The sequence below is a fragment of the Miscanthus floridulus genome, chromosome 10, assembly GCF_019320115.1.
Source record: "Miscanthus floridulus cultivar M001 chromosome 10, ASM1932011v1, whole genome shotgun sequence".
NCBI classification, from domain to species: Eukaryota; Viridiplantae; Streptophyta; class Magnoliopsida; order Poales; family Poaceae; genus Miscanthus; species Miscanthus floridulus.
In genome coordinates this window covers 49692309-49764397 of record NC_089589.1, presented here as the reverse complement: position 1 = coordinate 49764397, position 72089 = coordinate 49692309, and the positions used below count along the sequence as shown (strand labels likewise).

Genomic DNA, 72089 nt, shown 5'->3' with positions numbered 1-72089 from the left:
ACACCTATGACCGGTGAAATGAATGGCCCTAGGTTATACCTTTGTCTTGCGCATTCCATTCCATCTCCTCCAATGTCGATGCAACACATGCACCAACACAATCAACAATGATATGATCCACTTTATATCATCACATGATCATATTGGTTCATCAATCTTGATTTCACTTGCTTTTCACCGTTGCCTTCATCCATCGGCGCCAAGTCTTGCTCAAGCTTCACCGCCATGCAGTCCATCGCTCCAAAGCCTCTGACTTTTCCTTCACGTTTGCAACCGGTCCATCAAGCCAAGTCTTGTCTTGATCTTCTCCACCTTGATCACATGACTCAATGTTATGTCTCATGTGCAATAAGCTCCTTCATCATCACATGTGTGAGCTTTGCAACATCTCCAAACCATTTTCACCTTCACGGCATATGTTGCTCACACACATGTACTTGTGGACTAATCACCTGTGTATCTCACATAAACACAATTAGTCCACCTAGGGTTGTCACTCAATTACCCAAACCACACAACGACCTTTCAATCTCCCCCTTTTTGGTAATTGATGACAACTCTACAAAGATATGGAAATTAAGGTCTTTTGGATTCATATTGCTTGCCCAAGCAATTTTACCATGTGTAAATAATTTTGGACAAGTACCACATACCCAAAATGGTAGTATTAGCTCCCCCTACATATGTGCTAGAGAGTTTGATTTAAAGCTCGCACATATGCATAGATTAAATTGTGGGAGAGTAATTACTACTAAATGATGCAAAGGTGTATAGAATAAACCTTTGAAGCGTGTACTAATCGGAGTTGCACCTTTAAGTTCATCCTTGGCACCATGGTTAGCTAGATATCACTTGGAAATAAAAGCACTAGATACCTTGTGAGATCAACAATAAAAGCAAGGTACTAGCATTACTTGAAAAGCATACCAAGTGTCTAGCTATCATCCTATGCATGCTAGTTATCAAATCATCATTCAAGTTCTACAACTAGCGTACACCACACATGCATGCATATTGAATTTGAAAGCTTATGCCATGCAAGCAAGCACATGAATATGCACATATCAAATGCAATCAATCAAAGTTCATGAGCTTGCTCCCCCTACTTGTGTGCTTCTCTTGTCCAAGAATTTTGATACATCTCTTTTCTTCAATGTTGCTCCCTCTTTGTCCATGTCGATGTCCAACCTCTACTTCTTTGAGCTTTTATATCTTATCTCTCCCCCTTGTATAATCTCAATCTCAAAGCTTTCATATCTTTGTACAATCTCTCCCCCTTTGTCACCAATTCCCATAAAAGGTGAGCTTCTCATTGATGCAAAGGTATACGTTTGGGGTAGATGGTTGAGGCTTGAATCTTGGATTTTTATGGACAGCACTTGATTGTTGGAATGACACCACTTGTAGATACTACTTGTAACTTATACCACTTGTATCTTGTGTAGGGCTTTTTGAGATACCACACATAAGATTTTTTATCTTGAGATCAATTTGTGGGACACCTCCCCCTATGTGATAGCATGGGTCATTCATTTGATACACTTGAGCTCTTGTAGGTGAAGGATGCATTCTTCATTTGATGATCACTTAAAGTTGAGGATCACTTGTGGAACGATCATCTTGCATGATTGATACCATGTGTAGATATGATATCACTTGAAAGAATTTTCTAGTATGGAACCACTTGTTGGATTTATCAATAAAAACCATTTCTTGAATAGTTTCTATCTTCATGAGTACCACTTATAGGGTATCACGTGTGAGTTGATCTAGACATCATTTGTAGATTCTTGATAAAATACTTGAGTCTAGATACCATTTGAAATAAACAAACTAGATATCCATTTGCATTGTTGTCTTGTGCTTGTACTCTTATCACTATCATGAGCTTCTATGATTGACTTGAACTAAATTGATTTGCCTAAGCTTCTAAGTCCGGTTTGAACCAATAACAAGCTTCTTCACACCTCTTGCAAGGGTTATCTTGCCAATGTTGTACTTATCACTTGTTAGCAATCCAAATTGAGTCAAGTACTTGGGTTCACTAGCTCATGAACAAATTCATGGACTAACCACTAGATCAAGTAATCATTCAAACAATAGTGGTAGGTTATGAATTTAAACATTTCATTTGTTATGCATGATCCTATGGAGCATGTACTATATGCATTAACCGCATACTAGTAAGGGATGAAATGATCATGCACATTATAATGATACCTTTGCTATGTTGGAGTAGAGGATAGTCACATAGATTCCAATTCATTACTCCAATAGCAATGTGAAGTCTAATTATACGCTTGGTGAAGACCAATAGATACCATGTTGAATTCCATTCTTCACCCATATGAAATGAATACCACTTATGATCAAGTGCACTTTCTTGTTGTGGTTGGCTTGCTTCATCTTTTGATCAATGCTTGCATGAGAGCATCAACATGAGAATATCACTTGAAATATTATGACTAACTCTCTTTTGGGTGTTGCTTGCTTTTCTTGATCAACCCTTTTTATTGCTTCAACTAAGCATCTCAAATGTTCCTTGGATCACCACTTCCATGTTAGCCTTCCAAGTACCACACTTGGTTCACCTACACATAGGCGGCAAGCCCCTACACTAGGGAGAAGTGACCTCTCTCCAAAAACCATCCTTGATACTCACTTAAAATAACTTGATTGATTGATCCAAGTGATGGACTTAACTTGATGAGTAACCTTGATTCCTTCTTTAAGTCCTTTTCTTTCTACTTGTTTAAGTCATTTTCTTTCTACCAAATGATTTCTAATAGTCACTAGAACTTAAACTTCATCTTCATCTTGAGTTTGATCTTGATCTTCCAATTTGAGTACCGAATGTGTGCGAAGTATACTACACAATCAAATGGCCTTGTACTCTTTGGTTGTCAGGCTTCTAAATCATCTCAAAACCAAACTTAGGTACCTCAACCACTTGTAAACATGTTTCCAACTTGAGGACCTTTCAATCAAAGTGACTCTAGATTAATCCAACATTTGTCACTTTTTTGGCATATTCTTGGTTAGCTCATGATCATCCAACTTGCAAGCTTCAACTCAATTATTTGCAAACCATCAAATATAACCAATGAATCACTAACAACTTGAATTATAGCACTTGTATGATGTAACATATTTGGACTTTACTCAATTATCATGGCATTGGGTTTGGATGTGCACTAAACTTCATATCTTGACTCAACATATGATGATCAATATGAAATCAATTGAATCAAGTCTCCAATGGTTAGGAGCAACATACTTAGGCATAGCCTTAGTATGAATAGCAGGATGTTTTGTAATTGCAACCAATGAGGTACCATTGTCATCCTTCCTAAGTATAGAATCATCATCAATTGAAATAGGCTTAGGAGTGTTACCTAGGGGACATGAATGTGCCATGTGTCCGCTTTCCCTGCATGAGTAGCACTTTTTCTTTGCTTTAGCCTTTTCTTCCTTGCTTATGTTGTGCTTCTCATTGCCTTGCTTCTCCTTGTTTGCTTGAGCCTTCTTCTCAAGCTTGTTTGGACAACCCGAAGCTAGGTGGCCCAATATGTCACAACTATAGCATCTCATGTGAGCAATCTTCTCCATTTTCTTGTCTTTGTTCTTGCTTATTTGCTTTGCATCTTGATTCATCCTTGGACGCAATGCTCTTTCTCTTGCTTTTCCACCCCTTCTAGTTTTCTTCTTCTTTACATCAAATCACCATCTTCATGGTTGATCTTGATTTGCTCTTGGGGTGTCTTCTCTTGCTCAACTTGTGGCTTTGGTTGAGGCTCTTATAGTTGCTTCACCAATTGCTTGGTTGGGCACATTGAGGTAAGGTGACCCCAAGTGCGGCACTTGAAGCACTTTACATGCTTGAGCCTCTCTTCTTTTTTTATCTTTTTGAGCTTCTCAATGTTAGGGCAACCATTTGCAAGGTGTCTCGCTTCATGACACCAGTAGCACATGGTATGATAGAGCTTTCTTTGTTGTAGCTTCTTCATCTTCCTTTCTCTCTTTTTTTCGCCCTTTGTCATCTTCTTCTTGAAGCCAAGGCCACACTTGTCACCATAGTTTCTTTGAGTCTTCAACATGTGCTCAAAGGTGACTTTTGAGTTGTAGCACCTCTCTAACTTGTTGCTCAATTTCTTCACTTTATTTTTGAGCTCATTGTTCTCCTTCAAAAAGTTAGTCTCACAAGACATAGAAGTAGGACAAGCATCTATTTGTGAAGAACATGGCATTTCTAATAAATCATCACAAGAGGTGGATACATGTTTCTTGCCTACATCACAAGGGTTAGCAACAATATGTGATTGATCAATTGACCCATGTGATGAGCTCTCACTAGTTTTAGTTTTTCCATTAGAAATCTCCATAGTGAGAAAAGCATGGTCTTGTACCAAGTTATCATGAGCAACACTAAGTTCCTCATGAGCCAATTTTAGCTCCTCATGTGAACAAGTAGTAACATAAAGTAGATGCTTTTGTTGTTCACATGTGTTCTTTAGAAAAGAGTTTTCAATTTTCAATTTCTCGGTTTTAGCCATCTCTTTTTCTAAAACTTTGATCATGCAACCATATCTATCTAGAAGCTCCTCATATGAATCAAGATCAATCACATTTGCATTAGATACCTTAGTGTCACCTTGTGACATGAAGCAATGTGATGTAGTTGGAGAGCTTGAAGAAACATCACTCTCATACCCCGAGCATGATCCATCATTGTCACCATCAAGTGTGCATGGAGTAGCATCATCATTGGCATCACTTGTGGCATCATCATCAATCTTGTCAAGTGATCTTGTGATATGATCATTATCATCATCACTTGACCATGAGGTGGAGCAATCTTTCTCAATCACCACATTGTGATCATGCTCGACACACTCATGCGCCTCCTTGGGCTCATCATCATCATCGGAGACCATCCCATACTTCTCATTGAGCTAACTCCAAATCTCATGGGCAGTCTTCATGTCAATGATCTCTCCAAAGATGTTATCATGCAAGGATCTATACATGATGTTAGTAGCTTGGATGTCGAGATCTAGGCATTTCTCTTGTGCTTGAGTTAGATTATCTTCATCCAACACATGAGAAAAGCCTACATCTACTATCTACCACATTTGAGGGCAAATAAACTTAAAATTGCATATCATCCAATTTTCCATCGTGTAAAATATGTGCCATCAAAAATATGTGGACAATCAACATCTAGCCCATAAGCCGCCATCCTCTCAGGTCAGTGAAGACCACAAATGAGAGACCGGGCTTTAATACCACTTGTAGGGTAGAGATGGTGGTCTAGAGGGGGTGAATAGTCCTTTCTAAAATTAATCATGTCGGCTAACCGAAACAAGTGCAGAATTAGAACTATCGGTCTAGCCAAGACTACACCCCTCTATCTATGTTCTCTAGAACCTACCAAAGATACTAATTAAGCAACAAAGGTGCCGGGCTAGCTAGAGCTCACCTAACCAATTCTAGGAGCAAGGTCACACAAACCTATGCCACTAGTACTTTAAGCAATAAGGGAGCTCCTACACATGCTAGTAAGCACAAGCACAAAGCCAACTAAGCTCACTAGCAATGCTCAATAACAAGACAACCAATGCCAAATTAGAGAACGCAAATACTTAGCTACACAAACTAAGCAAAGTGACTAACAAGGTTACACAAACCTAATTAGCCACGCAAGGGAGCTACTTCTATGCTACACAAGCAAGAAGGTAACTAGTAAGCTACACAAGCTAACTAGTTACAAGAGCAACTACACAAGCACAATGTATATGAAAGTAATTACAAGCTTGTGTAACGAGGATGCAAACCAACGGAAATAACAAGGTTGACACAATGATTTTTCTCCCGAGGTTCACGTGCTTGCCAACACGCTACGTCCCCGTTGTGTCGACCGCTCACTTGGTAGTTCAGCGGCTAATTGGCATCACCCACCAAACCTGCACATCGGGCACCACAAGAACCTACCCCGAAAGTGAGGGTAGCTCAATGACACGCTCAACTAGAGTTGCTCTTTGTGGCTCCCGTAGGGCAAGCATAATGCCCCTCACAAAGCTCTTCTCTGGAGCACCGCACAAGCTTCTTGCGGGCTTCAACGGAGACCACCACCAAGCCATCTAGGAGGTGGCAACCTCCAAGAGTAACAAGCACCACCGGCTTGCAACTCAATCACCTAGTGCCACTCGATGCAACCTCACGATGCAATCGCACTAGAATCGCTCTCTCACACAATCGAATGATCACTATCAAGTATATATGAGATGGAGGGCTCCCAAGCACTACTACACCAACCACCAAGGCTCTAGTAGCTCAGATGTTGGCCCAAGGCTGACCATGGCTTCTATTTATAACCCCACAAACAAATAGAGCCGTTACCCCTTCACTGGACAAAAGTCGGGACGACCAGACTCTCCGGTCCGATCGACCGGACGCTGGAACTCAGCGTCCGGTCGTGCGATGCACGCCATGTGTCCCCTGCTTCAAATACTATACGCTCGATCTCAACGGTCATCTATTGACTGGACATAGCAGCTTGAGTTGATCGGACATAGCAACCCCAGCGTCCGGTTGTTTCCAGTAAGGTACCAGACATGACCGGACACGTTCGGTCGGTCGCGATCGGACGCAGCACCAGCATTCGGTCACTTCCAGCTTCTCTGCTCTGCTTGTGTCATCACACATCACCCTGACAGGATGCACCCTATCAGCGTCCGATCACTTCTAGCACCAGTGTCCGATCGAAGGCTAACGCCTGCACACTCTGCAGTCACTGACCAGACGCAGGACCCCAGCGTTCGATTAATGCATGACCAGCGTTCGGTGCACTCTGTGAAACCCTATCTTATTTGTATAGGGCACTGGTGGCACCGTTGGAGTATCCGCACTCTATGGGTAGGCACTCCACCGGTGGAGTTTTGAACCCTTCTCACCTCTGTTCCTTCGCCAAGTTGATCCACATCAACTCCAACTTCATCTCCTTTATAAATGTGCCAACACCACCAAGTGTACACCACCATGTGTATGCGTGTTAGCATTTTCACAGTCATTTTCAAAGGATTAGCCACTCAACTTGCCACGTCACTCAATCCTAGCGATGATGCAAAGTTAGATCACTCGAGTGGCACTAGATGACCGATATATAAACAAGTTTGCCCCTCTTGATAGTACAGCCATCTATCCTAAACCAGGTCATAAACTTCTCTACACACCTATGACCAGTGAAATGAAATGCCCTAGGTTATACCTTTGCCTTGTGCATTCCATTCTATCTCCTCCAATGTCGATGCAACACATGCACCAACATAATCAACAATGATATGATCCACTTCATATCATCACATGATCATATTGGTTCATCAATCTTGACTTCACTTGCTTTTCACTGTTGCCTTCATCCATCGACGCCAAGTATTGCTCAAGCTTCACTGCCCATGGTCCATCGCTCCAAAGCCTCTGACTTTCCCTTCACGCTTGCAACCGGTCCATCAATCCAAGTCTTGTCTTGATCTTCTCCACCTTGATCACATGACTCAGTGTCATGTCTCATGTGCAATAAGCTCCTTCATCATCACATGTGTGAGCTTTGCAACATCTCCAAACCATTTTCACCTTCACGGCATATGTTGCTCACACACATATACTTGTGGACTAATCACATGTGTATCTCACATAAACACAATTAGTCCACCTAGGGTTGTCACTCAATTACCAAAACTACACAAGGACCTTTCAGCTTTTCCTGAAGGAGGGGAGCTAGACCACGAAAGAAGCATTCCCTCTTCCTATCATCAGTATCCACCTGACTGCCAGCATACTGAGCCAAGTGATTAAACTTGGTCACACATTCCATTACTGTGTTGTTCCCCTGGTGCAGCTCTAGAAACTTTATCACCTTCTGGTTGATGACACCAGCAGGGATAAAGAACTCACAGAAGTTGGTGGAGAACTCCTGCCATGTTGCCGGATGATCCAGCAGCTTCGTGGCCTGGAAAGTTTCCCACCATGCACCTACAGACCCCAAAAGTTGCTGGGTCACAAAGTACACCTTCTACTCGTCGGTCACTCCAAGCAGCCAAAACTTCTACTCCAGTGTGCGAAGCTAGTGCTTCGCCTCCAGAGGCTCATCAGACAGGGTGAAGGTGGGTGGGTGAGTCTTGAGGAAGTCCTGATAAGAGGACTGTCCCTCAGGGCGGCGGGCACCACCCCCGTTCCCACCGTGACCCCCATGGCCTCCACGGGCGAGACCCACGATAGCCTATGCCGTAATGTCCATGGCACGTGTTGTTTCCTGGCGAGCAGCAGCTGACTCCCGGCGAGCAGCCAATAGCTCCACCATAATCTCTGCGGGAATCAACGGTGGAGGCGATGGCGGTGGCGGGAAAGGATGAGGAGCCAGAGGTGGAACCTCCTGACCTCCCCCGTTGCCGCGCTCAATGGCCCGGCCACTATCACCCTGGCCCTCGTGAGCGGAGGCGTAGTCTCGAGTTCCCTCCCCGGCAGTGAGCTCAGACCTGCAATGGCGGATACGTTCCCATGAGCTACAGCACAAACGAAGCAAACCCAATAGCTAGCGAGCTTGAGGTACTACCCATGGAGGTCCTGGAGGTGATGGTCTGGCCGGAGAAGGCCCGAGTTGAGCTAGCCACATGCGCACCGATGAGGCGACAACGCCCGGTGATGGCACGGCCGCGGCGGTGGTGGCTAACCTACTGTAAAGCTACGGCTGAGGTGCGTGGGGTGCCCAGGAGGGTACGGCTAAGCTGAGGGTGCACTGAATTGGCCCAGGATGCCTTGATTGTGCGGTTAGCCGACGGTGCACGTCCGTCTTGTCTTAAGGACCTGGCGAGTGGCGATTCAAAATTGGAGCATAGGACAGAGCTACAGGCAACGATGTGGGGTCAATACGATTGCAGGCTACCTAGCAGAGTCGAAAACGTGCTCAATTTGAAACGAGGCACTACTACCACGATGAATTAGAAGGAGCCGCCCCGGCGACCATGGAGACAGCGGAGGTGGGGGGGCCTGGAGTGGCTTGGCTTGGTTTGGCTATGGTTGTCAATACAATAAGCCAACACACACCATGAAGGGGGCAGCAGGATGTGCCCTAGACGATTGTCCGCACGGCCACGACAGCAAGCCAACGAGGCTTGGCCCAGTGTCGCAGCGGGTAGCGCCATACAAGGAACGTAGGGCGGGCAATGCGGAGGTGATGGTGGAGTCAGGCTATCATCCTTCACGCAAGCAGCCAAGTGGAGTCAACAGCGCAGTGCCAGGCTTGGCCACTGGCGACGTGTAGCGCGTGACCTGGTGCGCCTCCGGCCAAAGCAGGGCAGGACATGGCGTGGCAGCGCTCGGTCGGCGTCAGGGTGCAACGAAACAACCGACGAGGTGACTCATGCACCAGCGAGGGCAGTAGGTAGCCAAGTCAGCTGTACAGCGCCCACTCGTGTCGCTTCCCTAGCAACATGAAGGTGTGGCCTACGCCTCAGCGTGCTGGGTGAGCCAGCCACGGTGGTAGGCGAGCAGCAGCGGCGGTCGCGGCCAGCAGTGGAGGCAGGCGGCCTTGGCACGTAGCTCAAGGGCCATGCGCGAGCCTAGGCACGGTGGTGGGCACAGCCAGTGTAGCAGCATGTGCGACCTGCACGACAGTGGGCACTGGCAAGCCAACAGCGATGGTGACCGCGCCCAGGGCTAAACCATGTGCCGCGTGCACTTTCTAAAGCAGTCAGAAAACTTGTACGCAATGCTCCAAACTCTAAACTAATTGTTCGATGTGCAAGAGGGTACATCAAGCTATCAACTACAGTCAAGACATCGCACTACCTCCTAAGCCAATCGCTCCACAAAGCTCGCCAAAAGTGGCTTCATCGACCTCTTTTGAAACTTACGCGAACAACGTCGAATCGAACGATTTTGCTTCAAATTCCAAATCCGACCTACGGGACATACTCGCGAGTTGTCCATGTCCTTGACCGCACATGTTTTATCGCCATTCACAAAATGTTCTATAGCCTTTTTGTTTTGACAAGAATTTGATTAGGATAATAAACAACGTTATGTGACACGAAACATAACACTTGCTTTCTCGTTTCATATAAATGTTTCAAGGACCGAACATTGCTTTATCATTCATGTTATACACATATGCACAAAACCATGATGCTCATGCGATGTTTAGCAAAATAGTGTAATGTAACACCAAGGGTGTTACAATGATTTTTTACCGAGGTTCACTTACTTGCCGGTAAGCTACTCCTCGTTGTGGCGATTCACTCACTTGGAGGTTCACACGCCAAACCCTCAATAGGGTGCTACACAACCAACACAAGATGAGGATCAAATAAGCCACAAGCAATCCACTAGAGTACCTTTTGGCTCTCCGCTAGAAAAAGGTCAAGAACCCCTCATAATCACCACGATCGGAGACGGAGACAATCACCACCCTCCGCTCAATGATCCTCGCTGCTCCAAGCTGTCTAGGTGGTGGCAACCACCAAGAGTAACAAGCGAATCCCGTAGCAAAATATGAACACCAAGTGCCTCTAGATGCAAACACTCAAGCAATGCACTTGGATCCTTCTTGAGGTTCTCATTCTCAACCATTAGTGAGGCATCACAAGTGAGACCATCACTACTAGATGAGGTGGAAGTAGAAGTACTACAAGAAGGGTTAGTGGGAGCAACAATGAGAGGCATAGATAATGATTCATCAATTATATCACAAGTTAAACCTACATCACAAGTCTTAACATGCTTCTTTTTATCTTGCTCATTAAGCAAAGAGGAATGAGCCTTTTTAAGTTCTTTGTGAGCCTTGCCAAGCTTCTCATGGGCTTCCTCTAGCCTCTCATGAGTTGCTTTGAGCTCATCAAGGGCTTGCTTAAAGGCTTTTACCTCCTTATTCAAGCTCTTGCATTACCTTCTCTTAATGTCAAAGTGTTCTTTGGCATCTTCTAGCATGTCAAATAATTCATCTTTAGTAGGTTCATCATCATCACTATCACTATGATTTTCATTATCATGTTCATCATCACTTCCATCATCATCACAAGTTTGTACCTTAGTGGCCTTAGCCATGAATCATGATGGAGTGTCAAAGAGAGAAGGCTTCTCATTGATAGCAATGCTTGCAAGTGCCTTCTTCTTGGTGGTCTTGTCATCATCACTATCATCATCATCACTTGAGGAGGCATCACTATCCCAAGTGACCACATATGAACCACACTTCTTCTTCTTGAAGGTCATCTTGTCCTTCTTCTCTTTCTTTTCCTTCTTGTCCTTCTTCTTGTTCTTCTTGTTGTCATCATCATTGTCGCTATTGTATGGACATTGAGCAACAAGATGATCTTTGCTTCCACATTTGAAGCACCTTCTTGACTCTTCCTTGTTCTTAGATGAAGATTTTGTTCTTCTAGCATGGTACCCTTTCTTCACCATGAACTTGCCAAATTTCTTGATGAAGAGAGCCATCTTCTCATCATCATCATCGTCCCATGAGCCATCATCTTCACTTGATGTTTCTTGCTTTGCCTTGCCCTTGGATGATGTGGCCTTGAATGCCACGCTCTTCTTTTTCTCATCCTTCTTCTCATCTTTATTTTCCTTCTTTTCTTCCTTCTCATCATCATCTCTATATGTATCATCGGTCATTATATCTCCCAACACTTGGTTTGGTGTCATGGTGTCCAAACCACTCCTCACTAGAATAGTGACCAATGTGCCAAATCTTGAAGGTAGGCATCTCAAGAACTTGTGGGAGAAGTCCTTGTCCTTCACCTCTTCTCCAAGTGCTTTGAGATCATTGACAAGCACTTGAAGCCTATGAAACATCTCTGGCACACTCTCATCCTCCTTCATCTTGAAGCTTGTAAACTTCTCTTTGAGAATGTATGCCTTTGCACCCTTCACAGCTTGAGTGCCCTCAAATGATTCTTCCAACTTCTTCCATGCCTCATGAGCTCTCTCAATGTTCTTGATTTGCTCAAATGTTCTCTTATCCAAAGCATCATGGATGGTACTAAGAGCAATGTCATTATTTTGAAGTAGTATTTCTTTGGTGGCGGTGGGAGCCTCTTCATCTTCAATCTCAATCTTTGTCTCTACCACCTTCCAAACCTTCCTATTGATTGACTTGATATAAGTTGTCATCTTAGCTTTCCAATAGGGATAATTTGAGCCATCAAATTGGGGTGGCTTCTTGGTGTTGTTGATTTGAACCATTTTTACACTGAAGGTTGTTAAGCCTCAAATCACAGTAACCAGGCTCCGATACCACTTGAAAGGTCCTAATGGCTAGAGGGGGGTGAATAGCCTATTAAAAATTTCTACAACAACACTTAACAAACTGGTTAGATAATTATGAGGCGAAACAAGTGTTGCGCTAGCCTACTAAAATAGCAAGCCACCTACCATAATTCTAGTTTATATAGTTTCTATCCACACAATAGCTATGACACAACACTAAGTTAGTGTGCTCTCAAAAGCTAACTAAAGAGCCACACTAACCAATCTAACAAGCTCTCACAACTAGCTACACTAAAGAGCTTGATAACTAGTTTGTGGTAATGTAATGAGAGTGAGCAACAAGGTTATACCACCATGTCGAGGAAGGAGCCAATCAATCACAAGAATGAATAACAATGAAGACCAATCACCTCGGAATCAAATGATGAACACAATGATTTTTTACCGAGGTTCACTTGCTTGCCGGCAAGCTACTCCTCGTTGTGGCGATTCACTCACTTGGAGGTTCACGCGCTAATTAGCATCACATGCCAAACCCTCAATAGGATGCCGCACAACCAACACAAGATAAGGATCACACAAGCCATGAGCAATCCACTAGAGTACCTTTTGGCTCTCCACCAGGAAAAGGTCAAGAACCCCTCACAATCACCACGATCGGAGCCGGAGACAATCACCACACTTCGCTCGATGATCCTCGCTGCTCTAAGCCATCTAGGTGGTGGCAACCACCAAGAGTAACAAGCGAATCCCGCAGTGAAACACGAACACCAAGTGCCTCTAGATGCAAACACTCAAGCAATGTACTTGGATTCTCTCCCAATCTCATAATGATGATGAATCAATGATGGAGATGAGTGGGAGGGCTTTGGCTAAGCTCACAAGGTTGCTATGTCAATGCAAATGGCCAAGAGGGTGAGCTTGTGCCGGCCATGGAGCTTAAATAGAAGCCCCCATGAAATAGAGTCATTGTACCCCTTCACTAGGCACAACACGGGGTGACCGGACGCTCTAGTCATATTGACCGGACGCTGGACCTCAGCATCCGGTCACGCGATGCGTGCCACGTTTCCCCTCTCTTCAAATACTGAATGCCCGATCCCAATGGTCAAAAGGTGATCGGACGCGCTGCTGCGAAGTGACCGGATGCTGGACCTCAGTGTCCGGTCATTTCCAGTAAGCATCCAGAAACAATTTTTCATAACCGAACACGTCTAATCATGCTCGACCGGACTCACCCAGCATCCAGTCACTTGGCGTTTCCCCTATGCATGACAATGTTAGTGTGTCCGGATGCAGCCAGCCAGGGTTTGATCATTTCAACGCCAGCGTTCGGTCGATGACCAACGCTGCGCTTCTTCTGCTGCTACTGACCGGACACGCCGGTCCTTCAGAGACCAGCCTCCGGTCACTTACAGTGACAACGTTCACCTAAGTTTAGGGCACCGGTGGCACCGTCGGACTGTCTACACTCTACGGGTGGACACTCCATCGGTGAAGTTCCTAACCCTTGCTCAAATGTACCAACCACCAAGTGTATCACCTTGTGCACATGTGTTAGTATATTTTCACAAACATTTTCAAGGGTGTTAGCACTCCACTAGATCCTAAATGCATATGCAATGAGTTAGAGCATCTAGTGGTACTTTGATAACCACATTCTGATACGAGTTTCACCCCTCTTAATAGTACGGCTATCGAACCTAAATGTGATCACACTCTCGAAGTGTCTTGATCACCAAAACAAAATAGCTCCTACTATTTATACCTTTGCCTTGAGCCTTTTGTTTTTCTCTTTCTTCTTTTCAAGTCCAAGCACTTGATCATCACCATGGCATCACCATCATCATGTCATGATCTTCATTTGCTTCACCACTTGGAATGTGCTACCTATCTCATGATCACTTGATAAACTAGGTTAGCACTTAGGGTTTCATCAATTCACCAAAACCAAACTAGAGCTTTCAATCTCCACCTTTTTGGCAATTGATGACAACCCTTTCACAAAGATATGAATTGAAATTCAATTGAATCCATGTTACTTGCCCAAGCATATTTACCATGTGTAAAAGGATATGGACAAGTTTCATGAACCCAAATGGTAGCAATTTCTCCCCCTACATATGTGCTAAGAGTTTGGATTGAAGCTTGCACATATGCTTAGATAGGAAATATAGGAGACAATGTCTACCAAATGATGCTAAGGTATAAAAGATGGACCTTTGAAGCGTGATACCAATCGGAGTGCACCATTATACCATCTTTAGCACCATGGTTAGCTCGATACCACTTGGAAACACTTGGAAATGAAATTGCTAGATAAACTTATGCATGCTAGATTTTCATTTCATCATTCAAACCTATAACTAGCGTACACCACACAAGCATGAATATTGAAATTTAAAACTTGTGTCATGCAAGCAAACATATGAAATGCACATTCAAATGCATCATACAAGTTCATGAGCTTGCTCTCCCTACTTGTGTGTTCAAAATTTTAATTGTTCCCTTTCTTTTGTTATATCTCTTGCCATATCTCTCCCCCTATGTCAAGTTCTCCCCCTATCACTTATATCTTTATTTCTTTCCCCCTTTGTTGTCTTTTCACCATCTTAGTACATTAATATCTTTGTTTTTCTCCCCATGTACTAATATCTTAATATCTTTGTTTTTCTCCCCCTTTTTCATCAATGACCACAAATGTTCAAAAAGTAGATAGGTTGAGATTATCAATGTCAATCAATGGGGTGAGGATCATTTTCCCAAATTTGGTTCAATCTAGAATACTTGCCAAAGACATTTAACTCGGTTTGATCCAAGGACAAGTTTCTTCACACCTCCAAATAAGGGTTATCTTGTACCATGTTGAGTTAAACACTTAGAGCTCATTTTCTATATCAAACACTAGGTTTACAAGCCCACAAACATGTCATATGCTACCACTAGATCAAAATGAGCATAGAAGCAATAGTGGTACCATATAATCATCAAATTCATTTGATTTTCATGAATGAGCCTATTAAATGTGAAAGATGTCTAGATGCACTAAACATGTCCTTAGCAAGGATGTATGCCATGCTAAACAACTTTTACCTTGGATTGCTCGAAGGAGAGGCATGTCATATAAGTGGGGGGTGCATCAACACATATTTGAGAAATCCAATATGTTCAACTCATTCCTTAGCTTGCAAAACCTTTTCTCATCCAATGGCTTGGTGAATATATCGGCAAGTTGATCTTCGGTGTCTACACTCTCAATACAAATATCCCCTTTTTCTCAGTGATCTCTTATGAAATGGTGGCGGACATCAATGTGCTTTGTTCTTGCATGTTGAATCGAATTATTTGTCAACTTGATTGCACTCTCATTGTCACATAGCAATGGAACTTTCTTGAACTTGATTCCAAAGTCACTCAAAGTGGCCTTCGTCCAAAGTATTTGTGCACAACAACTACCGGTGGATATGTATTCGGTCTCGGCGGTTGATAATGCAACACTATTTTGCTTCTTTGATGACCATGAAACAAGTGATCTTCCCAGCAATTAACATGTGCCTAAGGTGCTCTTCCGTTCAACCTTGCATCCCACATAATCCGAGTTGGAGTAACCAACTAGCTCAAACTTTGCTCCTTTGGGATACCATAAACCAACATTTGGTGTATGCTTCAAGTACCTCAATATTCTCTTTGTAGCCTTCAAATGACTTTCTCTTGGTGAGGCTTGAAATCTTGCACACATGTATACACTAAACATGACATCCGGCCTTGATGTGGTCACATAGAGTAGGCTTCCAATCATAGACCGATACGATTTTTTATCCACCATATTTCCACTTGCATCACTATCCAAGTTGCCATTAGTGCCTATTGGTGTGCTAATGGCCTTGCTATCACTCATGTCAAACTTCTTGATCATGTCCTTGATATACTTGCCTTGACTCATAAATGTACCATTCTTCAATTGCTTGATTTGAAGACCAAAGAAGTAACTCAACTCTCTAATCATGGACATCTCAAACTCATTAGCCATCATCTTTCCAAACTCATCACAAAAGTCTTGATTCATTGATCCAAATATGATGTCATCAACATAGATTTGCAACACAAACAAGTCTTTTCCAATCTTCTTGATGAAAAGAGTGGTGTCAACCTTGCCCATTATGAACCCTTTAGAGAGTAGAAAGTCCCACAATCTCTCATACCATGCTCTAGGTGCTTGCTTCAAGCCATACAATGCCTTCTTCAACTTGTACACATGGTCGGGCTTCTTGTCATCTTCAAAACCAGGAGGTTGCTCAACATATACTTCTTCATTGATGTAACCATTGAGAAATGCACTCTTGACATCCATTTGGTAGAGCTAGATGTTGTGGGCACAAGCATAGGCTAGCAAGATTCTAATTGCTTCCAATCTAGCAATCGGGGCATATGTTTCTCCAAAGTCAAGACCTTCAACTTGTGTGTATCCTTGTGCTACCAATCTTGCTTTATTCCTTACTACTATCCCATCTTGATCTTGCTTGTTTCTAAAGACCTATTTGGTTCCAATCACATTGTATCCTTTTGGTCTCTCTACTAATTCCCATACTTGATTTCTTGTGAAGTTATTCAATTCTTCATGCATAGCATTCACCCAATCAACATCCTTCAATGCTTCATCTATCTTCTTTGGTTCAATGGATGACAAAAATGAGAAGTGCTCATAAAATAAAGCCAATCTTGATCTAGTTTGCACACCTCTTGAAATATCACCAATGATAGTGTCCAATGAATGATCCCTTGCAATATTGGTTGGTTGGAGGATTGGAACTTGATTGCTTGCACTAACTTGATCATTAGGTTAAGATGATGTGCTAGCCACTTGATCTTGTTCATTGTCATGAGAACCACTTGTGCTAACTTGATTTGTATCGTCTTGCACATTTGAGTTAGAGAGCACTTGCACTTGATCATCTTCATCATTATTCACTTGCCTAGGCCTCAATTCACCAACATCTATATTCTTCATGGCATTTGAAAGTTGAATGCCTCTAACATCTTCCAAGTTCTCATTTTCTACTTGTGAACCCTTGGTTTCATCAAATTCAACATCATGAACTTTCTCAAGAGTACCACTATCCAAATTCCAAACTCTATATGCTTTGCTTGTAGTGGAATAACCAAGTAGCAATATTTTATCACATTTCTTGTCAAACTTCCCCAATCTTGTGCCTTTCTTCAAGATATAGCATTTGCAACCAAAGACCCAAAAATATGCAATGTTGGGCTTTCTACCATTCAAGAGCTCATATGGTGTCTTCTCTTTCAATGGGTGACAATAGAGGCGGTTGCTACAATAGCAAGCCGTGTTGATAGCTTTGGCCCATAAGGATTGACTAACATTATACTCATAAAGCATAGACCTTGCCATATCAAATAGTGTTCTATTTTTCCTCTCAACAAGGCCATTTGATTGTGGAGTGTACTTGGCCGAGAATTGATGTCTAATTCCAAATTCATCAACAACTCATCAATTCTAGTGTTCTTGAACTCACTGCCATTGTCACTTCTAACTCTCTTGATGGTTGTTTCAAACTCATTATAAATGCCCTTGACAAATGATTTGAATGTTGCAAACACATCACTTTTGTCCACTAGAAAGAATAGCCATGTGTATCTAGTATAATCATCCACTATCACAAAGCCATATTTGTTACCACCGATGCTAGTGTATTGTGTTGTCCCAAACAAATCCATGTGCAATAACTCAAATGCTTTACTAGTGCTCATCATGCTTTTCTTGGGATGGGTGTTTCCAACTTGTTTTCTGACTTCACAAGAGCTACAAAGCTTATCATTTTCAAACACAACATCTTTCAAGCCTCTAACCAAGTCATGCTTACCCAATCTATTCAATTGTTTCATTCCAACATGACCAAGCCTTCTATGCCATAACCAACCCATGCTAGACTTAGTGAACAAGCATGTAGATAATCTAGCTTTACTAGCATTGAAATCAACCAAGTATAGATTCTCATATCTAAAGCCTTTGAAGATCAAGTTAGAGCCATCTACACTTATGATCTCTACATCATCTACACCAAATATGTATTTGAATCCAAGATCACATAATTGAGCCACGGATAGCAAATTGAAGTTCAAGCTCTCTACTAGCAACATATTGGATATGCTCATGTCATTGGATATTGCAATCTTACCAAGCCCTTTGACCTTGCCTTTGCCATTATCACCAAATATAATACTATCATAACCATCATTGCCATTGATGTTGATTGAGTTGAACATTCTTGCATCACCGGTCATGTGTTGAGTGCACCCACTATCAAGAACCCAATGTCTTCCTCCGGCTTTGGAATTGACCTACAAAAGAAGATCAATTCCTTTTAGGTACCCAAACTTGCTTGGGTCCTTGAAGGTTAGTTACTAAGCTCTTTGGTACCCAAATGGCTTTCTTCTTTAAGCCCATCCATGGTTTACCAATGAACTTAGCCTTTACACCATTTGCACCCTTAGTAAGCACATAGAAAGAGTTAATCTTAATGGAGGATACATTAACATTTTTACTCTTGTTTTTGTATTCATGCTCTTTATGATCAACTTGCTTGCAACTAGTGCAAAACCAACCATTGTTCTTCACAAAACTAGTCTTGTGAGGAGCAAAGGCCACCTTACCTTTTTTGGGGGTATAGCCCAATCCCTCCTTGTAGAGAGAAGCTCTTTGACTACCCAAGCACATAAGCAAGCGGTCCTCACCACCATAGGCCTTAGCCAAGGTGTGAGTGAGCTTATCGACCTCCTTCTTGACGTTCTCATTCTCAACCATTAGTGAGGCATCACAAGTGAGACCATCACTACTAGATGAGGTGGAAGTAGAAGTACTACAAGAAGGGTTAGTGGGAGCAACAATGATAGGCATAGATAATGATTCATCAATTATATCACAAGTTAAACCTACATCACAAGTCTCAACATGCTTCTTTTTATCTTGCTCATTAAGCAAAGAGGAATGAGCCTTTTCAAGCTCTTTGTGAGCCTTGCCAAGCTTCTCATGGGCTTCCTCTAGCCTCTTATGAGTTGTTTTGAGCTCATCAAGGGCTTGCTTAAGGGCTTTTACCTCCTTATTCAAGTTCTTGCATTCCCTTCTCTTAATGTCAAAGTGTTCTTTGGCATCTTCTAGCATGTCAAATAATTCATCTTTAGTAGGTTCATCATCATCACTATCACTATGATTTTCATTATCATGTTCATCATCACTTCCAGCATCATCATAAGTTTGTACCTTAGTGGCCTTAGCCATGAAGCATGATGGAGTGTTGAAGAGAGAAGGCTTCTCATTGATAGCAATGCTTGCAAGTGCCTTCTTCTTGGTGGTCTTGTCATCATCACTATCATCATCATCACTTGAGGAGGCATCACTATCCCAAGTGACCACATATGAACCACCCTTCTTCTTCTTGAAGGTCATCTTGTCCTTCTTCTCTTTCTTTTCCTTCTTGTCCTTCTTTTTGTTCTTCTTGTTGTCATCATCATTGTCGCTATTGTATGGACATTGAGCAACAAGATGATCTTTGCTTCCACATTTGAAGCACCTTCTTGACTCTTCCTTGTTCTTGGATAAAGATTTCTTTCTTCTAGCATGGTACCCTTTCTTCATCATGAACTTGCGAAATTTCTTGACGAAGAGAGCCATCTTCTCATCATCATCATCGTCTCATGAGCCATCATCTTCACTTGATGTTTCTTGCTTTGCCTTGTCCTTGGATGATGTGGCCTTGAATGCCACGCTCTTCTTTTTCTCATCCTTCTTCTCATCTTTCTTTTCCTTATTTTCTTCCTTATCATCATCATCTCTATATGTATCATCGGTCATTATATCTCCCAACACTTGGTTTGGTGTCATGGTGTCCAAACCACTCCTCACTAGAATAGTGATCAATGTGCCAAATCTTGAAGGTAGGCATCTTAAGAACTTATGGGAGAAGTCCTTGTCCTTCACCTCTTCTCCAAGTGCTTTGAGATCATTGACAAGCACTTGAAGCCTATGAAACATCTCTGGCACACTCTCATCCTCCTTCATCTTGAAGCTTGCAAACTTCTCTTTGAGAATGTATGCCTTTGCACCCTTCACGGCTTGAGTGCCCTCAAATGATTCTTTCAACTTCTTCCATGCCTCATGAGCTCTCTCAATGTTCTTGATTTGCTCAAATGTTCTCTCATCCAAAGCATCATGGATGGCACTAAGAGCAATGTCATTATTTTGAAGTAGTATTTCTTCGGTGGTGGTGGGAGCCTCTTCATCTTCAATCTCAATCTATGTCTCTACCACCTTCCAAACCTTCCTATTGATTGACTTGATATAAGTTGTTATCTTAGCTTTCCAATAGGGATAATTTGAGCCATCAAATTGGGATGGCTTCTTGGTGTTGTTGATTTGAGCTATTTTTACACCGAAGGTTGTTAAGCCTCAAATCACGGTAACCTGGCTCTGATACCACCTGAAAGGTCCTAATGGCTAGAGGGGGGTGAATAGCCTATTAAAAAATTTTACAACAACACTTAATAAACCGGTTAGATAATTATAAGGCGAAGCAAGTATTGCGCTAGCCTACTAAAATAGCAAGCCACCTACCATAATTCTAGTTTATATAGTTTCTATCCACACAATAGCTATGACACTACACTAAGTTAGTGTGCTCTCAAAAGCTAACTAAAGAGCCACACTAACCAAACTAACAAGCTCTCACAACGAGCTACACTAAAGAGCTTGATAACTAGTTTGCGGTAATGTAATTAGAGTGAGCAAAAAGGTTATACCACCATGTCAAGGAAGGAGCCAATCAATCATAAGAATGAATAACAATGAAGACCAATCATCTCGGAATCAAATGATGAACACAATGATTTTTTACCAAGGTTCACTTGCTTACCGGTAAGCTACTTCTTGTTGTGGCGATTCACTCACTTGGAGGTTCACGCGCTAATTGGCATCACACACCAAACCCTCAATAGGGTGTCGCACAACCAACACAAGATGAGGATCACACAAGCCACGAGCAATCCACTAGAGTACCTTTTGGCTCTCCACCAGGAAAAGGTCAAGAACCCCTCACAATTACCACGATCGAAGCCGAAGACAATCACCACCCTCCGCTCGACGATCCTCGCTTCTCCAAGCTATCTAGGTGGTGGCAACCACCAAGAGTAACAAGCGAATCCCATAGTGAAACTCGAACACCAAGTGCCTCTAGATGCAAACACTCAAGAAATGCATTGGATTCTCTCCCAATCTCACAATGATATTGAATCAATGATGGAGATGAGTGGGAGGGCTTTGGCTAAGCTCACAAGGTTGCTATGTCAATGCAAATGGCCAAGAGGGTGAGCTTGTGCCGGCCATGGAGCTTAAATAGAAGCCCCCACAAAATAGAGCCGTTGTACCCCTTCACTGGGCACAACACGGGGTGACCGAACGCTCCGGTCATATTGACCGGACGCTGGACCTCAGCGTCCGGTCACGCGATGCGTGCCATGTTTCCCCTCTCTTCAAATACTGAACGCCCGATCCCAACGGTTAAAAGGTGACCGGACACGCTGCTGCGAAGTGACCGGACGTTAGACCTCAGCGTCCAGTCGTTTCCAGCAAGCATCCAGAAATGATTTTTCATGACCGGACGTGACTCACCCAGCGTCCAGTCACTTGGCGTTTCCCCTGTGCATGATCATGTCAGTGTGACCGGACGTAGCCAGCTAGCATCTGGTCGTTTTAGCGCCAGTGTCTAGTTGATGATCGACGCTGCACTTCTTCTGCTGCTACTGACCAGATGCGCCGGTCCTTCAGAGACTAGTGTCCAGTCACTTACAGTGACCACGTTCACCTAAGTTGAGGGCGTCGGTTGCACCGTCGGTTTGTCCACAATCTACGGGCGGACACTCCGTCGGTGAAGTTCCTAACCCTTGCTCAAATATGCCAACCAACAAGTGTATCACCTTGTGCACATGTGTTAGTATATTTTCACAAATATTTTCAAGGGTGTTAGCACTCCACTAGATCCTAAATGCATATGCAATGAGTTAGAGCATCTAGTGGCACTTTGATAACCGCATTCTGATACGAGTTGCACCCCTCTTAATAGTACGGCTATCGAACCTAAATGTGATCACACTCTCTAAGTGTCTTGATGACCAAAACAAAATAGCTCCTACTATTTATATCTTTGCCTTGAGCCTTTTATTTTCTCTTTCTTCTTTTCAAGTCCAAGCACTTGATCATCACCATGGCATCACCATCATCATGTCATGATCTTCATTTGCTTCACCACTTGGAATGTGCTACCTATCTCATGATCACTTGATAAACTAGGTTATCACTTAGGGTTTCATCAATTCACCAAAACCAAACTAGAGCTTTCACACGCGACGCTGCAGCCTTCCCTAGCAAGTCATGTCACCCTGCACCGCCGCTTAGCGTAGACGCTCGGGTCAGAGATGGTGATCGGTCCGTTAGGTGGTCTGTCGTAGGTCCCTGGTGGCCGTCGCAGCCACGCTGTGTCACCGGTCGCCGCGCCGCCGTGCTCTGGGTCACCGGGGGTCCGCGCGGGTGAATTAGGGAAAGGCCAGGGCGTTAAGTGAGAAGTTTTGAGAGAGGAGAAAATAGTGTTAGTACTTAATTACAAATTGGGAGGAGCTTGAGGTCTCTTTTGCAAAGCCATTGACGCGCGTGAGGTTCCCCGACGCGGGCCGTCTCCGCGTGGGCCAGCCTCGCGTGGGCTGCACCTGCAGGCCACCGCGTGCGTGTGCTATGTCGTGTGGGCCACGCGGGAGGTTTTGTTTTTCTTTTTCTAAGGAATTAGAAATAGTTTTCTAATTTAATTTTTGAGTTGATCTTTGGTAAAGCATATAAAATTATGTAGGTGTCTAAAAATTGTGAAATAAATTTTGTTAGGTTCCTAAAATTGTGCTATATCTATTAGTGTATTTAGTTCATATATGTATATGTTGATACCAGGAGCTATTAAATCATTTGGGAGTGCTCAATATTATTACATTAATTATTGTAGGAATTTTTGTGGTAAATTGGTGATAGCTTTAGTCCTGAAAATTTTATAGTAGCTTCATGGTATTATTATGTGCTCACTGTAATTTTTGTAGCTTTAGAATAGACTAAACATTAGGATAGTCAAATGATTTTTGTTTCAATATACATTAAATTATGAGTAGAAATAAAGATATATCATTAATTTGCCAAGCTAAGGGTTTGTTAGTTGAACCCAACACCTTGCTTGATGAGGATGATAGTTAGCTTAGTACCATAGTTATTAGAGCTAGCTTAGTAGCTTAGTATGTGTATTTTTATTTTAAGAGTTGTTGATGCATAAATGTTAAGTGTTGCATCATCATCGCATGCATGTAGAGAATGAGTTGGCGGAGATCATGACCACCAGCGATTATGAGTTCGAGGAGATCATCGAGGAGTACGAGGAGATTCTTGTGCAGGATGTGGTCCCAACGCCGCCACTAACTGACTCAGCTGACACCGCACCTGCCCAAGGAAAGTCCCGGTGCATAACCCCTTATTTTTGGATAATCACTGTTTATATATGTTATGTGCATTTACGTTACAGGAATTTTATAGAAACCACATGCATAGATATACCTATCCTAAGAGTCTTACTAGTGCAGGTTCCAGTAGCTGTTATACTTAGGTTTCGGTAGCGTGAGTAACCTGCCGTTACTCACAATAGGTGATTATTATTACTCTCATAATAAAATGATGAAAGAAAAATAGAGATAGGGTAGGGATATGGTATGAGTATTGGTGGGTGTAATAGGTTGTGTCCCGCAACCAACGGGGCTTAGCTTGGTCACACTGTTTTTCCTGTTCATGTCGATTAAGGATCGTCCGTTGCTGTGGATGGTAGTCAGGTCACAGACTTATTATCCTGAGCACATACTTGCTTATGGGAGCGGAAAGGCTCATTACGCTCTTGTCATGGGTTCTGGCTCTTTCTGGACCGACTGATTGAAGGCGGGGAAAGGTGGAGGTCTAAGCACCATAATGAGACCAGGTCTCAAGTGTGGGGGCTTAGAGTCCAAGTTTGGATGGGGACCCAGACCCAGTGACAGGAGTGGAATGGGTTGGTCTTGTTTGCACCTAGGGTACAAACGGGGCGTGTGTTTCAGGGTACCTAGCTAGGATACATTGGTTCACGAATCACCGTTTCTATGAGACGGTATGACTTGGCTATGGTCTAGCACCATAGTAAGAATTGAAAGATAAAAGATGGTGAAATGGCTCTGATTGCTTAACTGTTGCTTGAAAGTAGAACATGTGCTTACCTAGAATGATTAGCTAATGAAGTAATCATGACTGCTAATAAAACTTGACTATAAGGATGAACTATTAGTAATGCTTTTCGCAAACAAAAAGAGAACATCAAACACATATTGCCTATCATATTATTGAGAGTCGGAAAACTATTCCCACTAGTCGAGTAAGTCTTGCGAGTATATTATGTACTCAGGGTTTATTTACCCCTGTTGCAGGTGCAGCTTGATGAGTAGCTCTTGTGTGGAGAATTCTTCTGGTGGACACAGACGGATCCTTGTATCGTTTCTGCTAGATCTTTATTTTTATTCCGCTGTTTAAATTATCACACTCTAAACTCTGGTATTATAATAAATAATTTTCAAGAGCTCTTGTTGTATGAAATGGACTAAGTATTGTAAGCTCGTACTCGTTATTGGATTCTGGATGTAAAATATGGATTGTTTCGAGTTCTCTCTTAGGGTGTGCTAGACGGAACTGTCCAATATAGCTCACTTTTGAGGTGCTTAGTGTCTAGTGGAAGACGAGCGCCTCCGAAAGCGTGTCATTTCGGGCGGTTCTGCCATAATTTTTTAATTGTGAAACTGAGTTCGTGATTGAAAGATGGAATGCTTGATTCATGGTAGATTTCAATTTTCAGATTTTGACTATGTCGAAAAGAACTTTGCGCAACTACTTTTCAAGTTCAAGTGGTAGTGGCTCAACTCCACATAATAATGAGAGCACAAGTCAACCGAAAAAACCTAGGACAGAGTTTAGTCATTCAAACCTAATTACTGACCCTAGAAATCGTAAACCAGTCGATTCTAAATTCATAATTTGGAGGTCCATATATGTTTGACTAATCAATTATGTCTATTTGTGTAGATTGCTACTTCGGATGAATAATGTGTGTCAACGTCACGCGTCGTCTATTAGTTTTGTAATTTGGCCTTTCGGTATGAATGAGCTGCATCCTTTATTTTTCATGATGTATTTTGTGAATTTCATCGTTAATCGACGTACTTTAAGCTATTATATTTGTCTATTGTAAGGGGGTTATAATAGAGCTAAGTTGTTGTAGCCCTATTGTTCAGTACCTCCTAAATTTTTCCCTTCTTTGTCCCTGATGCAAAGCCACGTTTGTTAATCAATTGGTTTTATTTAAGAAACGACAACGAGATGGGAATTGAAGGAATAGTGGTGCAAGGTACGCCCGGCCATGCATGAGCTGACATCGACAAAACTTGCAGCGAGAATGAGCTAGTAGTGAGCAGTAGACCGGTCGCTTTCCGTAGTGGCTGGTGTAACGGAAAGCGGGACGCACAGACCATACTATATGCTTTGCAGCCCTGCATGGGGTCGAGAACAAACAACGACCACAGGAAGAAGAAAGGGAACAGTGCACTTGCTGCTACGCTTCGATCTAGCTCGACCATTGGTAGCCTTTTTGCAAGGTTCTTCATGCATCTAGGTAGGTTGGCGAAATTATGAACGTGACCTTATTGATGTTGAAGTACTCCTTCCATCAAAAGAGTGTACTTCTAGATTTGTTGTCAAATTATTTCAAGTTGGACGGGCCTGGTGTAAGCGGTAAAGTCTTACCGCATGTGCCCGGAAGGTCCCGTGTTTGAGTCGTGGTCTCCTCGCATTGCACAGGCGAGGGTAAGGCTTGTCGCTGACCCCGCACAGAGCAGGAGCTCTTTGCACTGGGTACGTTATTTTTTATTAAGTTTATAAGAAAATAGTATCAACAATTGTGATTCCAAATACGTATATTATGAAAATATATTTCATGACGAGCTATACGTTACTTATTGGATATCATAAATATTTGTAAATTTCTTTTAAAATTTGGTCAAACTAAAGGTTGTTTGACTTAGCACTTAGCTAGAAGTTTACTCTTTTTGAAACGAAGTAATACTACAATCCTTGAGGTACAATTGATGAAGTGAACACAGTCCTTTCTTTTCGATTTGGTCATTTAGGTGCAATTAACCGGTGTGTGCAGCTTAATGTATAGTTGCTACTGAGAAGACATATAGCTAGTGAAATAATTGTAACTCTCTTTTTTTGGCTTAGGAAGTTCCTTTACCTTTTTTGTTTGCAAACAAATTACTTCCTTTCGTTACTACTTACTAGAAATCCGTTAGGACATCAATACAGTCTCCAATGACTTTCAGCAGAAAAATCGATGAAAATATATTGTGTTAAATTCAAAGAGTTGTATATACAAATTATTTTGCATAACGAATATTGTAATATTAATCTTGTGTTATTATTAACTTATGTATAAGTTTTTGTAGCTTTAATTATATTAGGAACAAAAAAACTTACAAGATCTGTGATGGACCTACTGGAGTACACATGCAGGATGCTCTTGATAGTTGCCTCGGCATCACGAATGTCGTAGAAGAATAATACACCTAATATAAACATTCTAGCTAGTATAATTCTTGGAATCAAAAGTCAGTACAATGGGAAAAGACCATTAAAACCATTCAAAACTAGCATCACTCTAGGATTAGGAGCCAGGTGTACAAAAGCACCTTGGTTATAACTTGTGGTTAACAAACCTATATTTATGATGCAAAAATGGGATCACAAGAGAACAACTCATTTTATATGTCCAGAATCACAAATCATAGGTAAGTTATAAAAATATATTCCATTGCATATCTAATGTTACTCATTCAATATCATAAATATTATTGTTTTTTGTATAAATTTGAGCAAACTTACAAGAGAATGATCTAGAATAACTTATTAAAATCCTATTGTACAACATAAATACACATCTCGATTCCCAAAGAGTCAAATATTTTTTCAGTTTGATCAAGTATATAAAAAAATGTAATAAATATTGTTAAATTAATAGTAGAATATATACTTTTATAATAAATTTGTTTACAAATACAAATGTCGATATGATTTTCTATATATTTGGTCAAACTTCAAAATATTTGACTCATGGAAAAGCGATATGTGCATTTTTATCGGCCACGAGAAATCGGACTATGAATTTTTCTGTTGGAGCAGATATATAGACAAGTTTGAGCCATAGTTTTGGGGCTTTTCCGCACCCCGGCCCAAAATTGCCGGTACACACGTGACCCGCCTAAGGAAGTCCACCGGCCCACCCAGATTTTATACATAATCTGGCCCGGACATCAGCCATGTGCGGCGCGGCGGCGGTGGCCACTGGCCAGATTCGTGATCCGCAGCTGTCCTCCTGCCCTCCAGGTCATTCCTTCACATCCAACAGAGCTGCGCAACCAAGAAACTCTGGGTCTCCAAGGGGTCACATGTAATCAACTTATAATAAAAAAATGAGGAAATTTCGGACAAGGACGCAAATAACAGCAACTGGCACTTGTTTTTAAGGTTGGCCAATCCTTAGCTTCTCAGAAGATTTTCAGCAGATTCTCAAAACAAAAGAAGATTTTCAGCACAGATCGTTGAAACTCAAGGGCACCAACACTTTCAGCATCACAAACAGGACACATCCCAAAGAGCGCCAGCCGCCAGCATGAAACACTTATACAAAATGTCAGGTTACTCCTATTTAAGATCTCTTACGTGTCCGGCATAAACAAGGTTCACATAGCACCAAGGCTTCAGTTTTACAGAACTATATATACATTGTGTTTCCAACACTACCAAACAGAGTAGCACAACCACAGAAGGCATATGGTTAAGAACATCGAGTTTTCCTAAAAAGCCAGGTATAAATAGAGTTTGAACTCATTTAGCCACTACAGTAATCAGTAGATACAGCTCACAATATCGAGACGAATCCTGGCGTATCGCTCCTGGGTCCGGCGATAGTCCGGTAGAGGTATAGCTTATCCACCTTCCTCGCATTGTTGCTGACGCCATCATCCGTCGCACCAACGCTCGCCCCCGCCTCACTGATGACCTCGACGTTGATGTTTGGCATGGTCGCCGCAAGGGTCTTGCAGGCCCCCAGGGTGATCTCGCAGGATGACATCCAGAGAGAGCGCATCGACTCGTACCTGTGCGTGCCCGCAAGGAGAGCGGCGTCACCAAAGGGGCTGTCCCTGATCTCCAGCTTCTTGAGGTTCTTGCAGCCGTTGAGCACATAGACCATGCCGTCGTCAGTATCCCCCGCGAATGCTACTGAGAGCATCTCCAGCTTCTCCGCGTACATGCCGATGTACAGGAACACATTATCCGTGAGGAGGCCCGACAGGGCGAAACGCCTCAGGCCTTTGCAGGACTGCACTATTGCCCCAAAGCCTTCGTCCAGTGGCTGCCCTGTTACAGCATCTGCTGACCTGGGCTCCAGAATGCACAGTCTGAAGGATGTTAACAGTTGACAGTACTTTGCTATAGTGATGAGCGCAGTGTTTGTCATTCGATCACAAAAGAAGAGCACACACTGTAACTTCCGACAGAGAGATATGGCTGCCAACCCTTCCTCCGTCACAGTAGTTCTTGCTGGAGCATTTGGATCACTTGGATATACCCTCAACTCCTGAAGATCAGGACAAGAATAGGACACAACCTTCAATCCTTCATCACCAATGTGATCTAACACCTGCAGACAAAGGGTCAAGCCTAAGAAACTATGTAAGAAGGTAAAACGGTAAGGGTGCCACCTACTGAAACAAGCATTCGATTGTCAAAGTTTAACTTCTACAATCCATTTCTTAGGACTATTCAACGGCAATTAGTCCGGTAAGCCTGAAGTTATATTTGAATTGTAATCAACCAGAAATGGAGCTTCTCTGAGAGTAAGTGTAATGCGAATGAAATCTAAGCACCAATAACCCAATGAAGTAATTAGTTATCACATAGCATTGCCACTTTCGTCCAATGCATACTAGATGTGACAGGAATCAAATCCATACAGGTTTGTATAATATGAAGTGTAATGCTAAGGATATCAATACAGGGTTACAACTCATACCCCTAAGGATATCAATAACATGCTGACATCCGGTAGAGGGAGCAACTTTTTCTTATGAAGAGAAACACAAAACAGTATCAATAAATCGTTGTGACCTTACTTAAACATGGCAAGGATTTGAAAAGGTTTTTATTTCAAAAGTCTGAAGGGCGGACCTGGTGCAAGCGGTAGAGTCTTACCGCCTGTGACCGGAAGGTCCCGGGTTCGAGTCGCGGTCTCCTCGCATTGCACATGCGAGGGTAAGGCTTGCCACTGACACCCTTCCCCAGACCCCGTACAGAGCGGGAGCTCTCTGCACTGGTACGCCCTTTTTTTTTATTTCAAAAGTCTCTTACATTTAGCTAACTCTCATCACAACAAAATACAGGAATGTATATTGTTACATTGGCAGGTAAGTAAAGGTTCTGACACGTGTATATTGGTACAAACTAGAGATTAAGAAACATGGATGTAGTATTATTGGACTCTGTATGTCTGCTTAACTGTAAGACTACTAAACAGTTTAAAAGGTGTTACAGTATGCAGACCTCTTGACTATTGGGCACAACTCATACCTAAGGACAAGTTGGTTCCCGAGCCAGCACAACCTCACCTCACCAGCCCGACCAAGCTTACAGTGCTGGCGACCTGAATTCGCTCACTTATAGAAGCAAGCAGAAAACTAGCTAGTCAGGTTCCAAGGAAGTCTTACCCAGCAACCAAATGACCATGTCTTTCTGATTTCTAACTCGGTAAGGCTGTACAGTACTCATCAAAAGAACCAAACGTACCCTAACTACTTAGAAGTAGAACATTTGTTGCCAAAATAAACAGGGTACATACATGAACAAAATATCCAATACCTATCATTCCAGTTAATCAACCTTGAAATAGATGGGCCTAGAATCTTTTGTAAGTTGAGAATCTAACACAATCTAGCTTGTTAAACCCTCAAAACTGCATCAGGTGATCAACATATGTAAAGCTACAGGAGCTTCCAAGGAACCAAAACGATCCTTAAATTAAAAAATATCTGGGAGAGAATAATAAGGAATATAAAGAGACATTCTTATTTATCAAGAGAAAATGAGAGATGTACAATGTAAATTCTGTAAGTCCAGATGTTAAAAGGTTAAGATTAACTGAAGTTTTAATAGTTCCAGAACAATGCAACAGCACTCAATAGGCACTAATAGCAACGGCAATTGTTTTTTTCAACCATAGGCATAAGAGTAATACAGTGAATTCCACTATATTTTCAAATCTAGCCAGATATTTGCACTGGAAAATAGGCTAGTTCAATGTATAAGTGAGCCTAAACTTCCTAGCAACACTGCAAGTAAATTTTACCCATAAGACGTGGAGCCTTGTACACAGACGAACAATACTGATAAGCTGGTCACTCTGAATCAATGGAGCATAGCTGAGATTCAAGCATGTAAGGGCACTGATCTTGCAAATTGGCAACAAAATTCCTTGAACATACAAGCCCGGAGCATCCCAAAAACCAGATAAACTCTTCAGCAAAGTGCACTTTCCAAGAGCTCTATATAGACTGATATATGCACCAGCGTTATTGCCTAGAACAAAAGATCCTGTACCTAAATCCTCTAGCATAGGTGTGCGAGAAAGGATTCTGGGCAAAACATCAATTGGAACCGAAGGATTCAGCCTTAAACTTTTAAGATTTGGACTCCTTGCAACAAGTTCCTCCAATGCAACGGCATTCACCTCCCCAGTCAAGCAAGAAAAATTCAAGCATTCTAGTGATGTTGAAGGCTTGGGAAAACAATTAATCCACTGATGGCCTTGATGTTTCACACAACTCTCTTGTAAGTCGAGTTCCTTAAGAAACCTGAAAGCGAAGAGTAACAAAATATGTAAAATTGAGTGGACTAATAACCTATGTAAAATTGAGTGAACTAAACATAACCATAAGTAAAATCTCTGTATCAAACTAAACAATAAGAGACACTTTGTCAGTTAAAATGAAGTTTGCTTAACACAACCGAAGATGTCAGATCTAGAAGCCAATAATACTATATAACTGCAGCTTGATCTTTCTTCCAGCATTGAAATATTAGGTATCGCAATCTCAACCATGCTTTTTCTAAAGCATTATGTACTTTACTAGAGAAATAGAAACAAGGAATGGAATTCAATCATTAGGAAATAGGCATGTACTAAGCAGACTTAAAGAGTTAAAGAAACTACTGCACCACCTTTCATCAAAGATTTTTGTTCAAGAGTTTGTGCTCTGCAAAGCATTCAAGATCTTAATGATGGTATTCGGACATAAACCAAAGGAATCATAAACGACATTTCAGTACTTAAATATCATTCAGATAGAGCTATGGAGAAACTGCCAAGAACTAACAAAAACATGTTGAAATCCTGTAGATGAGAACAGGAATTATAGATAACTTCTGTTTCGTACATTTTGCATTGCATCGATTATTCACATTGGGAAATCTTTATCTATAAACACACAGTTGATAACTTCTAATAATCAAGAGCCAAGGAAGTATACAGAGATGGAAAAGGCATACATAATCTGGTATAAAATGGTGCACAAACAATAAACTCAGCAGCAGCAGCATGAAGATTGCAAGCATTATACTGAAATGAATTGTTGTTAATCAAATGGCCATGCTGGATGAACTAAAATAATGGCACTAGGCACTTTCTCAAACATGATAATGTCCAAGTTTTCAGAATTCTCACCTGCAATTGGTGGCAATATCAGCGAGCCCAGCAGTACTGAACCCCTCGCAGCAGACAAGGACAAGTGATTTAAAGTTGATAAAGGATAGAGAAAGCGACTTGAGGCATTCATCAGTCACAACCATACGCTTCAGCCGGAGCTCCTCAAGACCTGGGCATGTACGGGCGCATGCATCCACCCATGGCTTTGCAGTGGCACCCCAACCCGCCGGGACAAGGTTGAAGTCAGCAAAGTGCGGTTTGCCCTTCACGCTCAGTGCACGCATGTTGGGAAACCGCATATGTACACGCTCTGGGCGCACTGCGTAACAGTTGCTTACAAGCACCGAACGGCGGCCATGGCGCTCAATGTCATACCATGCCCGGCACACCAGGGACGCCGCGTTGCGGTCCCGGTGCGAGGTTACATAGCCAAGGATGTACTCTACTACTTCCTCAGGGAAGTATGCCATTGTGATGCCCCCTGGAATCCTAATAAACCTCCATTACTCGTGCAGCTCCCCAAATGGCTGCCTGCTCACAAACAAACAACATGGACAAAAATTTATATCAGATATAGGCATTAATTAACTAATTAATATTTGCAAGAATGAACATGAACTTGCGGGCCAGTTTGCACAAAGCAGCACTTGGTTGTAAAGTGCTACTAATCGACAAGAGTTAACACAGAATACGGATCAGACAGCAGATAATGGTTTGTTTAGAAGAAAACAGTTAAATTAGCACCAGCTCACAGAGTCCACAACTTAGACTGACAGAAATCGTATGTTCTGAAAAAAAAGGTAAATTGGACTTGAAAAAGAGGGCAAGCCGGGATCGTTTTCCGTTTCCGATGTTTCTGGATCAATCCGAGGACAATCCCAACCAAAGAATCTCTCCTATGAGAGACGAACTCCCCAAAACTACAAGATCAGAAGATGCATCCATTTCATGGCTCAGAATCGGAGCCCTACCAAAGAAACCAGAAAAGGAAGGCAAATTACACGAAATTGGAAAATCGCGAGCCACAGCAGTGAGAATCGTTGGCCTAGCCACACGAATGTCGCAGCTTTCGCCTCCGATCAACCCCAAGACTAAACCCTAAAATACCCCCGGCGCCAACAAGAGGGGAAAAAGGCAACCAACTAAAAAAATCACCAATAAACCTGAGGAATCACGAAACGCAGCGATCCGCGATCGATCGGATCGGAGAAGGGGGCGAGGAGGATGGAATCTGCAGGGAGAATACCTGGGAATTTCTCGCGTGAGGATGGCGGGTATTGGAAGGTGGCCTGGAACCGCCGCCGCCTCCGCCACGCCAGTCGACTTCTTCCTCCTCGTACGGGTCGTCGCAGTAGCCGAGGTTGGTACGTCTCTCTGTCCTTGTTTTTTCTCTTCTCTTCTCTTGTCTTCTTGTCTTATCACTCACTAGAGTGATACAATAATATTTATTTTAAGATAAAATATATTTTTTATAATAAACTCATTTTAGAGATATAAATCTCTATGTTATTTTTCATGCAACATCAACTTTAAAGGCCCGATTGGTTTTATGGACTAATTTTTAGTTCCGATTATATTGGATGTTTAATATTAATTTAGAAATTTAGAGTATTAAATATAAATTAATTATAAAACTAATTGTATAGATTGAGACTAATTTGTGAGACGAATTTATTAAACTTAATTAGTGTATGATTTGGCAATGTGGTGCTACAGTAAACATGTGCTAATAATAAATTAAATATGCTTAATAGATTTATCTCATAAATTAGTCTCCATATATAATTATTAGTTTTATAATTAGCTCATGTTTAGTCCTTCTCATCAGCATCCAAACGTCATGATCCAAAACCCCTAATAAGTATGACAGTTAGAATATTTAAGACCAAGAAAGTATCCAACGATGGAGTGTTAAGTTTTTGTGTGAGGTGTGGAAAATGGACAATACAATTTCCCATAACCAAGCCATTTAAATCGATGCTGAAATACGTTAATTAAATTAAAGAGACCGTCAAGTTTAGATAAAAGCATGGTATCAACAGATGTCTTTTTCTCAAACGGATTTGCTAGTGTCCAGACGTCCGATCTAGGACGCTAGCGTCGCATGGTGCACACGCGTAAGAGAAGGAGCTTGCACAGCAAGCGAGTGCCCCAGCTGCGATGGACTTGCGACCAAGCGCCCCAGTAGCGGGCCCGTGTTGCCCCATATGTTGCCCACGCCGCCAGCCACCTTGGATGTCGCCCGTGTCGCTAGGCGATTCCCACACGCATCCCATGTGCAACACCCAATATCTTGATCTACTTTTAAAATATTCAGATGCAACACTTGCAACATACCAAAGAAGACAGATGAAACACTCAAAACATGCGTCTGAAACACTTGCAAAAACATCTAAAAATATTTGAAAATTATTACAAACATACGCAACATGCAGATAAAACACTTGCAACATATGTGTGAACACATATGCAATATCCAGATAACAAATACGTACGTCTCAGACGAAACACGCTTGCAACATACATGTACAAACCATTGTAACATATGCAACGTCCCGATCTACTTTTGTAACATCTATCTGAAAATACTTGCAATATATCTATGAAACATCTGAAAATACTTGAAACATATACTTGCAACATGCACTTTCAGCGCAATATCTCCTTGCTGCTCGGGAGAATGGAGGTTCGTTGACGCGAAGCTCGATACACGGAGTGGCGCGCGGGGGGAGGATGCTAGCGGGCAGGCGGATGTAGTGCCCAGGCGAGCGGCCCAGCGTTAGGGAAAGGTGAGCGGTGGCGCTATGGAATGGCAAGCGCTCGGTGAACTATGGTGGAGAGGGTGGAAGGCAAGCGGTGGCGCTCTGGTGCAGTGCAGAGAGGGGATGGCGGCCAGCTAGGCCGGTGGAGAGCATAGTGGCAACGCGGCCACAGTGGAGCACACTGCGTTGGCACGGGGAGCTCGAAGCGAGTGGAAATGATGTTCGTGGAGACTGGGAGACGATAGCCGAACATAGGTGAGCGTGGATGTTCTAGTTGGGCCGTTCGAGACGCCGCAGCCCACGGTAACGCAGCCTGAGGAGACAATTAATCCAATTTAGTGGACCATGTCACTCCACCACGAGCGGTCACTCTCCACCACTCCTGTCTCTGAGCATGTGGACTCAGGAACAGCAGTGGGCCTCTTTTGCATTCTATCCAGAAGAAGCAGGTCCGGCTTTCTCCTTTTATTTTTATTTTTTTCTATTTTTTCCTTTGCTTTTTTATTTTTTATATACATTAACCTAACTATTTTAGATGAAACTATATGTATTCATATACTAGTTGCAGATATATAATATGATGTTGTGCACATGTTTTTTTTCTTGTTTTTAACATTTTCTCTCTTTTTCATTTTTCCTCTTCTTTCGAACTATTGAATCTTATGACCACAAATCTGCAAAAGTTATGATGATAATTTGTCACCTAAAAAGTTATGCATATAAGTTGTGAGCATAACTTAATTTTCTAATAAAAAATTTATGATTTTTTTTCTAAAAAAAGAAAAGTGAAAAAATCATGATGATAAGTTGTTATGTAAAAAGTTATGCACATAATTTGTGTATAACTTTGTAACTTTCAAAAAAAAGTTATGAAAATATGAGAAGTTATTATGAATAAGTTTGTCCACCGGTAGTTATGAACAAAAGTTGGCCTTTAAAAGTTACGTACAAATGTTATCGTGAAGTTGTCCACATAATATTATTAAAAATATATTGACTAAGTTATGCTAATAAATTATGTCGGCTCATAATAAAATATTATACGTAAAAGTTATGTGTATAACTTTGTCAATTTCAAACAAAGAAAGTTACGGAAATAATTTTTCTAAAAAAAAGAAAAGTCACGAAGTGCTATGGGATTGGCGGAGCCTATTCTTTTCGTGACAGCATTAAATATCCATCAATATGCTCACCGAGCTCGTATATATGTTGAAAGATGATGAAAACAAATTCAAATACATTCACTTGGTACTGTATCATTTACAATGTTGCTTTAAGATTTGTTCTTTGTTCTTTTTTTTTAAGAAAAAAAGAGTACCGAAGCCATTCTCTTCACCGAGAGTGATACGAAAAATAAGGAAAGCAACTGGCCTTAGTAGTTGTCCATGGCATGCCTGTAGAAAATCCCAGTAATGCACATATCTTGAATAGATTAACAACAGAAGTGAACTTGAACCAGTTACACACATTTCGAAGGATATAATTGTACAATTAATAAACAAGTATTCTGCTAATACGACGGATCTGGACTCTCGTGTATATCCACAAGATCCCAATGAAACTGTTCAATGCGTGTTTGTTTCCATAATGATTTATTGATGACTTAAAAAGGGACTTCAATCACTCCTCATGGTCATGAGGTAATTTCAGCATCAGCTTCGGCAATCTTTGGTGGTTCTGCAGGGAAATATTTGATGCCCACAAGATCACCGACTCTGCTGATAACCTGAAAGTGGGTTGCACAAACAAGAAACACGTCAGTTTGGCTGTATTTAGAGTATAATGAAGTATTTATGCATAAAAAACACTCAAATCAAGAGCTTTCATCAGGTCTTCCCTAGTGTGTGAAGCAGAAGTGCAGATACGTGCTCTTGCAAGAAGAAGGGGTGTCACAGGAAATGCCACAGTAATAACAGCAACCTGCAACACAAGTTGTTGTTATCACTTGCATGACAAATAGGAAGAATGAAACCGATGGCGCAAATAGTGATGGATATGGACTACATACATGCAGATTATATTGCTATTAGCACCACAATTCTCATTCTGAAAGAAAACTATATCAAAATAAAGCACAGTGCTATTTGGATCTTCAGAATCTCCGGATACACTCTATCACGCACTAACCTTTTGTCTAAAACACTCCCTAGAAAATGCAGGAATCTTAGCCGGATTGTAGAGCATTATAGGCATGACAGGAGAGTCATTGTCACCAAGAACCTCAAACCCCATCTTCTTGAGCTCTGACCTGAAGAAATTATTGCTTTCACGGATGCATGCAAGTTTTTGGACACCTTCAACATATCACAAGGGGAAAACAAGGAATTATTCAGTTGAACATTATAGTGAAACACAGCTGCAAATGAAAAGGGAAAGCAAAATGCGTTAAGAAAGCTCGTTTAGTACCTCTGTTGGAGCCATCCTCCCCAAGGATAACTTTAATAGCAGAGATAACTTGTTGCACTGCTGGCGGTGACATGGAAGTAGCATACAGATGAGCTGGACAACTCTGCTTCAGGTGCTGAATTATATCCTGAAAGTTGTAGCAGAAGAAGAATTAGCCAATCTTCAACGCAGTCTTACCAGGTGCTAGTGCTACAGTTCTAATATGCTTGCTTTCAGTAGTATACACCTTTGATGCAGCAATATATCCACCACATGATCCAAAAGACTTGGTGAAAGTACCCATCATTATGTCTACATCAGCTGGGTCAACCCCAAGGAGTTCACAAACACCCCGGCCAGACCGCCCAACAGCACCAAAGCTATGGGCCTCATCCAGATACGTGTAAGCCTGTTAATTTGACAGAACAAGGAGTAAATGGATGACTATTTTGTGTCGCCGGACAAAGAATAGTAAAGAAAAAAAATTATTTGCCAAAATTTCAATGAGAACTACAAGAAAAATTCTCCAGACCTTGTATTTCTTGCAAACAGCTATGATTTCAGGGAGTTTACACAGCTCCCCTTCCATGCTGTAGACACCCTCAACAATGACAATGACCTTCTTCCATGCTCTGCGTGTCCGTGGCTGACCACCAGCTACCTGCTCTCTCAGGACCTTTTCCAGATGAGCAGGGGCTGCAAGAGTACATTTACAATGATAATTCACATGAACAACAGAGACCAAAGACTGCTATGCATTGTTCAGAGGCAAAGCAGCTTACAGTTATGCTGGAAAACCCTAACAGTTGCATCAGATCCTCTTGCGCCACTGACAATTGAGTTGTGGTTCAGAGAGTCACTAATTATCAGCCCACCCTAGAATATCACAAAAAGGGGGGAAAATGTAACCACCTCTCATTTTAGCCATATGCATAGTAAATATACTCCCTCTATTTTAAATTGTAAGTTATTCTTACATTTTTTAGACGAAGTCGTTCTTACTTTTCTACATACATATAAAAACTGCGTAACAAAAGCCGACTTACAATTTAGAACCTAGAGAGTAGTAATCACCTCTGCATCTGGTCACAATATTAGTTAAGTGGATATATATCATGGGCCTAATGCCCAGGGTCAGCCTAGCTGGCCCAACTGTGGCCTAAGCGGAGCCCACCCGGGCTGATAATTCAGACATTTGACAATATATAAGCATTTGAACAAACCTTTCCAATTAGGTAGCCCATGCCAAATAGGACAGCAGCAGGCTTTCCAACAAAACGTGCAACCAGCTCCTCCAGCTCAGTGTGAAGCTTGGTTGTGCCTGTTACCAGATGAAAGGGGATCAGCTTTTTACTAGTCTGTGTTCCTAAATAAAAAGTTAATAAAATATATAAATATGCATGTGGATGATAATGTCAATCGTACCGCCCTCGACACGAGCACCGCAGGTGCTTGCTGAGTATTTCTTGAGAGACTCGACAACGCGTGGAATGCAGTACTCATCTGCTGCAGCAAAACCGAGGTAGTTGTAGGATGTCAGGTTCAGGCATCTAGTGGTATTTGAGGTACGCCTGCAACAATAGTGAGCATTGTATTACACACAGCTGAAACTTGCTTTTCATTCCATAACTTAGGCCATCATAATCTATGACTCTATGTCCGGAGGATCATTTTCATTCTCAATTGACAGCCTGAAAAAGTGGACGAAGATGTACATAACTTGTCGTTCCCTCGACCACAAGCTTGGATATGTTGCGAGGTCTCTCCAGAGCTGGAATGCTTCCAACGTGGGAACTATCAGGCTACAGCTCGCCGCCGCGAGAGTGGTGATCTACGAACTTGATGTGGCACAGGAGTCCCGGCAGCTATCGCAGGACGAGATCGTCCTCAGGCGGGAACTGAAGGCCAAGACACGGTTCCATATCGCCAGACAGCGTGCCCGAACACGGTTCCTTAGAGAGGGAGACGCTAGCACGCGCTTTTTCCATCTCCAGGCTTGCCATCGCCGCCGGAAGAACTTTGTCGCCGCTGTACACCACAATGGGCAGATGTTTACAGAGGACGAAGCGAAAGCGAATCCGGACGGCTTCAGTGGGGGGTTCCTCAAGGCTGCCTGGGAAATCGTCTCGCCGGATGTCGTCAAGGTTTTCCAGTCGATCTGGGAACTGGACTGCAGGAGCCTCCACCTCCTAAACGAGGCGATGATGGTTCTGCTAAAGAAGACGGACTCCCCAGCAGGCCTCAGAGACTACAGACCGATCAGCCTTGTGCATTCCATCGGCAAGCTGTTCTCAAAAGGGCTCGCAATGCGTGTCGCTCCTAGAATGCACGAGCTGGTGCGCATGAACCAGTCGGCCTTCATCCGTGGGAGACAAATACATGAAAACTTCAGATCAGTGCAGCTTACCTGTAGATTGCTGCATAGCAGGCGCTGCCCCTCGGTGCTCCTCAAGATTGATCTGGCCAAGGCCTTTGCCTCCGTGGCCTGGCCTTTCCTTTTGGAAGTGCTGGAGCACGCTGGGTTCCCGGCTAGATGGCGGGACTGGCTGTCGGCCATGCTGGGATCGGCAAGCACGAAGGTGATCGTCAATGGCCGCCCGGGACGCAGAATACGTCATGCGGGTGGCCTCCGCCAAGGAGACCCGTTGTCGCCGCTGCTTTTCGTAATTGTCATGGAGGTCCTCAATGCGCTAATCGCGGAGGCTGATCGCCGTGGGGTGCTCACCCCGCTGCCGGGGAACGTGATCAAGTTCAGAGCTTCGGTGTATGCTGATGACCTCGTCGTGTTCCTCTCGCCAAACCCTCAAGATTTTACCTGCATCAAGGAAATCCTACACCTTTTTGAGGGTGCGTCGGGGCTTCAAACAAACCTGGATAAATGCCAGGTAACTCCCATCCGCTGCTCTGACGAGGACATCGCGGCAATCCAGCATGTGTTCCCATGCCAGTTGAAGCCCTTCCCGTGCACCTACCTGGGCGCCCCGCTTTCGTTGTCACGATTACTGCGGGTGGACGAACAGCGACTGATCGACAAGGTGGCCTCGAGGATCCCCACCTGGAAGGCTCGCATGCTCAATGCCGCGGGACGTGCAGCCCTAACGCAGTCGACACTGTCGGCTCTCCCGGTTCACATCTCAATATCTTGCTGTCTTTCGGCTTGGGGGATTGCCGAAATCGACAAGAGGCGTAGGGCATTCCTATGGACCGGGAATCAATCCACGACGGGAGGTAAATGCAAGATTGCGTGGCCTATCGTCTGTTCTCCAAAAGATTACGGTGGCCTCGGCATCCCTGACCTGAAGATTCTCGGTTTCGCCCTTCGGCTTCGATGGTAGCCTCAGACCATAGTGTTTTCGTCTAGAGTAATTAATAAATAATATTCCTTAGCATATTTATCGATCTGTTCACTAGTGTTAGTTGCGTAAGACATTCAAAGGCATGATGAACAAGCTTATAGAATTGGGAAGGATGCATTTAATTTAAAATTCTCACAAACAAACTAACATAAAAGATGTAATCTTTTAAACACATAGGACCTATTTGGTTCTACCGCCAGACGGGGTAGCGGATCCAAGCCATCAATTTCGGACACCCAGTGATTAGGATCGATGACTGGCGAGGAACTTGTATGGTAGACCACCAACCTAACACGCCTATATAGCCAACTACAACGTGCCTAGATTCCTAAATACTCCCTCCATCCTAATATATGTCATAACCATTTTCTATTAAAGTCCTTATAATATAAAGTGTGCTCTCTCTAAACGCGTGTACATCCGTGCAGTATTACTATAGTATTGAGACAGAAAATTAAATATGTTTCTTGATTTTTAAACCAAATGTGATTATGCCTTAGAGCAAGTCCAACAATTGTCTTGTAGCCTAGCTGGTCAGTATTTTTGCTAATGTCCAAGAGAGAAAGAAGTAGAGAGAGGAGAGCTTGACCTTCATGCAAGCAAACACCAAAACATAGACAATGATGAGTCTAGATGGAAACATATGTGACAAGGAATAACAAAGAGAATGTGGGACATGATACCATATAATAATACAAAACTTTTTTAGACAAGTTGAAGATAGCCATTATAGTTTAGTTCTTATAACTTGACTTATAGTCAAATACTTAACTTTATTATTGATCTTGCTCTTATATACTAGGACGGAGGTAGTACTCATGACATTCATGGGACGCTGTCATGCTGCAAAATATACATGGGTAACCCATGAGCGTGCCCATTAATGAACGAAAATGCAAAGAAAGTTGGCGGCCACGCGTACGCTAGAATGATTGGATGTTTTGCGCTTTTTGCAAATAAAGCCGAGGAAAAACATATATATTTTCTAAAGAAATAAATGCAAAAAATGTTCTTCAGACACTAATAATCAGCCAAATTCCGTCCAGACGAGAATGAGACGACGCTCCCGCGGGTCCCGCTGGGCTCCCTCCCCCGCCGCTGGGGCGCCCTCGGCGGCCTAGGCGGCTACTGCCTGATGCGCCTCCCCCTCCCTCTGTCCTTCCGGTGAGCCCTTCTTTCCCCCGCCTCCTCCTTCCCTTCTTGGCAGTGCTCTGCCATGGCCGCCCCTGCTAAGCCATCTTCCCTAGCTTCGGCGGTGGTGGGGGAAAAGTTCTCCTCCTTCATTCTCGGCAAGTATGGGATGCCTATGGCTCCTGGTGCACCATTTGCTAGTGCCTTCGCACTGCTTGTCGCCCTTGGCAGGTGCTGTTTTTGACTAGATGAAAGTTTCGTTGCTAGTACTTTGAGTGCCATTCTGGGTGATCTTGCTGAGCATTTTCATGCCAGTTTGATTGAGGATAGAATCTTCATCTTCTCCGTTTCGTCCAAGGCTATTGGTTTTGAAATCTACAGAATCAGAAAGTTTGTCTGTGATGAGCTTGAGCTTTCTTTCCATCTTTTAACGACTCTGGCTTGGCCTCTGCTCGCTCTTTCTCAAGTAATCTGTCGGTTTTCCCTTGGGTGGAAGTAAGGAAGAAATCTTCTTATGCTGATGTAATGAAAAAACCTGCTACAGTTCTTACTGGTGCAAACAGAGTTCCAATCCGCTCGTCACCTATCCAGTAGAATGCCACTTCCAGGGCCCAGCGAAAGTCAGTTTTTGATTGCTTATCCTTTCCAAGAATTTCTGTCTTTGATCAGTTGAATTGGGATCCAAGGCATTATGTGAAGGATCCAAGGCGTTCTGTGAAACATCAGGTATCTCAGGAGCAGTTCAGTCAGCCAATTTCTAACTCTTCTGCAATGGAACGATTGCAATGTTCTGATCATAACTCACATGGGCTCAGTGTTGAGCGGGATGAACTTAACTTAGATTTGAATTTGGGATCTTTATTTGGGGTTTCCAAAGGTCTAGTTGATCTCTTCTCTTCGGTTCATGTGTCTTGTCGGCGCTGTCACTCTTCATCCCACTTGAGGTTTGCATGCAAAGCCCCCATTAAATGTGATAAATGTCTTGGGTGGGGCCATGTTGCAGCCTCCTGCCGTGCGAATTGGGAGAACCTGCAAAGACGTGTGAATGGACGCCCCCTGGATAATTTCATGAAGGATTTTGGTCCATCTTCTGATCACACCAACTGGTTTAACCCAGCCCGAATGACTGCGGGCCCGTCTGCACCACCATGGTTCCTGGACTTCTCGGATTTCTCAGGTGCCCCTTGGCCTTCCCGCACTATACATTGGGACCCTCCATGCTCTCCAAGGCTCTCAGTGGATTGTGTTGCTCATCCCAGAAACCCCAGTGCTCACCACTCGCATTCTCGTGATCTTCACAAGGAAGGGTCACCAATGGCATATTTTCATGCTGATCCAGTGCCTTTCATCCCTGAGGGTCTGCACCAGATTGACGTCCAAGCGCGCAAGCCCATGGAGCGGGTGGTTCTGATGCGTCCGCGTGCCAAGCATCATGATCTGGCCATCATCTCCATCGACCCAATGCCTGAGCATCAGGTAACTTTTTAGGCTATCAGAGAAGTTGTTTTAGATTTCTTGGTGAATGAGCAACATGTTGTCATCACCGATATGCAACTAACACACCTTGGTCAGGCGTTTGTTACATTCAAGAATGTTTTTGATAGGGATCGGTTGATTCAGCATGGTGCGTATGTGTTTGGTAATGTCACAATCACCTTTGTTGAGCATAATAAGGGTAGGAACTGGCATGCAATTAATTTCAATAGGGAGTGCTGGATGCTTTTGCTGGGGTACCCACCTGACTATAGAGAAGATGAGTATGTGGTCAACACAATCTGCTCCTTTGGCAGAGTTATTTCATGGGTGGATGACGTAAGACATTTGTCAAGAATCCTAGTTAGGGCTCGTGTGGTTGACCTAGAGTCTATTCCACAGTTCTTGGTGCTTACTGAAGGCGAGGGGTTTCAGGGGGAATCTTGGACAGTGCAATGTGAGGTACTGCAAGGACAGCTGCTGGTGGTTTGCCGCAAGAGGAAGACCCAGTGCCTGGATCGGATGATTTCCCTCCGTGGGGGGCCTTTTGATCTGTTTGGTTTTGGCCAGAATGGTCTTGGCCTGGCTGCTCAGCCCAATCAGCAGGGTGGGCCTAATGTGTTTCCTACTGGTCTTGGTGGAGGCAACATAGGATAGAATATCCAGCCTACTGATGCTGTCTGGGAAGGATGGCTAGATAATGTTCAAGAGATCCCCAATTTTGATCTTAATGAGGATGCTGAGAACCCACCAGAGCTTAATCTAAATGAGGTCCCTAACATGCAGGAGATGATTATTGACCCGGTCATTCAAGGCCCTCAAATCACAAAATGTTTCTTGAGCTCAATGATCTGCTTAATCAAGTTAATGAGGAGGAGGAAGATGAACATGTGAACAATGGTGATTTGGACCCCATTCAGGAGGATTTTGCCAATGCCTTGAATGATCCACCAGCTATTGAGGTGAATATCCCTATCTTGGATGGGCCGGCTGATAACTTCATGCCTTTAGAGATCTAGGAGGATGACCTCATGAATGATGTAGAGATTCAACAGATTGTGGCTAAGGCAGCCTAGAATGAGGGTATTGGGCCTCAAAATTTGCAAGTTGGCTTGGTCCTGATCGGTGATCAGCTCAATGCTTCCACCCAATCCCTTTTTGAAAGGCACAACTATGATAGCTCCTTTGTGGACCCAGCTGGGCCTTGGGCCAAATTCTTTGCCCTTGGTCCTAACAAGGTCCCTCAGTTCCTGATCCCTAGTGATTGGGCCAACTACTTCACTACCCTCCTGTTGTCCCTAGGCCATTTTAGTCGTGCCAAGCAATTCATGCAGTCTAATGCTCTCTTGGGTAGTATTGATAATGGCCAGAAAATTGGTTTCACTCTGCCTACTTCTTGTCTTGTGAAGACCTTCCCTTCCTGCACAGTTAAAGCACATGTTGCAGATGATGAAGCACTGGAAAGTGCTAGTATGGTGACAGAAAGCTTAGCTACAGATATGTTTGTGGACTTAAATGAAGCCCCTCCTGTTGATGAAGAAGGAAGAGTGAGGAACAAGAAGAAGAAGGGTGTTGTTTTAGTGGAAACAGATGTTAGGAAGAGTCCCAAGATCAAGGTGAGTAAAAAAGGATTCAAGGATCCAATCTGCAAGGACAAGTCCTGCCTTGGCTGTAATGCCAAACCACCTTCCCTCTCTACTAAGACCATCAGGAGTATTAGCTCCACCCTTTGTGATCTTGATGCTTCTCAAGTTACCGATGCTGCTCTTAGTAAGAAGAAGAAGAGTCAGCTGGCCCCTATGGGAACTGGCTCAAAAAAAGAAGGATGCCTCAAGCAAGAAGGATGCTGCAACTTCAAGCAAGAATGATGACGCCCCCAAGTAAGAAGAATGGTGTTGCTGATAAGTAAGGACTGCTCTCCTCATGGTGCATGGAAGAAGTGGGCAGATAGGATGGCCTTTTGCCTTTAGTTGGCTTCCTGCTTTTGCTTTTTTTTCTTTTAGTACCTAGAATGTTAATCTTTTTTATAGCTTTGGCTTAGTGCCTAGATGGTCTGTTGATCTATGAGATCATTTGTAACATTTCTTTCTATCTTTTGCTTGAACTATGTACTTATGCTATGCATACTTGTACTTGGGCCTACCTCTTTACTATTTTCTATGGATAGTAGAAATTACAATAGATCTTGGAATGTTCTATGTTGGAACATTAGGGGCATCAATGCTAATAACAAATGGGAGTCCATTAGAAATAAAATCACAGAAAGTAAATGTGATTGAAAGCATCTAGGCCCCTAGTTGGGTTTCGGTGATTAATGACAATACGTGATTATTGTGACTAACGTGTGTTTTGCAGAGGCAATTAAGTTAGGTCATGGTAATGGAGATCGATTGGGCAATTATGGTTGTCATGCCCCTACGATGGAAATCGTTTCGGTTTTTAAAGGATGGACGACAAGGTTAAGGATGGACTAGGTCTAAGTGTCGATTGGAGTTGGAGAGACACTTAGAGTAGTTTAGGACTTTGTTTTTCCTTTGGCCGTACTATTAAGGGGGGTATGAATGGGTAGCTTGACCTAGGTGAGTCTAGTGAGTTAGGTGTGGTGCACACTTGTTAAAACTAGCACTAGGTAGCTCCATAACAGCCCTTTGATCCAATGGAGCAAACTTCATTCACATATGATCGAGAGTTGGAAGTGAATGGAGGGTCAAATACTGACCGGACGCTAGCTCCGGTGTGACCGGACGCTGGCTTAGGGTCCGGTCAGTTCATTTGACCAAGGAGAAAGCATATGGAAGTGACCGGACGCTGTGAGGTCAAGTCACTGGACGCTGAGGGCCAGCGTCCGATCGACTCCAGTAAGGTCCCAGAGAGGGAGAATCCTGATCGGACGCGTCTGGTCAATGCTGACCGTATGCTGATCAGGTTTCGGCTACTGACCGGATGCTGCTATGCATATGACCGAACTCTGGGGTCCAGCGTCCGGTCGACATCAGTAAGGTTCCAGTGAGGGGAAAATGTGACCGGACGTGTCCGGTCAACACTTAACCACTGGAGTTTAGGGTGTACTGACCGGTGCGTCCGGTCACCCCGCAGAGGCACATAACGGTTCATTTTTTAGCCAGTATTATAAATACAACCTCCGCTCATGTGTGGGGGTACTTTTACTCATTCCAACAGCTGAGAAACATGTTTGAGAGTGCCAAGAAAAGCAAGGTCCTAGTGAGGTAATTGAGATTTGAGAATCCCAAGGAGAGCCCTCATTAGTGAAGATCAAGAGTAGCAAAGTATGCATCCACCTTCTCATTATGCTTCTCGTGGTCAAGTGAGAGTTCGTGCTTGTTACTCTTGGTGATCGTCATCACCTAGACGGCTTGGTGGTGATTGGGAGTTTGGTGATCATCCGACGGAGCTTGTGGGTGACCTAACTTAAGTTATGAGCGGTTGTGGGTGATTCACCACGACAGAGTGTCGAAGAATCAACCCGTAGAGAGCACTTGATCCTTGCGCGGATCAAGGGGGAGCTACACCCTTGCGCGGGTGCTCCAACGAGGACTAGTGGGGAGTGGCGACTCTCCGATACCTCGGCAAAACATCGCCGCATTCCTTCTCCTCTCTTTACTTTAAGCATTTACTTTGAGCAATTCATTACTTGTCATTTACATTTCTAGAATTGCCATGCTAGAGTAGGATTGGAACTTAGGGTGCTAAACTTTTGTGCATTAGATCAATAGAAACACTTTCTAGGCACAAGGGATTAATTGGGCTAACCATAGGTTTTGATTATTGCAAAGAAATTTGTAATTAGCCCAATTCACCCCCCCCTCTTGGGCATCTTGATCCTTTCAATTGATATCAGAGCATCATGCTCACGTTTTTAGGCTTAACCGCCTAGAGCAAGATGTCTCATGGGGATGGACCTCCTCCTATCTTTGAGGGAGATGATTTTCCTTATTGAAAAATTTGCATGGAGGCGTATCTAGAAGCTCTAGATGTCAGTATACTTAGAGCCGCCTCACAAGGCTTCCCAAAACCTCAGGATGCTACTCACCTACAAGGCGATGACGTGAATTACAAGAAGTGGAATGTAAAGGCTTAAAACACCATCTTTAGAGGCCTTTGCAAAGATGTGTTCAATCGGTTGAGGAACCACAAAGACGCCCATGCACTATGGTCGGACGTTTGTGCGCTCCATGAGGGAACTAAGAGTGAGCATGAGGAACGCTATCATCTTATCATGAAAAAGCTCAACTCTTTTGAAATGCTTTCTAAAGAATGTACTAATGAAATGTATTCACGTTTGAATGTTCTTGTAAAGGAAGTCAATGGGCTTGGACTCACTCAAATGCAACCATCCGATGTTGTAAGAAAGATCTTGAGTATCCTCCCCATTGACAAATATGGGCATATTGTGACCGTGCTACATCAAGGTGATCTTTCCACCGCTACATCGACACAAATCTTGGGAAAGATCAATGCTCATGAGATGTACATGCACATCACACCACAAGATGGCTCATCCTCTACCAAGAAGAAAGATAAGGACTTAACATTCAAAGCTAGCCAAGAGAAGGCCAAAGCAAGACTTGAGTATGAGAGCTCAAGTGATGATGAAGTTGATGATGAAAGTCTTGCTTTCATGGTGAAAAAGACCGCCAAGATACTAAAGAAGCTCAACAAGAGTGGCATCAAGTTTGATGGCAAGAAGAAGAAGTTCTTCACTAGCTCTAGAAGGAAGCCAATCTCCGAGATGGATTGCTTCAATTGTGGAGAACTTAGTCATCTAGCACACCAATGCACTAAGCCCAAGAAAGACAAGTTCAAGAACAAATACAAGGGCAAGAAAGATGACTCAAGCAATGAAGAAGAAGAGAAGAAGAAGAACAAGCCATACAAGAAGAGAGATGGCAAGAAGAGAGACTTCCACAAGAAGAAGAGTGGAAAGGCATACATTGTCGGTGATTGGCTCACAGACATTGATTCATCTAGTGCCTCATCCGATGATGATAGTGACAACGAGAAGGTGGCCGCAATTGTTATCAACTCTTCATCATCTTCATCGCCACCACCGCCATCATCTTCTACACACCTATGCCTTATGGCCAAGGGTGACCGCAAGGTATCTAACAATGATGATAGTAGTGATGATGAGCATGCTAGTGATGATGATAGCGATAGTGATGATGATGAATATGAATCACCTTCTTATGATGATCTTGCTAGATTGCTAAAACAATACACTAAGATCATTATAAAAACTAGAGCTAAAAATAAAAAGCTAGAAGCTAAAAATGACTCTCTTTTAGCCAAATGTGATATAGCGGAAAAGGCTAGTGTTGAGCTTAGAGAAGCAAATGATGCTATATCATCCAAACTCAAGGAGCTCAAATCTTCTAAGAAAGAGCTTAAAGATAAACATGATAAACTTGAGAGGACACATAATGAGCTCATCACTAGCCACAATAAGCTAAGAGAAGAATATACTACTCTTAAGGTTAATCATGATAATCTTGTTATTGCTCAAGAATTCTTATCCAATGAGCCACATGACGCTACTAACGATGTTGTTAAGATTGATATAGCTACATCATGTGATGACTTGATTATTGAGAGCATTGAGCAAAGTTCTAGCAGCAAGGGCAAGCAAGTGGTTGAAGTCGATGATTATGATGAGTTTGTCAAGCTCAAGAATGACAATAAGAAGCTCAAGAAAGATCTTGAAGAACTCAAAACTACCAAGTCTATTGTGCTAGAAACTATTGTTCATGATGATGGTTTGATCCTTGAGAATGAGAAGCTCAAAGATGAGAACAAGAAGCTTAAGGAAGAGAAAAACAATGATGCTCTCAAGGAAGAAAACAAGAAGCTCAAGTTGGAGAAAGAGCATCTTAAGATTGGATTGAGCAAGTTCACTAGAGCCAAGCATCTTCAAAGTGAGATACTAATGAACACCATCATAAAGATGGATAGAAGTGGCATTGGGTACTTGGCCAATCAAGAGAAGAAGGCTCAAGCTCAACAACAACATAAGTCCAAGCCAAAGCCAAAAAGATGTTTTGAGTGTGGACAAGAAGGCCACTTTGCTCATGAGTGCCAAACTCCACCACCACAACCCTTGCCCAAGCATGCTAGACCTTTTGCCTTCAATGCTCACTACATGCTTAGAAAGGATTCTAGTGGAAAGATGAAAGTCATGTTTTTAGGTCCTCCCAACAAGAATAGGTCTAAGAAAATTTGGGTTGCAAAGTCACTTGTTGATAAGGTGAAGGGCCCTCAACAAGTTTGGGTTCCTAAAGCTTGGTCTCTTGTGTGTAGGTGAACTACAAGACCGGTGGAAGTCATTGGGTTATTGATAGTGGTTGCACACAATATATGACCGGTGATCCTCGTATGTTCACCTCACTAGATGAAGAAGTAGATGGACAAGAAAGAATCACATTTGGAGATAACTCAAAGGGCAAGGTCAAAGGATTGGGCAAAGTGGCTATATCAAATGATCATTCCATCTCCAATGTGCTATATGTTGCTTCATTGAGTTTCAACTTACTATCTGTTGGATAATTGTGTGATCTTGGCTTCCAATGCTTGTTTACCGAGAAGGAGGTTGTTGTATCCAAGAAGGATGATGATCATGTGATATTCAAAGGATTTAGGTACAAGTACTTATATCTAGTGGACTTCACCTCCGAAGATGCAAACTTGAAGACATGCCTATTCACCAAAACAACACTTGGGTGGCTATGGCATAGAAGACTTGCTCATGTTGGGATGAGCTCACTCAAGAAGCTAATGAAGAATGATTTGGTGAGAGGGTTGAAGGATGTGAAGTTTAAGAAGGACAAGCTTTGTAGTGCATGTCAAGCCAGCAAGCAAGTTGCAAATACCCATCCAATAAAAGCTTTCATGTCAACCACAAGAGTGATAGAACTCCTTCATATGGATTTATTTGGACTAACAACATACAAGAGTTTGGGAGGAAATCTTTATTGCCTTGTGATTGTTGATGATTATTCAAGGTATATATGGGTATTCTTCCTTCATGACAAATCTGAAATTGCATCTTGTTTCAAGAAGTTTGCCAAGAGAGCACAAAATGAATTTGAAGTGAAGCTTAAGAAGATAAGAAGTGACAATGAGAAGGAATTTGACAACACAAACATAGAAGCTTATTGTGATGAAGTTGGAATCAAACATGAGGTCTCCACAACATATACTCCTCAACAAAATGGTGTAGTTGAGAGGAAGAACCGGACATTGATCACTCTTGCAAGAACAATGCTTGATGAGTACAACACCCCCGAAGCTCTATGTGCGGAAGCTATCAACACCGCATGCTATGCATCAAACCACCTATTCCTTCAAAAGTTCCTTGGCAAGACACCTTATGAGTTGCTCAATGGAAAGAAGCTGGACATCTCCTTCTTTAGGGTGTTTGGTTGTAAATGCTACATCTACAAGAAGCGGCAACACCTAGGGAAGTTTCAAAGACATTGTGATATTGGTTTTCTTGTTGGTTACTCATCAAAGTCCAAAGCATATAGAGTATTTAATCATGCCACCAGCTTGGTTGAAGAAACATATGATATGGAATTTGATAAATCTAACGGCTCCCAAGGAGCACATGAGAATCTTGATGATGTAGGTGATGAACCATTGAGAGAGGCTATGAAGAACATTCCAATTGGAGACATCAAGCCTAAAGATGATGAAGATGATGTACAAGTGATTGATCCACCTTCTTCATCAAGTGTGCCACAAGATGGTGAAAAAGATGGGAGAGTAGAAAATGAAGATACTCATGTCTCCTATGAACACATAGTGGTACAAGCACATGATGTTGATGCTCCATAACCTCCCCCTCAAGTGGTTAATAGAAAAAATACACCTCTACTACAAGATCATCTACAAGATCTCATCATAGGAAGTCTATCAAAGGGTGTAATGACTCGATCACAAAAACTTGCTTCAATTATTGCTCATCACTCTTTTGTCTCTTGCTTTGAGCCTACTAAGGTAGAAGAAGCTCTTCAACATCTGGATTGGATAAATTCAATGCATGAAGAGTTGAACAACTTCACCCATAATGAAGTTTGGACTCTTGAAGAGCGGCCAAAAGGTGTAAGAGTCATTTAAACAAAGTGAGTGTTCCAAAACAAGCAAGCCGATGAGGACATGACACCCATGCATATGACCATGTTTGGCACATGGTATGAAGGGGTAGGAGGCCAGCAAGGGTGTCCAAGTCAAGAAGGAGGTCCGAGGCTAATTCGGTTCGAGTCCCTGAGGTGGAGGCCTAAAGCAACTCAAGTTTGAGTCTGTCTTGGCCTCCAGAACTAGTCTGCCTTAAACTGGTCACCTAGGACGCATCCGGACTCCGTTTTCGATGATCCATATATGGATGGAAAGCTAATTGGATAAGGAAGCCAACCCAATTGGTTTCATGTTAAAACCCCTTCAGAATCAATGGAAATCGTCGAAACAAGTTAGCGTCCAGAATCTGTCAGGGTGCTGCAACACCGTCTTTTGGTCCGTTGGACCTTGTGTCGTGTTTGGGCCCATTAGGGGGAGCGTCCAGGGGGGTGATGCCCAAGACTCTATAAATACCAGCCGTCACTCTCCTTAGGGTTTGGGTTTTGTTTAGTTCTTGATTTCCTTGTGAAATAGACATCGTTTTGCTGCAACTGTGCCGCCAAGGCTGCTTGCTGTGAACCAGGGCCCCAGTTCTTGATCTTGTTCGCCTATGGCGATTAGTCCTTTCGAATAAAGACTTGAACTCCTTCTCATTATCTTAAGCCTCATATTTATTTGCAATTTCAGATTGCGTTCATCCCATTCTTGCTTGTGTTCTCGATTCGCTTGCAGGACAGCCTTCTCGGCGAGGTCAATCGCATTCGCATGGTTGATAACCAACGGAGCACAGTGTTGTAACAGTTGCGGGGGTCCGAATCAATCTTGGTTCGAAGCCTAGATCATGAACGTAGAGTCTCCACCAATCGATGCTATCATACCTTTGGAAAGATCGGGCCTAGTCTACATCAAGTGGTATCAGAGACCTTGTTGCCCGTTAGGTATAACTTTATTTCCCCCTTTAGATTGTTACTGTTTTTGCATTACCTATAGTCCACAAAAGGCCAAAAAAAATATACATCATCACATATTCTCTGTCCTATAGCCTCATTGTGTCGTGCAAGTTCGTCTCTGTTTCGCGTTGTTGAGTTTGTGCCCTAGGTCAAGTTCTTGTTGCTGGTTTTAGATCGTTTTTAGTCCAGTTTGTGTTTTCCCCTTTGTTTTTCATCATAATCCATGAACATCTCCAAGTCTTGTTGAGTTTCCTTTGTATCCATCAAACCATAGTTCTAGCTTTGTCGGGGTCAGAGATTTTTATTTTGGTCAAAAAGTGGTCACAAGATCCTCTTTTGGTGGTCACAAGGTTTTTGTCGATTTCGAGCATGTCTTCTGAAAATTCCACAGGCCACGTCTTTCACTTGTTTAAGCTCATATTTTCTGTGGTTACTTCTTTTGTGCTCCTAAGTGAAGAAAAAATATCAAAAAAGTAAAAAGAAAAAGTCAAAATTTCTCAAAAAAACAATGACAACCCAAAAAAATAGAAAAAAGAGAGGGGCAAAAGAGGAACAATATCTAGAGGAGCACATAGAGAGCGCCATTTGAGCTGTGTTTGCATGTGCTGATTTCTACCTTGTTTCTAATCATATTCTTGCTGTTCACATCATTTAATACATCTGGTACTTGGAACGTGAGTAGGTCAGCAACTAAGACAAGTACATGGGATACTTATTCAGCTTTGCTATTCAGTTGTGAATTTTGCTATTCCTTGCTACTATATTGTGCCTGTCCAAGCTCCACTTTCTTCGAACCAAGTATAGGTTCGCCTTGCAACTGTTACACTCAAGCTACAACGGTATCATAGTCACCGATCGATTGCACCGCTTGTTGCTTTGGTAAGAACACTTGTAAGACCGTGGTAAGGCGCTTGAGAGTTGAGTGCCTTATTTTTTTCCTTGTCCACAACCTAAGTAGTTGATAGGGATAATACTTTTGTGTTGTCTTTTGCTGTCTTCTAACAATGATAGGTTGTTCATATCCACCGACTTATAATGGTATAGGTGCTGATGAGTACATGGAGTAGGAAATTGCCATCGATAAGATATTTGCTACTCGCTTTATGTGTCCAAGGAGGAAGGTAAAAAATGTAGTTAGTGTTTTGTGACATTCTGCTTTATCTTGGTGGGAGTCTTTAGATCGTTCTAATAAGCCTCAAACTTGGAATAATATGAAAGATCTTATGAGATAAAATTTTGTTAATCCATCTCTTGTAATTAATTCAAATGATGAGGTGCACCATTTAGAGGATGAGTCTGTTGTTATTCCTCTTGCTATGACTAACCTTCTGCAGGATAATGTACATAAGCGAGAGGATGACATGAAAGAAAATGAGGAACTCACAACCTCATATGCAAATTCAGAACCATCACTTCACAATGCACCTATTACTCCTGCTGAGAACATAGGTAATGCCCATGGTACTACACTCACGGAAGGTGAGAATAGTTTTAATGTACTAAATTTTTCCACAAACCATGCTATCATAGAGCAATTATTAGTGGAACCCTCTCTTGATTCATCTCTGTCCTATGATAATTTGCTTAAAGTTCCTTATGATAAAGATGAATTGGTTGATGATGCCTCAGTTTTACATGTTTTGGAACCAGTCACTTATGCTGAAAATAAACATGTTATTCATATTGCTACTAAAACTGATGAGTTCAAACTATTGTCTTCTTTACATACTTTGGGTTATATTGAATTTGATGTTTTGTGTAACCTATATTGTTTGGAGGAGAGCCTATTTAAATATGTTGATTTGTCTTGGTTTTTGAAATATACATATCATGTTATTGACAAATATAACAACAAGGGACAATATATGATACATCGAGTATACATTTGTAGTAATATAAATTCTCCTTTTGTTGTACAAGATTATGATCGTTTAGAGGGCAGCCATAATAATACAAATATTTTCTCATGTTCCTCAAAGAAACAAGTTCACTTCCAAGATGGGGAGCATTGTTGGTTGCTACCTATGTCTGCTAGATCATATATTCCTGCATTGTCTTTGGTTAGTTCTAATCTTTTGCAGGATAGTGTTGACATACATCGTGTGCATTCGGATCATGGAGTCTACATGCTTGCTAAAATTTTTATGCGAGATGAAATGCTACAAACTTGGAAACATGGTCATGTTTCTTCTTACTATTATTTTAGTCCCCTTTGTTTTCGCAACCTCATTCTCCTTTATGTTGTGCAGGATCAGTTTCAAGCACAATCGACGCCGAGGACGGCTTTTCGTCAAGAAAGGGAGGATGATGAGGACATGACACCCATGCATATGACCATGTTTGGCACATGGTATGAAGGGGTAGGAGGCCAGCAAGGGTGTCCAAGTCAAGAAGGAGGTCCGAGGCTAATTCGGTTCGAGTCCCCGAGGTGGAGGCCCAAAGCAACTCAAGTTCGAGTCTGTCTCGGCCTCCAGGACTAGTCTGCCTTAAACTGATCACTCAAGACGCATCCAGACTCCGTTTTCGATGATCCACATATGGATGGAAAGCTAATTGGATAAGGAAGCCAACCCAATTGGTTTCACGTTAAAAGCCCTTTGGAATCAACAGGAATCGTCGAAACAAGTCAGCGTCCAGAATCTGTCAGGGTGCTGCGACACCGTCTTTTGGTCCGTTGGACCGTGTATCATGTTTGGGCCCATTAGGGGGCGCATCCAGGGAGGGTGACGTCCAAAACTCTATAAATACCAGCCGTCGCTCTCCTTAGGGTTTGGGTTTTATTTAGTTCTTGATTTCCTCGTGAAACAGACATCGTTTTGCTGCAACTGTGCCGCCAAGGCTGCTTGCTGTGAACTAGGGTCCTAGTTCTTGATCTTGTTTGCCTGTGGTGATTAGTCCTTTCGAATAAAGACTTGAACTCCTTCTCGTTATCTTAAGCCTCATATTTATTTGCAATTTCAGATTGCGTTCATCCCGTTCTTGCTTGTGTTCTCGATTTGCTTGCAGGACAGCCTTCTCGGCGAGGTCAATCGCGTTCGCGTGGTTGATAACCAATGGAGCAGTGGTGTAACGGTTGTGGGGGTCCAAATCAATCTTGGTTCGAAGCCTAGATCATGAACGTCGAGTCTCCACCAATCGACGCTATCATACCTTTCGAAAGATCGGGCCTAGTCTACATCACAAGATGATCAAGGTGTTGTTGTGAGGAACAAGGCAAGACTAGTAGCAAAGGGGTTCTCTCAAGTTGAAGGTTTGGATTTTGAAGAGACCTTTGCACCGGTTGCAAGATTAGAAGCCATCCGTATCCTCCTTGCATATGCATCACATCATGAAATAAAACTTTAACAAATGGATGTGAAAAGTGCATTTTTAAATGGCTTTATTAATGAACTAGTCTATGTTGATCAACCTCCCGGGTTTAAAGACCCTAGATATCCTAATCATGTTTATAGGTTGTCCAAGGCATTATATGGGCTTAAGCAAGCCCCAAGAGCTTGGTATGAGCGCCTTCGGGACTTTCTCATTGAGAAGGGCTTCACCATTGGAAAGGTCGACACCACACTATTCACCAAGAAGCTTGATGGACATATCTTCATTTGTCAAGTGTATGTTGATGATATCATCTTTGGATCATCAAATGAAGATTCATGCAAAGAGTTTGGTGAATTGATGTCGAAGGAGTTCGAGATGTCAATGATTGGAGAGCTTACATTCTTTCTTGGTTTTCAAATCAAACAAATGAGAGAAGGGATTTTCATCTCTCAAGACACCAATGCCAACAAATGGACATCTCGACCTAGATGAGGGAGGTAACCCGGTTGATCAAACTCTCTACCACTCTATGATTGGTAGCTTGTTATACTTGACTGCATCTAGGCCCGACATCATGTTTAGTGTGTGTATGTGTGCTAGATTTCAAGCTAATTCTAAGGAAACTCATTTGATTGCCGTAAAAAGAATCCTTAGGTGTCTTAAGCACACACCAAGCATTGGTCTTTGGTATCCCAAAGGATATTTGAATTAGTTGGCTATTCCAATTTGGATTATGCCGGTTGCAAAGTTGATAGAAAGAGCACATCCAGAGGGTGCCATTTGCTTGGTAGATCACTTGTGTCTTGGTCCTCCAAGAAACAAAATAGTGTGGCTTTGTCCACCGCCGAAGTGGAATACATTGCCGCGGGTGCTTGTTGTGCACAAATACTTTACATGAAACAAACTTTGCTAGACTATGGTGTAGTTCTAGAAAAAGTACCTCTTTTGTGCGACAATGAAAGTGCGGTAAAACTTGCAAATAATCCGGTTCAACACTCTCGCACCAAGAACATAGATATCCGCCATCACTTTCTTAGAGATCATGTTGCTAAAAATGATATATCACTAGAAGGTGTAAGGACTGAGGATCAATTGGCGGATATCTTCACTAAACCGCTAGATGAGGCAACATTTTATAGATTGCGGAATGAGCTCAATGTGCTTGATTTTAGTAACTTCACTAAAAATGAGCTTATGTTATTCCTTGCATTGCATTGTAATATACAACATGTTTAATGTCTTGTAATGCATATAGGGCTTATCTAACATGGTTAAGATAACCGCCGAAAAGCGTGTGAAGAAGCTTAACCTTGGATCAAACTTGACAAGCAACTAGATTTACTTACAAGTATTGCATTGCATATGCATGAATGTTGTTTTGTCGTTTGTCTTCAAATTGCCCTCTTATTGCTTATTTTCTTAAAAAGAATTATAGCCTAAGGCAAAATATTTTGAAAAACTTGAGGGTTTGAGAGAGGTCACTCACATCAATCATAATTAGTGTTTATTTGGATCTTATTTGAGTTGGGACTTGATTGGGAACAGATAGCACGAAGGACTTTGAAGATTTGCTGAAGAAAGAGTGACCGGATGCTGCACCGGACTCTGGAGTCCAGCGTCCAGTCAGTTCATAGGAGGTGAACTTGCTGCGAAGGAGTGACCGGACTCTGGCTTTCAGCGACTGGTCAGAAGGCTTTCAGCGACCGGTCAGAAGGTTGTATTGACCAGACTCTGGCTGCGTCCGGTCGCGATTCTAGAGGAATTGGACCTCTCTGGAATCGACCAGACGCTGGGTGGCAGCGTCTGGTTGCTACCACCTGAGCATCCGGTCAATAGGAATCGTGCGGTTTTAGATCTCTATTCTTATTTCCTTATCCAACTCCCATGGGGGGACCTTATAACCATCGCACCATCTTCATCATTGAGCATCCATGGCCTAACCCTAGCCATCGTCTTCCCTCACCGCTGCACGCCAAGCTTGCGCCGCCGCAGCAGCTCCCGAGCGCCGTTCCTATGGGTTCCTGCACCGCCGCAGCCACCCACGCGCCCGTGCGCCGCCCACCGTAGCACCTTCCCGAGCTACCCCCGTGCTGCCGCACGCTAAGCCCGCACCGCCGTAGCAGCTCCCGCACGCCACCGCAACGCCGCCCTGCGCCCTAGCGCTGTCATGCTGCACCGCTCCTGCACGCCACCACAGCGCCACCCTACGCCCTGCACCGCCGTGCTGTGCCGTCCATCGCCGGAGAGCCACTGAGTGCCATAACCCTAGCTCTTCCCTCGCTCCACCCTCGCTGCTGCCAAGCTTGAGTGCTCTCATTGCTTTGCTCGATAGCCAATCCTTGTCGAGCCAGAACCCTAACCCTAGCCTTGCCGCTCTAGTGGTTCCCCGTTCATACCTCTTCTCGCTAGGTCACCGATTCATCAGGTAGCAAGCCCACATTTCAATTTCGTACCTAAATTGTTTGCTTCCTAGGGTTTCGTATCTATTAGATATATTGTAATTATTTGTATATCCTATCTATTTCATCGTGCAGCGAGTTAGGGTCGTTGAGGTGTCAGTAGCAGTTGTTGGTTAACTCGGGGCCAAGCTCGCGAGTACGGAATGAGGCCAAGCCTCGAAAGTGGTAGTTGATCTTTGTCAGCGGTAGTTGATTCTTCTCAAATCCTTCAGATGGCTCATATGAAGAATGTCGGAGGTAGTCCTGGTGATGAGGATCCAAGGCCCCCACCTCGCCAGCCTGTAGAACCAAAAGGCAAGGCGACAAAGAAGTTGGCAGTAAGGAAGCGCAAGTATCCAGATGCAGAGACAATGAGAGCCACCGTAGTTGTAGAGGTCATAGAGCGTGTCGAGAGAGGAGGTGCTCGCAGTGGAGTCCGGATTACTGATCAGCTTTCACCAGAAGCGAGGGCTTCACTTGAGCGAGTTGAGCGCCTTCATGGTGGTCCAGCTGGGACTCTCATGATTGGAGGACGGTGTGTTGCCATTGATGAGGTTTAGCCTCAGGGGGGCCATAGCCAGCACAACAGACTCAGGAGCCACAGCTAGCACAGTAGACTCAGGTGGGTGAGCAGGCCGAGGAGACAGAGCTGGCACCATAGCCACAGTTACGCTGCTCTAGTCATACTCATGCTCCAGTTACACCGAGGCCAAACACTCAGTAGAGGGGTTCTCATCCACCGCCTTGACCATAGGGTCTGCCTCCAATGACCCATCTTGACCTGAGGGCCGCCATGGCTAAGCAGGTGCAACAGCTGAGGTTCGTGGACTTCGAGGTGTGGTTTCCACCCAGGATGGATGAGAGAGCATCAGAGGGATTCTATACACCCTTGCAAGAGGATTTCTATAATGCCTATCTCAACAGTGGAGCAGTCTTCATATCACAGAGGGTGTGCAACATTGAGTCTATAGTAGTAGTAGCTGGAGAGCATATTCGCATGTATCTATCCTATTTACAAGGGCTGATAGATCTTATTGGATGGATAGGGCTGTATGTTCCATCTTGGGTTCGACAGTTCTATGCCTCACTCTAGATTGACCCACAGCACAGGTTTATACACTTTGCATTCAGAGGCAGAGACTACTGGCTGATGATTACTAGGGTCAGGGAGATTCTCATGCTTCAGGAGCAGCCAATTAGGCTACATGAGGTGAGCTATGGATAGACTGCACCCCCAGACGCCCTCATGGCGGTATGGTGCCTCCTATAGACTTGGTTCGTCACTGTTTCACAGAGCCCTTTGGCGAGGGGTCAAGGAGGAACCCCAGTGATCTCACTCCCACTGCTCATGTGATTGAGGCTATCATGAGGAGGACATTACTTCCGAGGATGGGTTATAGAGAGGGATTGACTCGTATACAGCTATGGCTTCTCAACTCTCTAATGCAGTAGATAGTTTTTTATATTTGGGATCTTCTTCTGTCAGAGATGGAGGACACTATAGCTGAGGGCTTCAGAGGTCATAGGCAGCTATCCTATGCTCACTGGATCACATTCCTTATCCATAGAGCAGTTACAGTTAGGTCGCCTGAGATGCTAGCTGAGTACAGTGGTGCCACTATAGAGTTTTTTGCTTATAACCTGACTCAGATGATCCGCCATAGTACACCATAGGCACCTAGTTAGTCACGCCATCATCCAGAGGTGCCAAAGACTATAGCCTAGCAGGATGATATTACCAGGGGAATTGCAGCTACAGAGGAGGAGGAGCTTGCTCAGCAGGAGGGGTTTGTCATAAGCGAGCCCAGTGATAGTTCTGATGATGACTACCAGCCCATTCCTCAGATGCCTCCACGACGACATGATGCTGAGGCTGGTAGCTCCAGTTCAGCGCCACCTGCCCCACAGACAGACCCCCGCTCTTCTTGCTATACTTGAGCGGATGAGGCAGGACCAGGCATGATAGGCTTAGGAGACAGCTGCTACATTTGCTCAGTTCTAGACTCAGCAGGACAAGTTCCAGCGATAGCAGCTAGCTATTCAGCAGCAAACACAGGCTCTACAGTAGTAGCAGCAGGCCATGCATCAGCAGCAGATCCTCATGCAGCATGTAGTGACCGCGATTGGGGCCCCACCGCCACAGGCTTTGCCCTAGCTTGGTCAGCCTACCACCACTTCGATGACTCTAGCGTTACAGCCTAGTGGGCTTCAGAGTTAGGGTCAGCCACCAGCATAGTATGCTTCACCTACAGAGCAGGTGTCCTAGTGGTTCACTTCGCTAGTGGTAGCCCCACAGTTCACACCTCTTCAGACGGGCTTTACACCGGCACAGACGTCGTCGCTGCTAGTGTCAGACACTTCAGTCTCTAGGAGTCTTGGAGCCTCCTTCAGTGAGTTGACAGGGCAGCCCACTCCTCCATACCTACATGTTCCAGGTCCTTCTATAGCTACACCTATCATAGCGACTACAGAGATGCTCCCCTCCTTAGTGGCATCATCAGAGTCGGCTGCTTCAGTTATACCAGCACAGCCTATAGCAGCACCAGTTCCTGATCCAACCTAGACTGTTTCAGCATCACTACCAGCTATAGAGGGTCAGACAGCTCAGAGCTCAGGATCAGATGATGATGGCACCTAGTTCCACCTCGCTTCTCGTACCTCAGCGCTCAGCTCGTCCGTTGTAGCCCCGCCGATCGACCCTTAGGTTTTGGTGTTTGACGCCAAAGGGGAGAGAGTTCGAGTATGTTAGCCTTAGGGGGAGCGACATATCTAGGGGGAGCTTAGTTATTATATTAGCTTATCTATCTACACTTGGAGTTTTTATGTGTGAGATACATTATGCATTCATGTTTACTACTATATTTATGTGACAGTGATATCTACGTGATCGTGATATGTGACATGTGTGCTCTCTACTTTGTATTCTTTATATGTCATATCACTTGTGCTATGCTCATTTGCCTTTGCTTCCACATTTTACTCCAATGCAAATGAGCTTCATTACTTGTACTCATGCTTATTTCATATCTTTTGAGCATGTCACATTGGCTTGGGTCATATAAGCTTGCCTAACACTTTTGTTCTTATTGCCAAAAGCTTATATGAACCAAGCATGTTAAAAACCTCATCTCTTTCACATACTCGAGGTAGTATTGTCATCAATCACCAAAAAGGGGGAGATTGAAAGCATCTAGGCCCCTAGTTGGGTTTCGGTGATTAATGACAATACGTGATTACTATGACTAACATGTGTTTTGCAAAGGCAATTAAGTTAGGTCACAGTAATGGAGATCGATTGGGCAATTATGGTTGTCATGCCCCTACGATGGAAATCGTTTCGGTTTTTAAAGGATGGACCACAAGGTTAAGGATGGACTAGTTCTAAGTGTCGATTGGAGTTGGAGAGACACTTAGAGTAGTTTAGGACTTTGTTTTTCCTTTGGCCATACTATTAAGGGGGGTATGAACGGGTAGCTTGACCTAGGTGAGTCTAGTGAGTTAGGTGTGGTGCACACTTGTTAAAACTAGCACTAGGTAGCTCCATAATAGCCCTTTGATCCAATGGAGCAAACTTCATTCACATATGATCGAGAGTTGGAAGTGAATGGAGGGTCAAATACTGACCGGACGCTGGCTCTGGTGTGACCGGATGCTGGCTTAGGGTCCGGTCAGTTCATTTGACCAAGGAGAAAGTATCTAGAAGTGACCGGACGCTACAAGGTCAAGTCACCGGACGCTGAGGGCCAGCGTCCGGTCGACTCCAGTAAGGTCCTAGAGAGGGAAAATCCTGATCGGACGCGTCCGATCAATGCTGACTGGATGTTGATCAGGTTTCAGCTACTGACCGGACGCTGCTCTGCATATGACCGGACTCTGGGGGTCCAGCGTCCGGTCGACATCAGTAAGGTTCCAGTGAGGGGAAAACATGACCGGACGCGTTCGGTCAGTGCTGACCGGACGCTGGCCAGTGTCCGGTCAACACTTAACCACTGAAGTTTGGGGTGTACTGACCGGTGCGTTCGGTCAACATGACCGGTGCATCCGGTCAACATGACCGAAGCGTCCGGTTACCCTACAGAGGCACATAACGGTTCGTTTTTCAGCCGGTATTATAAATACAACCTCTGCTCATGTGTGGGGGTACTTTTGCTCATTTCAACAGCTGAGAAACACATTTGAGAGTGCAAAGAAAAGCAAGGTCCTAGTGAGGTGATTGAGATTTGAGAATCCCAAGGAGAACCCTCATTAGTGAAAATCAAGAGTAGCAAAGTATGCGTCCACCTTCTCATTAGGCTTGTCGTGGTCAAGTGAGAGTTCATGCTTGTTACTCTTGGTGATCGCCATCACCTAGACGGCTTGGTGGTGATTGGGAGTTTGGTGATCATCTGGCAGAGCTTGTGGGTGACCCAACTCAAGTTGTGAGCGATTGTGGGTGATTCACCACGATGGAGTGTCAAAGAATCAACCCGTAGAGAGCACTTGATCCTTGCGCGGATCAAGGGGGAGCTACACCCTTGCGCGGGTGCTCCAACGAGGACTAGTGGGGAGTGGCGACTCTCCGATACCTTGGCAAAACATCGCCGCGTTCCTTCTCCTCTCTTTACTTTAAGCATTTACTTTGAGCAATTCATTACTTGTCATTTACATTTCTAGAATTGCCATGCTAGAGTAGGATTGGAACTTAGGGTGCTAAACTTTTGTGCGTTAGATCAATAGAAACACTTTCTAGGCACAAGGGGTTAATTGGGCTAACCATAGGTTTTGATTATTGCAAAGAAATTTGTAATTAGCCTAATTCAACCCCCCCCCCCTCTTGGGCACCTTGATCCTTTCAGTGATATCATTGGCATCCAGGAAATCAAGAGAGTTTTTTTATCTTTCTTATATTTGGAAATTTTGCCCCAGATCTTTTGATAACTTCTGCTTCATCCCTTCGATTGGAGCTTCAGGAGGTATTCTTATAGTCTGAAAGAGTTCTATTTTATCAGGTCATGAGGTTTTCCAAAATAGGTTTGGAATTTATGTGGAATTCTCTTCTATCCACAATAATGATCCCTGGATTCTTACTTCAGTTTATGGGCCTTGTGATAGTGAAGTCAAGGCAGAATTCATGCACTGGTTTGAAAATATTCAATTGCCAGATGATCTTGCCTGGCTTATCATTGGTGACTTCAATCTCTATAGAAAACCTGAAGAAAGAAATAGAGCAGGTGGAAATGTGGGTGATATGCTCTTGTTCAATAATGCAATCAATGCATTGGGGCTTGTTGAAATTTCGCTACATGGGAGAAAATTTACTTGGACCAATAAGCAGCATCCACCACTCTTATAAAGGCTTGACTATTTTTCTCCTCTCAATCTTGGACTCTCAGGTATCCTCTTACCATTGCTCATTCCTTGGTCATGGAAACCTCTGATCATTGGCCTTGTGTGATTAAGATCAAAGCTTCCATTACTAAGGGAGGAATCTTTAGATTTGAGAATTGTTGGATGGCACATGATAGCTTCTTGCCTGTGGTTGCTAGTTGTTGGAATGGCTCTTTTTCTCAATAGGATGCAGCTAAGCTCCTGACTTCTAAATTCAAGTCTCTAAGATGTGCTCTAAGGTATTGGCAGGCTAAACTTTTAAATCTCAAGATCACAATTGAGAATGTTAAATTAGTTATTTCCTTCCTTGACTCTATTGAGGAATGGAGGGATCTGTCATTACAAGAATGGAATTTTAGAGACATCCTCAATCTGAAGCTCAGTTCTCTCCTCCACCAGCAAATGATCTACTGGAAGCAAAGCGGCAATGTTAAATGGGTCTAGGTGGGGGATGAGAATTCTAAGTTTTTTCACTCAATAGCAACTGTTAGGCATAGGAGGAACCTGATCACTTCACTAAATAGCTCATCTGGTGTTCCAATTTATGACCATAATTCAAAGGCTGAGCTCATTTGGTCTGATTTCAAGGACAGATTAGGATCCTCAAGCTACCAAAACATGTTGTTTGACCTTGATTCCCTCTTTGGCCAGCCCTGTGATCTAAGCTCTTTAGAAGTGCTCTTTAGTAATCAAGAAATTGATGAAGTTGTGAAGAATTTGCCTCCAGACATATCTCCAGGGCCTGATGGGTTTAATAATGAGTTTCTAAAGAAATGTTGGTTTCTGATCAAGCATGATTTCTATAACCTATGCTCTGCTTTCTTCTCTGAAGAGGTTTGCCTCCAAAGCATCAATGCCTCCTTTCTAACCCTCATCCCAAAAGTTGATGGGCCAACCAGAATCAGTGAATACAGACCCATCTCCCTGCTCAACTCCTCGGTAAAAATCATCACTAAGCTGCTGGCTAACAGACTCCAACCCTAGATTACTAAGTTGGTCCATGTCAATCAATATGGCTTCATCAAGTCTAGATTTATCCAGGACTGTCTGGCTTGGTCCTTTGAGTATCTGCACCTTTGCCACTCTTCAAGAAAGGAGCTTGTAATCTTGAAGCTAGATTTTGAAAAAGCTTTTGACAAAATTGAACATGAGGCTATGTTGCAAATTATGATGAAGAAAGGTTTTGGGCAAAAATGGCTGGCTTGGTTGAAGCTTATCTTTTCTTCTGGCACCTCTTATGTTCTACTAAATGGTGCTCCTGGTAAGGTCTTCCATTGCAAAAGAGGAGTTAGGCAGGGGATCCTTTATCCCCTCTTCTGTTTGTGCTTGCTGTAGATTTATTGCAATCAGTTCTCAACAGGGCAAAGGAGCAAGGGTTGCTTAATCTCCCAATCCCTCTTCAGTATACTAATGACTTCTCAATCCTTCAGTATGCTGATGACACTCTTATCTTTATGGAAGGATGTGCTAGGCAATTATTTGTGATGAAAGCCCTTCTAAACACTTTTGCTGATTCTACTGGTCTAAAGGTGAACTTCTCCAAGTCAATGCTAGTTCCAATTAATCTCTCGGAGGAAAGGCTTCAACATCTTGCTGCCACCTTTGGTTGCTCCACTGGTAGTCTGCCTTTCACCTACTTGGGGCTCCCATTGGGTACTACTAAACCAAGAGTTGAGGACTTCTTGCCTTTGGTGACTAGATGTGAAAGGAGGCGGGTCATCACCTCCCTTTTTCTCTCTCAAGCTGGGAAGCTCCAGATGACTAATTCTGTCTTCACATCCCTTCCTATGTTCTTCATGAGCACTTTCCATCTTCATTCCACTGTCAGGGAGCAAATTGACAAATATAGAAAGCACTGTCTTTGGAGAGGGTCTGAAGAAACCAACAGAATCAATGCCAAGGCTGCTTGGCCCATGGTGACCAAGTCAAAAGAAGAAGGTAGACTTGGGGTGATGGACCTCAAAACCCAAAATGAGGCCCTGCTCCTAAAAACTTTCACAAATTTTACAATAGAGCAGACATCCCCTGGGTGCATCTTATCTGGGAGAAATATTATAGTAATGGCAGGCTCCCTAATCATGTCAAGAAAGGGTCATTCTGGTGGAAAGATGTCTTGAAATTATTAGATAAGTTCAAAAGCATGGCCTCAGTTTCAGTGACAGATGGTGCTTCTTGCCTTCTCTAGAATGATTGCTGGATGGGTCAACCTCTAAGATTAACCTTTGCTGAATTGTTTTCTTTTGCCAAGAAGCCTCTCCTTTCTCTCCAATGTGCAGCCTCAGTTACTAACATCTCCGGTCTGTTCAGCCATCCTCTTTCAACAAAGGCATTTGCACAATTTTAGCAGTTTGAAATCATCCTGCGAAACCTTCAGCTGTCTGATGGTGTTGACACTTGGATGTATATTTGGGGCAGCTCCATTTTCACCTCCAAGAAGGCTTACTGTCAGCTACGTGGAAGAAGTTGGTCACACCCAATTTATAAATGGATTTGGAAATCCTTTTGCCAGCATAAGCACATGGTCTTCTTCTGGTTGCTCACTCATGATAGACTGAGCATCCGTAACATTTTGAGGAGGAAGCACATGCACCTTCCTTCTTACAATTGTGTGTTTTGTTCTTTGAATTCTGAGGAAACTGTTCAGCATCTTTTTTTGAATGTGAAGTGGCTAAAGCCTGCTGGAATCTTGTTGGCATCACAGTTAATTTGGCTCTGGACCCTTTACAGATCTTTGAGAGTTTCAAAATGCAGCTAAATGTCAGTTTTTATATGAAAATTATCATCATTATGAGTTGGAGTATCTGAACTATTAGGAATGATGCCATTTTCAGAGGACTCTCTGTTACTGTTCAAAGGGCTTCAGATGTTTTCAAGCACACTTTTGGCTTGCTCCTATGGAGGGTTAAAAAGAAATACTTTTCTTTAATTGAATTATGGCTAGAGCCCTCTCTGTAATTGTTTTATTTTTCTTTGTTTCTTTTTTTTTCCTGATTTTCATTCTGCCTACGGTCTTCCCTGTAACTTCTTGTAAAACTTTTGTTTCTTTGGTTACTCTAATAAATTTTTGGGACTACCCGAGTCCCTCCTGTTCTCTAAAAAAAAATCACATTACGGATTCAGCAACGAAATCCGATGCAATCGTCTCACTCTCACCTGAACCCGCAAGTAGAGGCGTCGCACGAAGAAATCCTCCAGGCCCACGCAGATCGGCGCGTACCCCTGCATGAAAGGCAATGCCGGGATCAGGCTACTACCTACCACTTCAGAAATGGGCGAGCAGCTAAAACTGCATGCGACGACCTTGACGTCGTCGTTGCTGCGCTTGAAGCAGTCGAGGAGGTTGCGGAAGAAATCCCTGAGCTGGCCGAAGGCGAAGAGCAGCCCGTAGCTGAAGAGCGTGGTCAGCGCCGTTGTGTACGAGGGCAATCTCCTCACCATCTTGCTTGGTTCCTTCTTCTTGGCCCCTCGCTCGCTCACTGGAGTTGTCGGGCTTTTCTGTGAGGATTGGATTGGAAGAAGCAACGCGGTGGAGTTGAAGAGGAGAAGGAAGAGTGCAAAAGGAGCAATGAATTGAATCTGCACTAGTGCTAGCATATGATGAAGCTTTGCTTTATTTACAGTGTAAATGTAAATGATGAGTGATGACTGAAACATTCATGATGCCAGATATCGATAGATGCATAGCTACACAGGCTGAGGTCGTACTGGCTACTACTGGTACCAGCCTACCCGCCCGCGACTGTTCTAGTTAGTGGTAGGGTTGTTCATTAGTTAGACAACTTAAGTGCAATGCAAGCTTGACCCAGAGTTATTTTTTTTTAAGATAAACAAAAGGAAGTGCTGGAAAGCGCGCTGATCATTATGCCCTGTTAAAAGGCAGCATGCATGCAATCAGAAAGAGGTGGTATGGCGCGACGCGATGGATCGACATGCATTCTTGGACGGTTGTAGTTGAACTGTTGAAGTCGGAAAAAGCTAGCGTTATCGATCATACAGGCCCCGGCTATAGTTGGCCAACCGGGCCGCCCGGCCCGGCACGGGCACGGGCCCGGTCAAGCACGGCCCGGCAAGGCACGGCACTAAGCGGCACGGTGACCCGCCGTGCCGTGCCTGACGTGCCACCGTGCTGAGACAGCAGCCCAGGCACGGCCCTATCAGGGCTGAAGCGTGCTGTGCCGTGCCTCTAGGCACGGTGGCACGTCAGTGCCGTGCCAGCCCAGGCACTATGAATATTTTCTGTCACAAGCAATTTGGCAGCATCATATTTAACTTCACAAGCACATTTTCAAATCAACAACTCCAGAAATTAAAGTGGAGAAGCAAAATCAGATCAAACACACAGAGAGTTAAGAAAATAGTAATAGATAGGGAGCTTGTGCAATGGCTGCCTCATTAAAAATCCACCTAGGTAAAACTCACCCTTGTGAGAAACCCTAGGCAGAAAAAGAGTACAGCCAAGCTCCAGATAAGTTCATTGTTCTTAATCTTACATCATTGTCCAAGTTTCAAATTACAATCCCATTACAGAAATGATAACTAAGAGAGAAACTAATTGTCCAAGGTCTTCAAAAGCTTCTTCAAGAATCCTTGTCCAGTTGTCCTTGTCCAGTTGTCCTTGTCCTTGTCCTCCACATTGTGCTGCAGAGAGAACAAAGTTAGCATTAGGATAATGATGTAGATTTACTGATGTCCTCCACATTGTGTTAAGTTTTGGTTTAGTGATGTACCTTGGCATCAATAAGTACTAATCAAGATAGAGTTCTTCAAATGCTTCTTCAAGCTCCTTGTCCTCCACATTATGTTGCAGCCTTGCCTCCGCCAACTCCCAGTCTTTGATGCAGGTGAGCATCTCCATCGTCTTCGGCTTTAGCCTCCTCCGCCGCTCCTCGATGATCCTGCCAGTCATGCTAAAAGTGGATTCTGAAGATATGGTAGACACAGGAACAGTTAAAACATCCTTAGCCATGATGGACAGCACTGGATATGTCAGTTTGTGCTCATGCCACCATCTCAAGATGTCAAATGAATCATCCAACTGTCTAACAGTGTCACAGTCCAAGTAGTTAACAAGTTCAGATGCATTAGAACCTGTAGAAGTAGCAGCATGCAGCAAAGCAGTAGCAGATGTATCTCTAGACAGATTAAGAGTAGAATGCAGCATAGAAGTAGAAGATGTACCCCCACCAGAAGAATTAGAATCATCATCATATATTTCATCCCAAGCAGACCTTTTCTTACCAGACGGGTTTTGAGGGACAGTCCTCCTCAACCTAATAGCTCCAAACTTCTCCTCATACTTATTGTAAACATCTGTCAGTCTAGCTCTAGTGCCAACCTGGTAAGCACTGTAATCTGTACTGGTAAGGTTCATCAACTTTCTCAGCACTTTTGAGAAACCTTTCATTTTAGCTCTAGGGTCCAAGATGAATGCAAAAGAATAGAGCAAATATATGTCCCTTCAATACTTATTATATTTGTCTACCATAGGTTGAATCACATCTCTAAGGTGAATGTCATTAGCATAATTATTCAGGTGTATAGCAATTTTAACAAGATAATAAAGCATAAGTGGAGATGTAGGATAGTAAACACCAGACAATGCAACTGTAGCATCATAGAACAGTTCAAGAAACTTGAATACTTTTTCAGCAACAGTCCAATGCTCCTCAGTTAGAAGCAACTCACCATCTTCAACTCTAGGATAGTTGGCATGAATGAAAGTAGTGAAAGGATCTTTATGAGGAAACAAAGTCTTAAGCATGAGATATGTAGAGTTCCACCTCACATCCATGTCCAACTGAAACTTTCTTGGCCTAAAACCAGCTGCAATGCAGTAGTTTTTGTATGCTGCAATTCTCTGATTAGATGAGTTCAAAAATGATATTGCAGTTCTAAAAACTTCAATCAAAGGTTTAAGAAAGTCAAGTGCCTCCTTAACAATCAGGTTGATTATATGACATGCACAACGCTGATGCAAGAACATAGTAGTAACAGCAGATTTAGGATGTCTTGGATCCTCTGCAGGAACCTCAAGACCAAGATATTTAGACAAAATAGGTCTAAGCATACGCATGGCAGAAACATTAGATGAAGCATTGTCCAAAGTAACAGCAAACACTTTTTCAAGCACACCATATTCATCAAGTACATATGCAACTCTATCAGCAATGTTCTGTCCATTATGGGAATAATCAATAAGCACAAGACCAAGCACCCTCTTCTCTAGTTGCCAATCAGAATTTATGTAATGAGCAACAACACTAAGATAATCCTCTTTGGCATTGCCAGACCATATATCGGAGGTAAGGCAAACATAGTTAACAGAATCAGAAGCAAGTCGTTCAACAAGCTTAACCTTTCTTTCATCAAACATTTTGGTCAAGTCTCTAGTGGTGGTTTGTCTAGAGACAGCAACAAACTTAGGATTATGAGCATTTTTTATGTACTCCTCAAAAGCATTAGATTCACCAAAGTTGATAGGAACATCTACCCTAGCAAGCAATCGACACAATTCAGTACGAGCACGCATAGGACAGTACTCCCAATTACGCATAGAACCATCAGGATTAAAAGAGATTTGAGACTGAGTATAGTTCCTAGTTTTCTCAAGCCTCTTAGCACATTTAGCACGGTGACGACGAAGATGTCCAGTGCCACCACTAGATCTACCGGAGTACTCCTTGTGGCAATGGATGCAGACAGCTTTGGTGAAATGAAGTAGGGTTTCGGGTGGGAGAGGGGAGTGAGGCCGGCGTGGCTTATATACACCGCGTTTCAACGGTCGGATCCAATGGTTAGAATCATTTAGAGTTCCTGATCCAACGGCTGGTGTTCATCAGGCCGTGCCGATGCCGGGCCAGGCCGCTTTTCCGTGCTGGCCCATGGGCCGAACTCAAGGCCCAGGCACGGGCACGGGTGCGGGCCGTGCCAGGCATGGAAACGGGGCCATGCGGGCCGGGCCGTGCTTGGGCCGTGCTTTATCGGGCCATGCCCGTGTCAGCCCAGCGGGCCTGGCCCATCTGAAAAACTTTAGCCCCGGGCGACTTATTAGGGTTGGTCGTGGGTGCATCAGTGCATGCATGGTTTAAGAGCCCTGGACCGGCGCTACATGTAGACGTAGAGGCTAATCGTACGTAAAACACTCTCTCTCTCTCTCTCTCTCGGCGAGACCTCGCCAGTGCAAATGGGACACATCACACATGTCTTTTTATTTCACAGATTTAGTTTTTTTTACAGTTTTTGTTTTATCTAGGGTCTGATTTCTTGGCAATACACTACCGAAAACCGGCTCTTTGCCGGGTGTTTTTATATTTGCCAAGTATATTCCCTCGGACACTCGGTAAATAAGCTCTTTGCCGAGTGTTGCGAAAAAAACAATAGGTAAACAAATTCTTTGTCGAGTGCTGAAAAAAAAACACTCGGCAAAGAAGTAAGTTTGCCGAGTGTTTTTTTTTGCACTCGGCAAAGAAGTAAGTTTGCCGAGTGTTTTTTTTGGCACTTGGCAAATAAATAAGTTTTTTCCCTCTTCTAATCTTGAAACTTTTTCTACACTCCACATAGAACATGTGGTACTCCATGTTAAAATTTGGTATATTTCTGGATCTGTTTGCTATATTTAATTAATTTATTGCATTTCAAGCAATTTTTTGAATCAAGTCAAATTTGAACTGCAAGTGATTCAAATAATAGAATAAAATGAGTAGAAAAATGATATTCATATAATTGAGTCCAGTGTGAGGCCTTACCCAGAAAATGAAAAGAAATTCCGAACGTCTTATTCAGGAAACATGACCACGAACGTGTGGCCGAATGGTTTTTAAATTCTAAAAACGCAAACGAAGTCTAAAAATCAAGAGATTTGTCATGATGTGATGATATCATACATGGAGGCTATGGTAAAAAATTGAGAAGGTTTCACACAATTTGTCACGAACGATGTTTACAAACCGAAGCATCTCACAAGAAGAATTTAGAGTCAAAGTGACGGTTGAATTGGGGTTTGACTTCAAAACTTTTTCTATAGGCAATAGAGAACATAGATTGTTTCATGTGAAATTTTGGTATTTTTTTGGATTTGTTTGATAATTTTAATTTATTAAGTGCAATTATAGAATTTTAATTGATATAAATTGAATTTGAGCTATAACTGCATGAAATAATGGAATAATATTCGTAGAAAAATCATATATATATTTTTGAGTCAATTTGACAAGGTATTTTCAAAGTACATCAGAACAATTTTAGAAAAACACGTTATGGAAAAGAAGGAAGAGGAGGGGGAAAAAGGTATGCCGAGTGCCCCCAATCTGGCACTCGACAAACACTGCTTTGCCGAGTGTTAGATCTAGGACACTCGGCAAAGCTCTTATACTATAACTCATGCACCATGCTGCCGCCCCCATGCACAAACGCACCCCGCCGCCACCCCTCCCCTCCTTCCCTCCCCGGCCCCCTCCCTCCCTCTCCTTGCCCCCGCCGCTGGCTCCCGACGTCGGCCACCCTCCCTCCCTCTCTCGGCCCCCCTGCCCCGGCCGAGGGGACAGCACCCCCAAGCCCCATTGGCGGCGCACGGGCCAGGGGTGAGCTGCAGCCCCCT

General features: G+C 43.2%; 2 protein-coding genes across 2 annotated transcripts; both read right to left on the bottom strand.

Annotated features, from left to right (window-relative positions):
- Positions 1-28076: 28076 nt before the first annotated feature.
- LOC136486579 (transport inhibitor response 1-like protein Os11g0515500) lies at positions 28077-33584 on the bottom strand. The gene is made up of 4 exons (XM_066483517.1): positions 33436-33584; positions 32208-32720; positions 30834-31338; positions 28077-29132 (listed from the first exon to the last, which is right to left on the bottom strand). The coding sequence occupies exons 2-4, from the start codon at positions 32657-32659 to the stop codon at positions 28350-28352; spliced, it is 1740 nt and encodes a 579-aa protein (XP_066339614.1). The 5' UTR covers positions 32660-32720; positions 33436-33584; the 3' UTR covers positions 28077-28349.
- A 3000-nt stretch (positions 33585-36584) lies between these two features.
- LOC136488603 (long chain base biosynthesis protein 2a-like) lies at positions 36585-68192 on the bottom strand. Its single transcript, XM_066485480.1, has 13 exons — positions 68008-68192; positions 67913-67926; positions 66794-66881; positions 66647-66712; positions 38762-38907; positions 38560-38657; positions 38119-38212; positions 37869-38032; positions 37584-37745; positions 37358-37484; positions 37079-37245; positions 36758-36871; positions 36585-36677 (listed from the first exon to the last, which is right to left on the bottom strand). The coding sequence occupies exons 1-13, from the start codon at positions 68190-68192 to the stop codon at positions 36585-36587; spliced, it is 1518 nt and encodes a 505-aa protein (XP_066341577.1).
- Between the last annotated feature and the right edge of the window lie 3897 nt (positions 68193-72089).

What these genes read in the sequence shown, in the direction of transcription:
- LOC136486579 (XM_066483517.1), bottom strand. Translation starts at nt 32,659, where the DNA reads ATGGCATACTTCCCTGAGGAAGTAGTAGAGTACATCCTTGGCTATGTA. An exon ending in GATATTGCCACCAATTGCAG is followed by an intron (nt 31,339 to 32,207) that starts GTGAGAATTCTG and finishes CTTCGCTTTCAG; the next exon opens with GTTTCTTAAGGAACTCGACT. An exon ending in CAAGGCTCCACGTCTTATGG is followed by an intron (nt 29,133 to 30,833) that starts GTAAAATTTACT and finishes CTTTGTCTGCAG; the next exon opens with GTGTTAGATCACATTGGTGA.
- LOC136488603 (XM_066485480.1), bottom strand. Translation starts at nt 68,192, where the DNA reads ATGTGGAGGACATCAGTAAATCTACATCATTATCCTAATGCTAACTTT. An exon ending in GCAGCAACGACGACGTCAAG is followed by an intron (nt 66,713 to 66,793) that starts GTCGTCGCATGC and finishes CCTTTCATGCAG; the next exon opens with GGGTACGCGCCGATCTGCGT. An exon ending in TGGGCTACCTAATTGGAAAG is followed by an intron (nt 38,213 to 38,559) that starts GTTTGTTCAAAT and finishes GTGATATTCTAG; the next exon opens with GGTGGGCTGATAATTAGTGA.